This window comes from Schistocerca nitens, chromosome 2 (genome assembly GCF_023898315.1).
Source record: "Schistocerca nitens isolate TAMUIC-IGC-003100 chromosome 2, iqSchNite1.1, whole genome shotgun sequence".
In the NCBI taxonomy this organism is placed as follows: domain Eukaryota; kingdom Metazoa; phylum Arthropoda; class Insecta; order Orthoptera; family Acrididae; genus Schistocerca; species Schistocerca nitens.
Genome location: NC_064615.1, coordinates 839786112 through 839858200, shown reverse-complemented (window position 1 = coordinate 839858200; position 72089 = coordinate 839786112). Strand labels below are relative to the sequence as shown.

Below are 72089 nucleotides of genomic sequence, written 5' to 3'. Positions count from 1 at the left end.
ACTTATATGACGCTGCACTGTCAGAATTCTCGAATTAGTTCAGCAAACACTAATTATTTTGACAAAGACACAAAGAAGTGTGCCCAAAGAATTTACTCAATTATTCTATGGCGTGTAGACGATGGACTTCAGCAGCAGATAAAAAAAAAATGCTTCTTTCCATTTCCTGTCAGCGTTCCTTGTAGATCAGGAGACGCATCCCAAGTAGACTTGAGAGAGGCGGGGCTAAGCGTAGCTATGTATGCTCGTGCTCGTGTAAGAAGAATTCTTAAATTTACAGGCGCTTGGGTCCGAGGAAATATGAGGACAGTGGTTTATGAATATCATCAAACAGTATAAATTGTACCATATATGTACCAGACGTGTCGGCAACATGTAGGTACAGGCTTATGTATGCTTAGTTTAAATCAAATGATGTTATAGTGAGTGAAGCTGCTGGTGCTTACAATGATCCACATGTTTTCGGTTCGTTTGTAGCGGCGAGGGACGCTGACTTGGCTACAAGGGACCACATAAGGTGAAAACATTTCTGGACTCACCTGAAATCTAGTGAGGTTTAGATGTGATGCTGAATGTACGCCGGCTGGGTGGGCTAGCGGTTCTAGGCACTACAGTCTGGAACCGCGCGACCGTTACGGTCGCAGGTTCGAATCCTGCCTCGGGCATGGATGTGTGTGATGTCCTTAGGTTAGTTAGATTTAAGTAGTTCTAAGTTCTAGGGGACTGATGACCTTAGAAGTTAAGTCCCATTGCGCTCAGAGCCATTTGAACCATTTTGCTGAATGTACGCTCTTGTCTTGGATACCGAAATATGTGACGCACGACATGGTTCCAATACCATAGGCCAGATATGACAGGCCTTTCCGTTGCAGCGCGGAAACAATCACGCACTTGCCTATACACACTATCCTACAGCGCAGCTGTACGGATGTTAAGACTACATGAAATTCGTCGTTATCTAAAAACTGTGAACCGGCATTTTGCACCAACGGAGTTACGAGGTGCGAGCACAACAAACATTGCTTAACGTGTGTGAGCGAGGGCTGCAAGAGGCGCGCAGCGGTTCATCCGCAATGAACAAGTCCTTTGTCTCGGCATGGAGTTGGAAAATTAAACTTCCTGAACATGTAAATGAAACTATAAGAGGGAGTTAGCACGTCTAGGGTATACATTAAAATAAGAACTACCATCTATAAAGGTATTTTAATTCCAGTCGTGTAACAGATACAAAGTAACATATCATCGGAGAAGCAAGAAATCTAAGCGGAGCAAGTTGGACGCCGTAACATTGTCTTCAAAGAAGAAGAGGAGGTAAATCACTTCAAGGCTCGAAGAACTATCATGTAATGATAATGACCTAGTCACCTAACAATTCCTAATCATCTAATAATTTTGCGTGTATATGAAAAAACATAAGCCTGTTTGGATTGTGCGTCGCTCTGGGTAAATTACCTGAGACACACGCTCCCGAGCGAACTCACTATCGTCGCGCCTCTTATGCTGCACGAGAAAATTTCTACCGTAATTATTATTCTCAAAATAATCAGTAATTATTAATTAATCAGCTGCCCGGAGAACATGGTTTCAGGGTACAAAGAAACACAGAAGGGGGAAGGAAATACAGCACTAACCTTATCATAGTAGATGTTGAAAGCGAACACCATTCATCTCTTGGCACTTTTGGACCCTGGTCAGCAAGTTTCTGAAGCCAGATCGAAGCTGGACTGATGAAACTGGTGCAGTATCACTAGAAATGTTCTGCTGCAGTTCTTGAAGACTATGGCGATTGTTGCGATACACCTTAGATTTCAGGGCTCCTCACAGAAAATAATCGCACACTGACAGGTCAGATGACCTGGGTGGCCAGTTAGGGCCGCTGCCAGGCTAACCTCTGCTGACATCTCTGGCAGGCGTGAAGATACTGTAAACGTGCTTCAAGGTTCGGCCGGCTGTGTGGGCAGCTGCTCCATCCCACTGGAAGTGACTGTAGGGTCTATTTCTCCTCCGTTATGCTGCTACAAATTCACGTCCAGTCGTATCCACTTTTAATTGCCCCACCCTATAGTTCACTACACCTTAACAGCATTTTTATTGATAATAATTGTTTCTTGGAGACGATGCTGGGGATACAGAGCTATGGGGTCGCCCGAGCTGTAACAGCTGCTTATTTCCTTGGATATTTTCATCTAATGACATGGTATTTGTTAGTATTGGTCATTGTTCTACCCTATGGTGTGAAGTAGGTACTTTTTTTTGGAAGTAGGGTGTGTTCTCTTCGGGAATACTCCAGAAAAATCTTTTGTCCTCATCACCACAAATCGCCCTAAGCGCTTACAAAACTCTCATCCCGGGTCAACAACTTACGCCAGCATCCCCTAACTTCGTTACATAGTGCTTCTCTTGATAATAGTTGATGTTTTAGGAGGTGGTAGTATAGACTAATAACCCCTCACATATCACAGATTGTGAGGACTAGATTAGAATAACTACAGCGCGCACAGTAGTGGAGGGGGGGGGGAGTAGGAGATTAGTTTTCAACGTCCTGTCGACAACGAAGATGTTACAGACAGACCTACAGAGGCATTCAAACAATCATTCATTCCGTTCTCCATACGTGAGTGGAACAGAAGAAACCCTAATACCTGGTACAATCGGATGTACCCTGTGCCACGCACTTCGCAGCGGTTTACCGAGAATGGATGTAGCTGTAGATATAGGAATTACTGATAGAGAGTCTAGTGAAGGCAGGGAAGTGATCGATCGTTTGTGGCATGCCACAGTGAGAGAACTGACAGTTGTTGTGCAATAGTATTAATTGTTTAATAAAGAGAATATCGGCGCTATGGAATAGTGAACGGTTGCGACCATGATGGCAAGAACCAATTGTTATGGAAAATCACATTAGTAAACGTGATGGGAACGAAACTGATGGCCGAAGCTAATCGCTGCTGAGTAGAATAGGTACTGGCTGAAGTATCGCCAAGGATGGTCACTTTACTATAAAGTGTGGTTAGGAGTTATTGGATTAATGAACCAGCAAGTGACACGTGTCACTGTAATCGAGGAGAGCAGATATAAATATTTTTGGACACGCTACTGTGGCAAGACTTACAGACCGTAAAAAACATGACGCACCTTAAAATATTTGATGTGCTCTTTAGGGCAGATCAGCTCCTCACTCTCCGACAATATTAGCCTACCAGCGTTACAACATCTCAGCGAGGCCACGACCTGGTGCTGTCATCTGCGGCAAAAAGGACATCTTTAGAAGAAATCAGGCAGGAGTCCTTGGAGAAATTTTGTGATATGTGACGGGTTAGCATGTGTACAACCGCAACCCTCGTGTGTACAGTTTGACAGTTACAATTAGATACCGGGGCACAAGGGGAATGTTTTCAGGCAACTTGTTTTCAGGCAACTCTAGATAACGGGCCTTGTCAGACGATATCGTAACAGTCAGCTCACTCTTTATCATCCCGGATCACGTATTTACAGTCAAGGGCTCTTGAAAATGTGTCTCTTCAGAAACATGTTGGTTTTCGTCGCACCGTCGATGTGAGTCACGAGTGTTATTGAATCCATCATGAGTGAAGTGGCCTAATCAGTAAACAGCATTTATCGATTACTCGGCCATTTGAAAGCAGCCAACGAAACAATTGTAATCTGCTACACTCATCAGCCTTATCTACTTCTCGAGGGTGTTGAATGCGCTGTAAAAGACAGGTTAGAGGCCGTGCATACATAGCGTCCGCTGTATTCTTATACATGGAACACATTACCCACACTCTGTTCATTTGCGCGTTCGGATGACATATGACTGTTGGGCACTGCACAAACATCACGCAATTTAGTGAAAACAAGGATATACACTGTAGAATTCGGAACCTTGTGGTTAGTAAATACGCACAGAGAATTTGTACAATACTGTAGAAATGTCTAAGAAATCGCAAACACAGATGAAGAATTCAAATGTATAAACTCAAGCACAACTTCAGCTTTACGAATGACAAGTGATAAATAAACCCATAGCAACTGGACTGACAGCACACGAAACTTATCTCTGTAACCAGCTGTATCTACGTAAACTCCCTATGTATTCTTGTTCCCGCAGCCCGTATACAAAAATTTCAGTAAAATTCTGTTAGAACATACATCAACAATACCTACAGCTCCAACATTAACGCTCATTTACTCACTAAGCGACATGACCGGTTCGGGAAAAAGATTTCTACGTGAATTAATAATGTAATATAAACTTTAGTAACATACGAGACTGCGTAGTAAAGAATTGTTGTTGTTGCGGTCTTCAGTTCGAAGACAGGTTTGATGCAGCTCTCCTTGCTACTCCATCCTGTGCGAGCATTTTCATCTCCGAATAACTGCTGCGATCTGCATCCTTCTAAAGCTGCTTACTGTATTCATCTCTTTGTCTCCCTCTACAATTTTTACACCCCACACTTCCCTCCAGTATTAAACTGGTGATCCCTTAATATCTACAGTATGTCCTACCAACCGATCCCTTGTTTTGGTCAAGTTGTGCCACAAATTTTTCTCCGCATTTCTATTCAGTATCTCCTCATTGGTTATGTAATCTACCCATCAGATTTTCAACATTCTTGTGTAGCAATACAAATTCGAAAGGTACTATTTTATTTTTGTCGATACAGTTTATCATCCATGACAGAGCGAATGGTCGCATTGGTTAAGACACTGAACTCGCAATCGGGAGGGCGACGGTTCAAACCCGCGTCCGACCATCCTGATTTTGGTTTTCCGTGATTTCCCTAAATCGCTTCAGGCAAATGCCGGGATGGTTCCTTTGAAAGCGCACTGCTGACTTCCTTCCCCATCCTTCCCTAATCCGATAAGATCGACGACCGCGCTGGTTGGTCCCCTCCCGCAAATCAACCAACCATCCAACCAACCGTCCATGTTACACCTCGATACACGGCTACAATCCGGGCAAATGCTTTCAGAAAAGACTTCCTTGCACTTAAATCTGTATTCGATGTTAACAAATTTCTCTTCTTTAGAAATGTTTTTCTCGTTCAGCCTTCATCAGTATTTTGCTGTCCCAATAGCAAAACTAATCTACTACATTAAGTGTCTGGATTCCTAATCTAATTCCCTTAGCATCACCTGATTTGATTCGACTACATTCCATTATCCTCGTTTTGCTTTTGTAGATGTTCATCTTATATCCTCCTTTCAAGACACTGTTCATTCTGGTCAACTGGTCTGTCAAGCCCTTTGTTGTCTCTAACAGAATGACACTGTCATCGGCAAAACTTCAAGTTTTGATTTATTTTCCCTGAACTTGCAATTCCTACTAAAAACTCTTCTTTGGTTCCCTTTACTATTTGTTCAATGTACAGATAGAATAACATCGGGGATAGGCTACTCACTTCTCAACCACTGCTTCACTTTAATTTCCTCGATTCTTATTACTCTCGTCCGATTTCAGTGCAAGTTGAAAATAGCCTTTCGCTCCCTGTATTTTACTCCTGCTACCTTCCGAATTTCGAAGACAGCATCGCAGCCAACATTGTCTAAAGCTTGCTCTAAGGGTACAAATGCTTAAACGTAGGTTTGCCTTTTCTTAACCAGCCTTATAAGATACGTCATGAGGTCACTATTGCCTCGGGTGTTCCAACTTTTCTCCGAGGTCGGCTTCTAACAATTTTTCCGTTCTTCTGTAAAGAATTCGTGTTAGTATTTTGCAACCATGGCTTATTAAACTGATAGTTCGGTAATTTACTAATCTGACAGCAACTGCTTTCATTGGAATTGCAATTATTACATTCTCCCTGAAGTCTGAGGATATTTCGCCTGTCTCATCCATGTTATACATCAGATGGAAGGGTTTTGACACGTTTATGAAATATTTAAAATTAGGAAAAGTTATGCTTATAAAACACCAATAAAATGAACAATATGTGATCAGTAACAATTATCAGCGGATAATTTAGGCTACTATATAAATAAATCGGCAACGGCGTTGCCACAGTGGATACACCGGTTCCCGTAAGATCATCGCAGTTAAGCGCTGTCGGGCGTGGTCGGCACTTGGATGGGTGACCATCTAGGCCGCCATGCGCTGTTGCCATTTTTCGGGGTGCACTCAGCCTCGTGATGCCAACTGATCAGCTACTCGACCGAATAGGAGCGGCTTCGGTCAAGAATACCATCATAACGACCAGGAGAGCGCTGTGCTGACCCCACGCCCCTCCTATCCGCATCTTCCACTGAGGATGACACGGCGGTCGGATGGTCCCGGTAGGCCACTCGTGGCCTAAAGACGGAGTGCTTTTTTATATAAATATATCATCTACAGAAATTGTCCTTAATTCGCAACTAACCAAACCACTTAATACAATTAGCAAATAGCGTCAGGCACTTCGTGGATTTAGAGCTTGTTGTTATTGATATCGAAAAGCGATAGGATCTATTTAGTAAATCTTACTGGTTGTTTTTCCACGTCAATCCGCAGTACGTCAACAGCGTTTCGGAAGGCATCTTCTCTGCTTCCATGTTCTGTCGAAATGTGCGGATCCCACATTCGCCAGAAGATGGAAGTAGATAACACGCCTTCCAAAACGTTGCGGATGCACAGCAGATTGACGTGACAGGAAACCCGAAAGTATTTTATTACATCAAACAGCGCGAGAAACGTTTTTGCGTAAAGATATATTCAGTTAACACTATCATCCTACAGTCCGATTGCCTACAGTATTACACTAACGAGCAAATGAATTAGGGATAGCAGCTGGAAAGAGAATGCTTCTATAATTATGCGACTAGAATAATTCGGCGTGTCACATGGATGGTATGTCTTGTTGTGAATCAAAAAAAGATTTTAGGACCCTAATTTATCGTTATTAATTGTTAAATTATTAACTTAGAAGTTAAAATGGAAAGGAAAGTGTCACTGCTTGCAGGAATGGAATGTTCGGAAGCTAATCTGCGTGGATACTTCCGTGTAATAAAGAATTATACAAGTTAAAGCTGCTGCTTTCTAATCGAAATGCAGTCCATATGTAGAATGTTATAGAGTAAACTGTTGATCTTTTTCTGAGCTTGGAAGAGAGGTGAGATATTACTACAGATTTCCTTTCCTTATTAAACTGTTGAATACTGAATTCTTCGATGAAAATGCAGATGGAAACTGATACGATAAAAGTTATGAAGCAAATAACTATTCCGATGTTAGCGAAATTTATGCTTGAGACTTTTTAAGTGGCATAAACTATGAAATTATGTGGATTTATGCAACGTGATTGCTGTGCTATAGAGATAGAGACTTGACGGAAGGCAGGATAAGGAAGAGTTTTTCCTGTTCACTGCGCTTCCTTGCATTACAGCTGTATCTTTTTGTCTCTTATGCACCAATAACACACTTGCACCGAGGTTTAATGATAGCTGTATATCGAAGTTGAAGGCATCACATATTTGGCGTCTGCGATGTGACCATTGGAAAAGAAGCAGTGTGGCATGGAAAGAAATTAAACAATAGGAGGGACAGGTTGAGATATAGTGGCCCAGAGCTCGATAGGAATCAACTATTGCTGATAGTTGTTCTTGCCCTGGCTGATTATTTTCTTGCAGTATTTGCTGTTTCTGCCACTGCTGCCCTTGCTGCTGTAATGATTGTTGTAGGCCACGGCCAATGAGTAGTTGCTGCCACTGCCACAATATTTTTGCTGCTGCCGCCCTCGACTGCTGCAACTGTGGTTGCTGCTAGTGCTGTCACACCCGGCTGGCACTGCAGCTTTGGTTGCTGCTGCTCCTGCCCCCTCCCCCCACTCCGGTGGCTCCCACAAATGCGGTTGCTTTCCTGCTGCTGCTGCCCCCTGGCCGCCGGTGCTACCTTGGTTGCTGCTACTGCTGCCACCAGCTGCCACAACAGCGGTTGCTGCTACAGCTGCCTCTCCTGGCCGTTGTCACCACTGCGGCTTCCGCAGCTGACTCCCACTGTAGCAGCAGCTGCCACTGCTGCTGCTGTCACTGGCTACTGCCGCTGCTGTGGTTTCTGTTGCTGGCGCCTGTTGCCACGACTTCGACTGCTGCTGCCGTCCCTTGCCACTGCCACTCCTGCAGTTCCTGTTCTTGCCACCTACTGCAACCACTGCAACTGCTACTGCTGCTGCGGGCCCTGACTGTCGCTGCTGCTGCAGTTCCTTCTGCTGTAACCTTGTAGCACTGAAATGGTTACCGCTGCTGCTGCTGTCGCTCCCTGGTAGCGTTCAACGTGACTGCTCCTGCTGCTATTGCCATCACTGCTGTAGCTGCTACTACTGCTTCCTCACAGCCTCCATTGCAGCGTGTAGGAGGAGTGTGAAGCAATCCAAATGGACTACCGACAAAGTTATTTGTACTGACAATAGGTGGACAACATAACAGTAATTTAACAGAGTTGTTGCAAGCAATTACTCGCAGATGGTGCTTCTTTTTTCTTTATGATCTTCTGATATGCGGCTACGAACTCACTGGGCACATACCTTTGAGTACTTCAACTGGTGGTCGAGTGTACCAGCACTACCAATAGAGATGTCCAGTTGTGTAGCGAGGTGTTTGATTTTGATCCGTCGATCATTGCGATGAGAGTAATTTTATAAAAATATAGGGGCAGAAATGGGAAGATTTCATGATACCCCACAACAAATTCCGCATTTTTTCGATCGAAACTGACTGAGAAAAAAATGTGATGCATTATTCTGGAACGCCCTTCGTAATATGGACTAGGCTGGTATCTCACGTCGAAGAGTGTAGCTCAGCAAAAGGGAGAGTCAAGAGTTAAAGCTCTGATTTATTAAGTGGAAACGTGGAAGAGCCACTTGAGCTACAGTCTCAGTGGGGATGGACCTGAGTTAGCTGAATCAGTACTTTTTAACAGGGTCACCGCCTGGTAGGGAGCGGAAAGTTGAGGAGGAAGGTCGAGCGGTAGTAAGTATAGACTGGGAACAAATAAGCTTGGTGAAACGCCCACTAAACCCGCTGGGCAGAATGAGTAATAGGATTGTGGAAAGGGCCAAGGGTTGAGATTAGCTTCTGCTTATAATTGTCATTTACAGTAATTTGGCAGCTCTTTCACGGCTGAAGGCCTCCGACAGGAAATCTTAACACGATAAAAATCCAATTAAGATAGCAATAAAATAACTCAAGAAACATACACAAAGTGCAATACAATTGGCTGAGGGCCACAACTAATTTACAAAATTTTAGAATATGTTACCATAGACCTTTAAAGGCAGAAGGTCAGCATGTTTAATAACAAGAAATCTTAAAAATCAACAAGATAAAAATCCAAGTAAGATAAAAATAAAATAATTTAAAGAAACAACATATGCAAGGTGCAATACCAGTGGCTGAGGGCCACAATCAGACTTCGAAATTTCAGAATACAATTAATTTACAAAATTTTAGAATATGTTACCTTAGACCTTTAAAGGCAGAAGGTCAGCATGTTTAATAACAAGAAATCTTAAAAATCAACAAGATAAAAATCCAAGTAAGATAAAAATAAAATAATTTAAAGAAACAACATATGCAAGGTGCAATACCAGTGGCCGAGGGCCACAATCAGACTTCGAAATTTCAAAATATATTATCATAATCTTTAAAGACAGAAGGCCGTAGTGCTTAAGCTTGAAAGATACATCCAAAAATTAATTTTGCAATATTTTAAGAAACAAACAATAACCATAAACCTAAAATTTAAAATAGCTGACAACGGATAATTAGACACCGGTGGCACTCAGAAGGCCTCCAGGGAGGTCGGTCTGCCCTCGCTCACTGAGGTGAGACAGGTGGTGAGCCCAACTATGCTTGATCCGTCGGAACCCAACCAGGGGCCAGCCACGGACAGACCGACACAACAACTTGCTTCCCATCAATCAGTACATGAGAACCCCAACCGGCAATGTTACAAACGTGATAATCCACAGTGGAGTACGTATTAGCTGTCAAAATTACACACCATGTTGGACAGCGACAACGGGTGAGGAAAGGACGCTGCCTAAAATTACGTTAGTGGCCAGGGCAGGTAATCGGAACACTAACGGCAACTAGACAGCAAATTCCGCTGGTACACTTGAATTTGAATCACAGTAATAGTTAACTCACTCAAAAGAACACTGCTTGAATTTACTTCTGTGCCCAGGGAAGGTAACCAGAACACTAACGGCCACAAGACAGATAATGAGGGGAATGTGATAATGATGATGATGGCCGATGCCCACTTGGTTGGAGTGTTGGAAGGTAGCCACTGATCTTCTGACAACAATCGACTTGGGTCACTAACCTGTTAGGGGAAGAAATAGAAATATCGATAGTGAAGAATCCTCTGCCAGATCATGAGTGGTAGGTGGAATTAAGATTTCAGAATAATGTCGATACATCTGATCGGTTCCAGAAGTTTATTGCAAACTGGGACATATACTCTGTAACTTTATTGAAAGTGTTTGAAGGATCTTTGCCTACTTTCTTGGGTGATAAACGAAAAGTTCTCTTTCTCGTCGGATATTTAAGAGTGGAAGCCTCCGAATGCATGGTACTGAACATAAATGATTTTGAGACTTGGAGTGAATATCGTAGTGCATTTAAGGAACGAATTTTCTGGGAAGGAGAGCTTCAAAACTTAGTATTAGCTTTGACAGGCCCAAAACCGTATAACAAGAAGTGGGGAAGTTATCGAAGGTATTTCGAGTGACATTTGAACAAAACCAATTTTTTAAATGAACCTGTTGTGGAGGACACTTGATTAAGGTTTTATAAAGCCGCATACCTCTCAAAGTTAGGGGTTGGTTGGTAGGTAAGGACTGGAAGTCAGTGAAGGCCCTGCTGAACCACCTAGGGCAGCTACATTTGATTAATTGTGTCGAGAAGATGTAAGAACGCAAAATGGTGCACAGGATAATGGGAATTATAGTTGAAATTGCCACAGGGGGTCTACTGGCCCCCCGCCAATATAGTGAGGCCCAGGGGTGAACGCAGGACCAGAATATAAAGAAAACAGGGACAGTAATCAAAAAATGGCAACCAACAACTGTGAGGGAGTTAACGAAAACGTGGCAGTGAATTATGGGGGGGATATCGAATGGTAAAACACGGGGCTAGTGGGTAGTAATAATCGAGGATATGTATATATATGTAAGAACAGTTCACCTATATCAAGAAAGGATCCTCAGAGAGCAAGTACTCGAAGAATCAGATGGTATTAGAATGGTCGTATCAAGATTTTTATTAGTAGACAAATTGACAGAAGATAGTGAATTTTACTTCAGATACAGGTAGTGAGCGAGCGTGATAAATCGGTCATTGTTTATTGAAATCAAAGCTATCCCACACTGCCGCTATCCAGGGTGAATATTATTGATATTAATGGACCATAGTTTTCCTTAGGTAATAATACCTTCTCCCAGTGTTTTTTGCTGATGGGGGGGGGGGCGGGAATTATCCGGACGTTGTTTTTATGAGAACACTGGACCAAGATTTGGGACAACAGTTAATCTTTGCCTCCAAAACATGGAAGGAGCGTATTAAAATTTTGCAACTAATGAGAAACAGTTTCCAAGAAAAAGAGGCGACAGTTAATTTCAGTACGTGCGAGTTTCGTAGCAAAGAAATCAAGTTTTGAGGCCAGGTTGAGTCTGGAAACAGGGTTAAAACTGACCCTTGCAAGTTAGAAACGATAGAGAAGTGGCCATATCGACAAAACAAAAAAGAACTAAAGTCCTTTCTGGGGATGGTGAACTTGTATCTAATGAATATTGGAGGACTAAATTGGGTAGATCCAGATTTGATGGTACTTTCGTACACTGAAAGAGGAGTTGGGGCAAGAAGGAGTATGGGATTTTTGATAAGATCAAAAGAGAGTCAGTGAATGCAAACTTGTTACATCATCTGAATTTTCAAGATACTTTTAAAACTGTGACTGATGCGTCCGAATTTGGCATAGCCTCTTCTGGAAGTGTGGGGGATCTGGTTTTCGACATCAGGGTATTGCACGAGCGTGAGATCCATTACTTAGTAACTGGGAAGGACTACAGACTGAACTGACTGAACAGACTGAAATCTGGGATTCTAATCAGTATGTAATGAATGAGAAAACTTTAAGAATTCTGTTCCTAAGAACAGAAGACGCGTGTGTTGTGGGAAGAAACTTAGTGATAGCTGTAACTCATAAGCAGGGAATCAGTGATCATTGGCAGAGTATCGTAGAGGTCATACAGATTGGGAAGGTGCCACAGGAGCAGAGGATCATTGGGTTATATACGTGGAAATGTTACTTTGGATGAAGGATATGACTGCAATTCGGTGGAGGATCTGTGTTCCGCAACACATAGCGAGGTGTTGGTAAAGTAGGTATTTGAATGCTGTGGCCATTTTGGGATCAGAAAGTCTTTAGTGCGTCCAAACTGGTTTTATCATGCTAAGAATATGAGCCATCTGGTTTATATGAATGTTCACGGGTTCTGGGATGTTGAAGGATTCCTTCCTGGCATTAAAATCTCGAAGGTAAAAAAGGCAGTCACAGAAGTTGGAAAGAAATACATAGCTACATAGGAGGTAACTGCGAAGAAACCATGGGTAACAGAAGAAATACTTCAGTTGATGGACGAACGAAGGAACTACAAAAATGTTCATGGAAACTCAGGAATACAGAAATACAAGTCGCTGAGGAATGAAATAAATAGTAAGTGCAGAGATTAGCTAAAATGAAATGGCTGCATGAAAAATGTGAAGAAATCGAAAAGGAAAAGATTGTCGGAACGACGGACTCAGCGTACAGGAAAGTCAAAACAATCTTCGATGACATTAAAAGCAAGGGTGGAAGCATTAAGAGCGCAACGGGAATTCCGCTGTTAAATGTAGAGAAGGGAGCGAATAGGTGGAAAGAGTATATTGAAGGTCTCTATGAGGGGTAAGATTTGTCTGAGGTGATAGAAGAAAGGATTCGAAGAGATGGGGAATCCAATAACAGAATTAGAATTTAGGAGAACTTAGGAAGACTTAATCTCAAATAAGGCAGAAGGGATAGATAAAATTCCATAAGAATGACTAACATCATTCGAGAAAGTGGCAATACACCGATTATTCAAATTGGAGTGTAGAGTGTAAGAGTCTAGCCACATACTACCTGATTTTCGAAAAAAATATCATCCACACAGTTCAGAAGGCTGCAGAAGCTGACAAGTGTGAAAATTATGGCACAATCAACTTAACAGCTTATGCATCCAAGTTGCTGACAAAAATAATATACAGAAGAAGAAAAAGAAAATTGAGGATGTGCTAGGTGACAATTATCTGGCATTAGAAAAGGTAAAGGAACCAGAGAGGCAATTCTGACGTTGCGGTTGATAATGGAAGCAACACTAAAGAAAAATCAAGACACGTTCATAGGATTTGTCGACCTGGAAAAATGCTTCGACAATGTAAAATGGTTCAAGGTGTTCGACATTTTGAGAAAATCAGAAGTAAACTATAGTGAGAGACGGGTAATATACAATATGTAAAGAGTCAAGAGGGAATAATAAGAGTGGACGAACAAGAACGAAGTATTGTTAGTAAGACAGAGATGTAGTCTTTCTCCTCTTCTGTTCAACCTGTACATCGAAAAAGCAATGATGAGAATAAAAGAAAGGTTCAGGAGTGGAATTAAAATGCAAGGTGAAAATATGTCAATGATACGATTCGCTGATAGCATTGCTATCGTGAGTGAAGGTGAAGGAAAATTACATGATCTGTTGAATAGAATGAACAGCCTAATGAGTACAGAATATGGACAGAGAATATGTCGAAGAAAGACGAAAGTAATGGGAAGTAGAAGAAACGAGAACAGAGAGAAATTTAACATCTGTATTGATAGTCGTGAGGAATAGGAAGTTAAGGAATTCTGCTACCTAGGGAGGAAAATAACCAATGGCGGAACTACACCTTCTAGTTGCTTCTCTATATAGTTACCACTTTGACTTTGATGTTTGTCTTAGTATTGTACTAAATTTCCAAAATCCTCGTTATAGAAGGCAGTCGCTAGTGCTTGTTGACACTTCCCTACGCTGGTCTTCAGTTCGTTGTCTGTGCCGACATGTTGTATTCATAGGCAGCGGCTCTTATAAGTAGAGATGTACATTAGAGGGACCCAAATAACGTAGGTTGATTCTTACAAAGAAGAAGACAGCAATTAATAGTGGCTGGTTGCTGTCTTCTTCTTTCTAAGAATCAACCTACATTAATTGTACACAGTCACCGACTCACCATGTCAGTTTTAGACAAAATAGCAAGAGGGAGTCAAATCTGGGGTGGTAAAACATTTCCCATCGTATGTGCAGCAGGGGTGTCGTCATTGCCCCTGCAATGTGCGGCCGAGAATTTTCGTGAAGAAGGAAATGCATGACAGTTTGTAACCTCCCCCTCACTTATCGACCTTAATGACAGTGAAAAATTAAACCGCGTGTACCTAATGGAAATTTGGGAAAATCAATCGTCACCGAAGTTAGTCTGTCGGTAAAGAGGGAGGAAAGGGTTACATCTAAATGAAAGGAAAAATGCAAATGAAACTAGTGGATATTAATTTTGAAAAGTGGTAAAGTTAATAAAGAAAGTAAATGTGCGGCCGCTACGTTAACAATTAACTAGCGGTGATTAGATATTTGAGATTTGGGGGAAATTACGGTCGCCAGTCCTAAGGGCAATTACTATAGTAACTGAAAAAGAAAGGTTATTACACATATAATTAGCACTAGAAGCGTGGCAACTGAAGGTTGATACGTGTAGTGTGAAAACTGAAAGTTTGTCAGAAGTAATAAATTTCGCTACACACTGACTTAATTTAGCAAAAGAATTAATAAAACCGGAAAATTGAAATTTAATTTAGTGACTGAGATTAATAGTGAACTTTGTTTCTGAAGCATATCGAAATTCAGTAAAATAAGGTTAGTCTTGGGCTACCTCAACAAACATTTCAAAAGCTACTTGAATCTACGCAATTTAGAAACAAGAGATTTAACTTTGAACTTGAATTAAAATTAAATGATTCTGAACAATTAACAATAGTAAAATTTAGTACATACCAAGCTGAGCTGCAGTCACAGGTAAGCTAAAATACGGTAACAAAACTCGCACTCTTAATTGTGCTTGTGTAATCTAAATATTGTAGCCAGCTATGAATACCTTAACTGAACCTTGAAATTAAAGCAGTGAAATCGAATGATGCTGGCGTTTGAATTTCAACGACACTCGGGTTCATTCCAGAAAAAGAATGGACCCTCCTTGGTAATGCAATTGGGGCAATGAGCAACAAAGGTTCATGCTAAGTTGCTGTAATTTTGTGATGCAACAATTTTGTTTGAAAAGCTGAGGTCTGCCATACAGTTCTAAAACTTTACGTGCTTCCAGTCTTCCTTGTTGGTTGATTGAAGGTTTGAAGCCGTCGATCGAGGAGGTGGCGACAGTCACTCATTGTCGGCCGTCGCTGTTGCAGAAGCTGGATGTTGGCGCGCATTCTTCTCGACACGGTCACCAGACGAAACGGGCTCTTGATGTGCGCCAGGTAATGCTTCCCGTCCGCGACACCATGTCAGAAACTATCATCGCAAGTCGAGCGCAATTACATGCTGCCAAACCCCGAAAGCACGGAAACTCGCGGGAGCTTCACAGTTAACACTACCAAAGATCCTAAACACTTTGGTTCTCCACACGACCTATCGATGTATTCGTTCGATAGCATAGTTTTCCCTAGGCCAGACCCAGCGTATAAATACAAATAATATTCACAAAACAAACCAATTATACATCGACATAAATGCATATATATACAAATAGTAAAACAATTACAATATACAAAGACACAGAAATGTTATATCTTCAGGTAACAAAATAAGGAAAAAAATTTGCAGTGCAATAGATGGAAATAGGAGGATATGCATTTCCGGCGTTACAAGTTACGTTATGTGGTGTTGCATGAAATCAGGCGAAACCTCTCAGTGGGCACCCATATCTGCTGGGAGACACAATTACTCTAAACATCTTTACATGCTCACTACGTGCTCAAAACTGAAAAGAGTGACGTGTCTCGACCGACAGGCATACTGGAGACACTGTCAATACATCAGTACAAAGCTTCATCCGATTTTCACTATCGTCTCCATTTCACGACCTATCAGAAGTTCCTTTCCAAAGAGCTATCATAAAAGGAAGTGTCTCTGGAATGAATCCACTTACGAATAAAATGCGATTTCTTTACACGTTAGACTATTATCAAAACGACTAGTACTCCTGTAAATAACGCAAGCTGACATTTTTGAGTAAAACATTTCCTTCAGAAACTAAAGTCGCGGAAGTCGACTTCAACTTTGTGTTGTCATTATAAATCACCTCATTTTACCTCCATGAATGAAACACTGTTATTTGACTGGGTGGTTTTGGGGAAGGGGACCAAACAGCGAGGTCATCCACCCCATCGGATTAGGGAGGGAAAGGGAAGCAAGTCGGCCGTATCCTGTCGAAGGAACCATCCCGCCATTTGCCAGAAGGGATTTAGGGAAATGACGGAAACCCCAAATCATGGACGGACGCGAGATTGAACCAGCTTCCTACCGAATGCGAGTCCAGTGTGCTAACCACTGCGCCACCTCACTTGATATTAAACGCTGTCTTTGGGTCGCTTTTCCCACAACATTATCTGTGTAATCATTCCAGTTTACGTTGAAGACAGTCCTAATCACTAAGAATGGAGGTGAATTGACTGGCTTTAGATTTGTGTGATTTATCATGAAATAGAAATTTAACAGATTTCTTTTAGTACTGTTTTGGATGACCTCACAATTTTCATTATTTACATCCAGTGTTGCACCATATCTGACGACTTTACAAGGTGGTAAATGACAGCATCATCCAAAAACCTTGCAACGGGCTACTGAGATTGTCGCCTAAGCGATTTATGTTGATTAGGAACAGAAAAGGGTCTATACCACTTCCTCGGGGAGCGTGAGATGTCACTTTTGCGACACTCGATGACTCTCCGTCAATTACTACGAACAGTGACGAATTCAGTAGCACAACTGAGATGATATACTCTACAGGTATGCAATTTTTATAGAAGTCTGTTGTGAAGAACGGTGTCAAAAGCCTTCCGGTAATCTATAAATATAGTATCAGTTTGAGATACACTTTTGATAGCACTCATTACTTAGATCTAGGGGTGTTTCACAAGAACGACAATTTCTGAATCAGTTCTGACAATTTGGTTATATGTCGTATTGTTCGAGGTAATTCATAATGTTCGAACACAGTATATACTCAAAAACCTTGCTGCAAATCTACGTCAGTGATTTAGCTCTGTAGTTCAGTGCATTACTGCTATTTCCGGTCTTGAGTGTTGGTGTAACAAGTGAAACTTTCGCGTCTGTTGTCGAATGAGCTGTTGCGTCTGATTGATGAGTAAGAGTATGGAGGTATTGAAGAAGAAGATTCAAGAGGAACTGTAACACTTAGTAAAATTGCTACACCACGAAGATGATGTGCTACAGGCGTGAAATTTAACCGACAGGAAGAAGATGCTGTGATATGTAAATGATTAGCTTTTCAGAGCATTCACAGAAGGTTGGCGCCGGTGGCGACACCTACAACATACTGACATGAGGAAAGTTTCCAACCGATTTCTCATACACAGTTGACAGGCGCTGTGATACCTCGTGTAAGGAGGAGAAATGCGTACCATCACGTTTCCGACGTTGATAAAGGTCGAATTGTAGCCTATCGCGAATGCGGTTTATCGTATCGCGACATAGCTGCTCGCGCTGGTCGAGATCGATTGACTGTTAGCAGAATATGGAATCAGTGGGTTCAGGAGGGTAATACGGAACGCCGTGCTGGATCCCAACGCCCTCTTATCACTAGCAGTCGAGATGACAGGCATCTAATCCGCATGGCTGTAACGGAACGTGCAGCCACGTCTCGATTCTTGAGTCAACAGACGTTTGCAACAGCATGAACTATAAGCTCGGAGACCATGGCTGCGGTTACCCTTGACGCTGCATCACAGACAGGAGCGCCTGCGATGGCGTTCTCAACGACGAAGCTGGGTGCACGAATGGCAAAACGTCATTTTTTCGGATGAATCCAGTTTCTGTTTACAGCATCATGATGGTCGCATCCATGTTTGGCGACATCGCGGTGAACGCACATTGGAAGCGTGTATTCGACATCACCATACTGGCGTATCACCCGGCGTGATGGTATGGGGTGCCATTGGTTACACGTCTCTGTCACCTCTTGTTCGCATTGACAGCACTTTGAACAGTGGACGTTACATTTCAAATGTGTTACGACCAGTGGCTCTACCCTTCATTCGATCCCTACGAAACCCTACATTTTAGCAGGATAGCGCACGACAGCATGTTGTAGGTCCTGTACGGGTCTTTCTGGATACAGAAAACGTTCGAATGCTGCCCTGGTCAGCACATTCTCGAGATCTGTCGCAAATTGAAGACGTTTGGTCAATGGTGGCCGAGCCATACGCCAGTCACTATTCTTGATGAACTGTGGTATCGTGTTGAAGCTGCATGGGCAGCTGTACCTATACACACCATCCAAGCTCTGTTTGACTCAATGCCCAGGCGTGTAAAGGCCGTTATTACGGCCAGAGGTGGTTGTTTTGGGTACTGATTTCTCAGGATCTATGCATCCAAATTGCGTGACAATGTTATCACATGTCAGTTCTAGTATATCTGTCCAATGAATAACCCGTATATCATCTGCATTTCTTCTTGGTGTAGCAATTTTAATCGCCAGTAGTGCACCTTCGTCGTCAGCCACAGTCTCCACAAATTGCGGGTTAAATTCTGCGCTGGGACTTCGGTGCAGTCGACGTTTTGTATCAGTCGAAAAGCGATAAAACCGTGACTCGTCCCTGCGCATTACTACCGCCAGTCAACTATGGTGTAGTTTTTGCGTTATCCGGCCCATTGAAGATACGCAAATCCATGTGCCATTTTGAGCCATGACGTTCTACGAGGTGCCCAATTTCACGTTTCGGAGTTCATTGCTAATATCAATTCCTGATTGGTTTGAAACCGAATGACATTTACAAGGCGTGACATCTGTCTCCAGTCCCTGTCGCTTGGGATCTTTTTGTAGTCACTTTTCTTATGTCGTGGTACAAGGCTGCGAGCAGTACAACATTTCTGACTCACTCTTTCGGCAGTACGTGTTGACACGCTAAGAAATCATACAACTTAATTCACGGTGTAGTCAAGGACACCTTTCTATGTAACCAATCGTAGACTTCGCGCAGGATACGGTGGCCAATGGCAAAAAAATTTCACGTATGAAGTGATTATAGCTTTACATGTCAGCTTCACGATGACATGCCCACCACTTCATTAATCTTATAGTAATTGTGATATTTGCATTTAAATAAGACATTGCATGAAATTCGAAAAAGCGTGCAATTGAAAAATAGGGGTTTCTGTGATTATGTGTTTAGTGTATATTACGTAACATGTTGCTGTGTATGAAATTTGGCTAACATATTAAACTTTTCTTTAGACGTGGGTGCAGGTCTCTACCGTGGAGAAAAATGATCACACGTAGCACATCAATTTACAATTACACACGCTAGCCATACAGCTAGAATGAAATATCCATAACTTTAATCATATCTCATAAACGGTTTGAGATATGTAAAGGAAAGTTTGGTGAAATATTTAGTATCTGGTGATATGTTTTGAATACAGGAGAGAGGCTGGTCAAATATTTACCAAAGAAGATCACTATATAGCCATATGTCTCGAGAAGTAATTTTATTTAGACAACCAATGTCGGCATCTCTTTAATGTCATATTCAGGCCCCTATGCACTCCATGTATAGACAGTTAGATCTGTCGATACTTGCATAACTGAAGCTATCAATATCTGGATTCCGTGAATTCGTTTTTAAAGGGTTTACTTCGAATACTTGACCTGTCAAGTCTTCGAACTGAATCACACAATTAAAACAAAAATAAAGGAGGCACCTGACATACAAAAACAGACAACCCATTACACACACGCACAGAATATAAACACAAAGAATACTCAGACCACAAACACCCAGAGCAGACACACAAGAACGCATGAACATGAAACACCCGCAACATCAAGCAAATGGTACACCCTCTCTTACAACAACAATGCAGCCCATAGAACAAGCAACATACTAAAAACACAAGCCAATACAAACACAGTAAAACGCAATACATCTAGTATTTACCAAATGCCACGCGGGATTAGCCGAGCGGTCTAAGGCGCTACAGTCATCGGCTGTGCGGCTGGTCCCGGCGGAGGTTCGAGTCCTCCCTCGGGCATGGGTGTGTGTGTGTGTTTGTCCTTAGGATAATTAAGGTTAAGTAGCGTGTAAGCTTTGTCTTAGCAGTTAAGTCCCATAAGATTTCTCAAACATTTGAACATTTACCAAATGACATGCCAGGACATGCAAATGGTACACCCTCTCTTACAACAACAATGCAGCCCATAGAACAAGCAACATACTAAAAACACAAGCCAATACAAACACAGTAAAACGCAATACATCTAGTATTTACCAAATGCCGCGCGGGATTAGCCGAGCGGTCTAAGGCGCTACAGTCATCGGCTGTGCGGCTGGTCCCGGCGGAGGTTCGAGTCCTCCCTCGGGCATGGGTGTGTGTGTGTGTTTGTCCTTAGGATAATTAAGGTTAAGTAGCGTGTAAGCTTTGTCTTAGCAGTTAAGTCCCATAAGATTTCTCAAACATTTGAACATTTACCAAATGACATGCCAGGACTGCAAATCAATTTATATAGGACAGACAAGCAGAAACATTAACAACAGATGAACATAACATAGGAGAGCATTAAAAAGTAACAACTGTCATTCGACAATTGGTGAACACCTTATGGACATGAAACACAGTCCAACAGACATCAAAACTGCCTTGAAAATTATCAAATGCAGCGAAACAGTCTCCACAAAAACTAATAATTGAAATAAACTATAAATATAAAAAACCATAGCTGAAGGAAATTACATAGTAAATGAATGCAAAATTGTTAAGGCTTTAGTGGCCACTTGTTGACAAACTGACTGTTGGTTTCTGTCTCGGGTTCTACGGCCGACGTTTGTTTGATGATTTTTCTGATGATTCGACATCACAAGTGGCTGGAATTGTCAAAGCATCACAGCACCGGAAATAACCACCAAAACACCCTTGTACGTTAGCGCGCCAGGTACATATAATTTAAGGCCGGAGCTCATCTCCAGTCCATCACTAGCAGTGGAGAGTGATGCTTTGATAATGCCAGCCACTCGCCTGAAACATAAGAAAAACCATCAAACAAACATCGGCCAGAGAATCCGAGACAGAAACCAACAGGCAGTATGTCAGTAAATGAACACACATTTTTCTGCACAGGAACTTTGTGCTCTTCCCTCAAAGAACTATCAGACAACACAAAGCGATAAAAACTCCGAACACCCTCTTTCCACGCACGTACACGCACACACACACACACACACACACACACACACACACACACACACACACACACAATCTTCCAAGAAGAATTAGTTAATGTTAGGCACCACCATAACATTCCCAGTCGTAAAATTTCGAAGAAAATAACTGTTACGTATTAAGTTCTGTAGGACCACAGCTAACAACTGTGAAGGAAAACAACTGCAAAAGAAACATAAAAATCCAGAAAAACCATGTGGTTACAAGGTATGTATACAAAACTTCGTCTGTTTTTCAAATTTGTAAATATTGTTTTAAAAACTAAAATTTATTGTGCATAGACATTAAAGAGCTTTTTATAGAAAGATAATAAAGACCTACTGATAATGATGAAACTACAGTGAAACATATTTGGGAGATTAAAAAGAAATAAATATGATGTTTTACTCAAGGTGGACCCCTCCAAAAAAGAAATCTAACCAATGCAGGGTGACTGTATATTTTTTTTTGGATGCTCTGAACACAGGTAAGGTAGTAGAAGAGCTCCACTTAAGATTTACAAAATATAATCGTAGACATCAGTTTGGTTCAGCACTTCCCCTCCAGCGCTCAGATGCACTCACCACCTGCCCACAACCCCCACTACTACTGCTCTCACCACGCTTTCCCTGCCAATTACGCATCTATCGGTCACACTACTCTGTGTGCCCTCTACTGTGCTGATTCCAATGATTCTATACAAGCGGTAGGCACATGTAAACCATTTCACCATCCTCAGTGGAGGGTGTTATGACTGGCTGGTATCACTCGTACACTGTCTACAGCGTTCCAATGTGGCTGGTGTATTATTTTAAAGGGTGGTTGAGATTTTCCGAAGTGAGCTTGTATTGGACGTTTTGGTATTGGCATTTGCCTGTCATATTCACTGTCGTCCACTCTTACTTTCCCCTCTAGGCACTTGTACATATTGTGTATTACCCGTCTCTGCCTATAGCTTACCTCTATTTTTCTCAGAATTTCGTCGTCTTGTACCATTTGACACTGTCGAACGACTTTTCCGGTTGACAAATCCTATGAATGTGTCTTGATTTTTCTTTACTCTTGCTTCCATTATCAACCGCAACGTCAGAATTGCTTCTCTGGCGCCTTTGCCTTTCCTAAAGCCAAACATTCTTGTTGGCAACTTGGATGCATGAGCTATTAAGCTCATCTTCCCTCTCTCAACACATGAAGAGTCATACACAGCCGGCCGAAGTGGCCGTGCGGTTAAAGGCGCTGCAGCCTGGAACCGCGAGACCGCTACGGTCGCAGGTTCGAATCCTGCCTCGGGCATGGATGTTTGTGATGTCATTAGGTTAGTTAGGTTTAACTAGTTCTAAGTTCTAGGGGACTAATGACCTCAGCAGTTGAGTCCCATAGTGCTCAGAACCATTTTGAGTCATACACCACCCGCGAGGGCACGTATCTTACGTGACGCGGCTGGCACCCGCGCGGTCCCTTAGCTGTCTGTGTCGTTCCTTCACTTTTCCGTTTCGCGGCATAGTCCATCCTACCCACTTTCATCTGTCAAATTTCAACGGACACAAAACTATTCAGCCCAGACTTTGATCTTCCATGTCGAAGAAGAGTTCACGAGAACAGTGTTCCGTGATCTCTGACGACAGCTGATCAGGCACCATCAGACGCGAACCGCGTCTAGCCCGCAGCTAAACACCAGTAAGCGGAAATCTCTGTTCAAACCTTGAGCCATCTTTGACACTGTTTCCCGTTGTATTTTCCGAAGGAATAGCGACTACTGAAGTAGTAGCATTTAACTGTATGACGTGTCCCAGGACACTGCGAGATAACCAATGATAGACGGAGTTTTAAGCAACCAGCTAGGCCCGATGAGGCCAGCACCATGGAGTTATAGAGACGGCGAGTTTAGTCGCAAGATGTTGAGAGGATGAAGACGGCGAATTTGGTCGCACAGTAAAGTTTTTTTTATGTAGGAGATGTCACAGTTTTTAGCCGAAACTACTACACCTCCATGTCCTCATGTTCAAATCTCACTTCGTCAACCAATAATTCTCCTGTTGGCAACAGTTTTCTGTTCGCTGTTCCACAGACTGTGACCGCCACCCTGGTGTGCCACCGTTCAATGTCAGAGACTAATCGTGTGATCACGTGGGGACGCGGCCGGGAGCGGCGAGGGCGGCTTGGAAACAGCTCCGCGCTCTCTTAGCTTCTGACCTCGGCCCCGAGTAGTCGCTCCTCTAGCCTCTGCCTCTCTGATGAGCAGACGGCAACCCCTCTTGGGGCTGCTCGGCCCTACGTAGGCACCACTGTACCATCATTACAAGAATAAACTGGGTCCATTCCACTCAATTAATTTTCATTTTACAACGCCCTCCGCTCCTGACTTCTATCCTTCCAGTCTTCGGAATTGTGTGGATGATATTTTTCCGAAAGTCAGATGGTATTAGGCCGTGCGCGGCTTGCGGTCATGCCGTTTATTGCTCGTCATCTTCTTTTTGTGGTTCTGTCGCCTCGTTTTTTTTTCTTTTAATTCGATTTACTGTCGTCACTATGTTGCTGGTTTGCTTGCCCATGGGTGGCAGCAGCAGAACTTATTGATAAGTGCACTGTCGTACCATCTCTGGAGCGACCAGGTCGTCGTCTGTCGAGAGTTCAGTCCGGACGCACCTTCAGTGAAGTCGGGAACGAAGCGCCAATGAGGTATGGACAGCAAGTGCTCGCCGACCGCTGGCGACACACATGAACTGTCCGACGGAAGGAGATTGGAGCGGGACGACCGTTGGTAGGTCGTTAGGTTGGTCGTCTCATCAGGCGATGTGTATTTGGTCTTTTTACTGTTTCTGGGCTTTGTCACTTGATCATCTTGGGCAGAGATATCGTGACCAATGGGCAAGAATTACCTCTGAATGGATGGGTCCGAGCCAGGGTGCCCGGGTCGCAGTGTCTCCGAGTTCCGAACGGACATGGAGTAAAGTCAGGTTGGAGCTGCAGTCAGCTTCCGACAGCCAAGATTCGCCCCACCGTCGCCGACACACGTAACTTGAGTGGGAACGACCTCAGTTGGTCGTTCGGTTGGTCGTCTCATCCGATGACGTGTCCTTGGTCTCTGATCACTTGTGGAACTCTCTATGTGTCGAATTGATTCGTCCTTGTTGTTCCACAATGATTGCTTTTACGATTGTTGGTGTTCTTGTGCAACTTTGTTTATGTCGAATTGTGTGTAGATTCTACGATTTCCACTGAGCAGATGAATGCTGTCTGCGTACTGGAATAGGCAGTTGGTCGGTTGCGACAGAGGGAATTGATTAGGTTGTTGGTTGCTTCTTCAGCCGTCCCGATTGTTTAGTGTTTCGCTTGGCTGCCTGTCTCACCTAAACTGTGGTTAGAGTTTCCTCCCTTGTAACTCTTCTGAGCGTCACTGTTTGTTGTTTGTGATTGGTATTTTATTTACTCACAGGTACTGTGCCAGGCCTTCAGCCGTGTATTAATATTGTCTGTTTTATGTTTAGTGTATGGCCCTCAGTCGAACTTCATGACAACTATTTTAAGATTAGGCCTTCAGCCGTGTTTTTATTTAAAATTCTTGTTGCTCTGTATTTAGGCCTTCAGCCGCATTTGTTTCAGAACTGTGACTTTAATATGTAAATCATTGTCTGTAAGGTTTCTCATTAATTATCTTCAATTCTTGAAACGTCCTTCAGCCGAGTTCTGTAAGTGTACATCTTAAGGTTGTCATTAATTATTCTTGAGTAATTGTTTGGGCCTTCAGCCGACAAGATACTTCAAGTTTTCTTAAGATGTTTTTCTGTTGTGCTGTGTGAAAGCTTATCTTTAAAGCCTCTATTTTATTATGTAAAGGAAATGTTCTTTATTGGGCTTTCAGTCGTAGAATTAACTTGAATTTTCCTTAATATGGCCTTTAGCCGGAATTTTTAAATACTTGGCTTTTAAAGAATTTCCGTATGCTGATCTGAAATATTATTTTGGCCTTTAGCTGAGAAGATATTATAATTTTACTTAAGTCAGGCCTTCAGCCGTACTCTAAATCCTGGTATTTTAAAAGCAATCATTTAAACTTATTATCGAGAAGTTACTTGGGCCCTCAGCTGTGAACTGATCTTTGTTGTTTTAAAGAGAAAACTGTGCATTGGTTTGAAACATAAAGTTGTGTGTGTCCTTGTATAACTAACGGTAATAGACCTTGGCTCCTTTCCACAACCAGACCTGCTCTGTCCTGCGAAACCAGATTTCAGGTATGTCGCCATTCTACACACCGACGTGAATAGTCCTTTTTTTTGCCACTTCCCCCAATGCTTTTAGAAATTCTGATGGAATGTTACCTATCCTTTCTCCCTTATTTGATCTTAAATCTTATAAAAGCTCCTTTAAATTATGATTCTAATACTGGATCCCCTACCTCTTCTAAATCGTCTCCTGTTTATTCTTCTATCACAATCAGACAAATCTTCCGCCTCAGAGAGGCCTTCAATGTACTCATTCCACCTATCTGCTCTCTCCTCTGCATTTATCAGTGGGTACGCCTTACAATCCAGAATCTGATTTCGGAAGCTCTGTCTGACTATGATGTATCTAACTGAAATATTCCCGTATCTCACGGCTTTTCCGAGTATACATCCGTCTCTATTCGCTGTTACGAGCTGAAATTCATAATTTTTACGAACATTTTTCTTGGAGAACATCGGTTTCTTTGTTACTTATTAGTGAACATAAACAGTCACAACAGCAACTGCAGTTAGCGTTCGTAGAGTTGCAGTGCCTGCTCCGTTCACTGTCATGGTCTACCAGCATGGTGTAAGGTCTGAAGATTGTGTAAAACAGACCGAAACTGGTAACCTCAAAAAAAAAAAAAAAAAAAAAAAAAAATATATATATATATATATATATATATATATATATATATATATATATATATATATTACTGTTGTGACTGTTCATGTTCATTTTTGAGCTCAAATTTGTTACAGACCTAAATTAGTTCTTCCCCTCTCTCATTGCCTGTCCTAAGCCCATATTCTCTTGTAACCTTTTCTTCTACCACTTCTCTTACAACTGCATTCCAGTCCACCATGACTATTAGATTTTCATCTCCATTTACGCATTGTACTACCCTTTCCATATCCTCATATACTTTCTCTATCTCTTCACATTCAGCTTGCGACGTCGGCTTATATACCTGAACTACCGTTGTCAGTGTTGGTTTGCTGTCAATTCTGATAACAACAACCCTATCACTGAATTGTTCACTGTAACGCACTCACTGTCCTACCATCCTCTCCATAACGAATCCTATCCCTTTATACCATTTTCTGCTGCTGTCGTTATTACCTTATAATCATCTGACCAGTACTCCTTGTCTTCTTTCCATTTCACTTCACTAACCCCTACTATATCTAGCTTGAGACTTTGCATTTCCTTCGTCAGATTTTATAGCTTCCCTTCATCGTACAAGATTCTGACATTCCACGACTCGTAGAACGTTTGTTATCCAATCTTTTCCTCATAGTCACCTCCCCCTTGGCAATCTCCTCCCGGAGATCCGAATAGTGGACTATTCCGGAATCTTTTGCCAATGACTCATAACATTTTTTCAATTACAGGCCACATGTGCTTGGATACACCTTATGTGTCTTTAATGCAGTGGTTTATTGCCTTCTGCATCCTCATGCCGTCGATCATTGCTTATTCTACCGCCTTTAGGGGTAGTTTCCCACACCAAGGACAAGAGAGTGCCTTGAACCTCTGTCCAGTCCTGTGCCATCTTTGACAAGGACGTTGGCTGAATGAAGGAAGTTTTCGGCCAGCATTGCTAATTATTAATCAAAATTTAAGCTGTGTGGGGTTCTAACCCAAGACTGATGAGGTTTTGATTACTAATCAAAGACGCTATCCTCGGACCACGTGTTGTCTTACACCAGTGACTTATGGGTGGTCTACAAGGCGCTTGCACGACTGATTCTTCAGTATTGTTCTTCAATTTGGGATCCTTGCCAGATGGGACCGATGGAAGAGACAGAGAAGATCCATCGAAGATCGGCGCGTTTCGACAGTAGAGACTCTTCCTGGTTGTTGGGCTGTGTGGTAGGCGACAGTCAAGCTCGTATCCCACAGCTGCCTGGGGTGTCTCCAGACGCGTCTTCTCTGGCCACTGGGGATCAGTTCGAAGCGAGGCTCATCACTGTAGATAATTCTACTCCAGCCAATGAGATTCCAGGCTGAAGACGTTTCTGGAGACTCACTGGACAACGGTGGGGTACCAACGTTATGTTGTCGTTCATGGCAGTCCATCCTGGGCTTACGTTTGAGCAAGATAAACGTCCGCCCGCACACAGCTCGAGTTTATACTGCTTGTCTTCGAGCTTGCCAGACTCTACCGTGGCAGAAAGGTCGTCGGATCTCTCCCTAATTGAGGACATTTGGAACACTATTGGCAGGGACCTGCAATCATGTCGGAATTTTGACAACCTAATGCTCCAATTGGACACAATTTGGCACGATATCCCTCAGTAGAACATATAACAACTCAGTCATTCAGTGCCAAGCCGACTTGATTGTATAGGGGCCAGAGGTGGGCCAACTCGTTATTGACTGGCTCACTTAGTGAAGCCTTTCCTCTTGAATAAATCATCCACTTTTTCTGAAACTTTAATCACTTGTTCATCTGTAGAAGTATGTCACATCTTTTGATTTTCGTTTCATTTGGATAAGTAATTCGTGGTGCGTGTTTTTTTTTTTATCTTGCAGTTTCTTTGATAGTGTTTGTGAAGGAGAATTAACTGCCGACATTTTTTGCGACATCGACAACTCGTTTAACCAGAATATTATTTCATGTCTACTTTACACAATTTACAAACACTCGAGGGTAGGTAACTTAAACTATAACTAACTAAAAAAACTAACTCCGTCTACAGGCCGCAAGCGACCCATCGGGACCATCCGACCGCCGTATCATCCTCAGGCGAGGATGCGGATAGGAGGGGCATGGGGTCAGCACACCGCTCTCCCGGTCGTTAAGACGGTTTTCATTGACCGGAGCCGCTACTAATCGGTCGAGTAGCTCCTCAATTGGCATCACGAGGCTGAGTGCACCCCGAAAAATGGCAACAGCGCATGGCGGCAGGATGGTCACCCATCCAAGTGCCGGCCACACCCGACAGTGCTTAACTTCGGTGATCGCACGGGAACCGGTGTATCCACTGTGGCAAGGCCGTTGCCAACTTAAACTATAGGCCTTAAAATTGTTTATGGTACTCACTGTTATAGTTAACTAATGGAGTACCTGGCGTTGTCTGGGTATGTATTTATTACGGTCTTCTATTAGTTAGCCCCTTTCTTCCCCCTCTGTCTCTGTCCATTTGACCCTCCACCTCTCTATCCATCTACTCGTACTCCCTCTTTCTACCTGGTTTTCACCCTTCTGTCCGTCTATTCCTTCCCCCTCTATGCTCCCTCTACCCCTCCCGGCATGCCTTGCCAATATCCTCTCCCTCTCTATCTCCTCCTCACCCCCCGTACGTCCATCTTCTCCTCTCAGCTCTCTCTTCCATTTCGTCCTCTTCCCTTTGTGTCCATTTCCCCTGCTCTACCTCTAGCCCTGGTAAACAGTATGTGTACCAAGTTTGTCTGACATCGATCCAGGGATATAGCAAACAGTTTTTTCCCTTGAATTTGCCTGTTTTACACATGTCGGCTGTATTTCGTGTATATATAACGTATTTACCACGTGTTTGTACATTTAGTTCGGTTGTTTTTCTCTAGCGAATTTCGCCCTGCAGTTTCATTTTTAAGCAGCTCAGTGTTTATGACGTCGTATCTCCTGAACTACGTAATATAATTTTGCTCGTACATTCACTGCTGTATGTGAATAGCACGTACAAAATGAGTCGCGAATACATCTTGTAGTAAAGAAGAATTAAACAGAAACGTCATGCTCGATGCGGCAGTTTTAATGCATGAACAGCAAAAGTGCAGCAACATTCTTTTCATCATTTTGTGGGCGCTGTCAGTGAGAAAAACTTTTGTAAATGTTTCGAAGTATATGTAAAGATTGAAGTCAATAAGTGCTTTCATTCTCTAATGCTGGATGAATAAAGTCTGGGTATTCACGTGTCGTTGGCTACACTTCTTCTTCACCCCCACAAATGTGTACCACGTTTGATTGAAATCGGTGTAGAGGTTTAGGAAAGTGTGGAATGTACATTAATAAGTACATTTTTGTAAGATTATGGATTACACAGCACTGGTCGGTAAGACTGGTCCATTACCTGTGATGCCTAATGCCACTTGCAAGTGCGTATTCATAAAGATATTTTTAATGTATCTTAAACTTCGCAGAGACTGGAATTCATACTAGAAACATTTACCATTGCACTTAACGCCCATACAGTATCATGAAGGATTAGGAATTTTGTTTCTGTGCCTGGTCACGGAACGTTTTAAATGATTAAAAAGTCTTGCAGTAGACTGTCAATCCGTGTGACAGCAACAATGATAGACAGAAACAGATAACATGTCCCTTGCATCGTCAAATCATGAGTATACGGAGATCAGATTCAGGAAGAAATTCTTTTGGTCTGAGAGTTCGATCGTTTGTGTAACTGCAAATGGCAAATAATCGTCGACGTGGAGGTGGTAGGAACATCATAGAGTTTGGCTTGTCCCGGTTAGAGGTCGTATTCCAAAACCTTCGTCCAGCTTGATAACCAGTTCACAGTAGCAACTATACAAGTCGCATCGTTTGACGTGGAATTGGAAAGATGTGGCAAATTTGTATGTTTCTGGAATGCAAAAGTTTTATTAATGATAAAATTCACAGAAGGCGATAGGGAAGATTGTGTATTGCGTTCTGCCCGCATCTCGTGGTCGTGCGGTAGCGTTCTCGCTTCCCACGCCCGGGTTCCCGGGTTCGATTCCCGGCGGGGTCAGGTATTTTCTCTGCCTCGTGATGGCTGGGTGTTGTGTGCTGTCCTTAGGTTAGTTAGGTTTAAGTAGTTCTAAGTTCTAGGGGACTAATGACCATAGCTGTTAAGTCCCATAGTGCTCAGAGCCATTTGAACCATATTACGTTCTGATCTGGGGGCGATCCACAGATTGTAATGTTTGAAAAAAATACATCAGAGTCGAGATCGCATTTAAATATTTATTTTGAATAGACTGATTTAAATGCGTTCTTGGCTCGGAAGTATTTCTTCACTTATTACAATAGGAAAGAATGTGCGACCAGTCGAACATAGAAACAGGCACTATTATTTTTTAGTGTGCCACCAATCTTAACATGAAGCTGTTTCTGATACATTAGCTAAGTTCTGTGGTACTGATTGCTCTGTTAGACCTGAGGGAACATCTTCGTTTTGTATCTTACTCTGCCTTCCTTATGCATCACTTATTACCCCAGGTGGCGTGGGAAGATGACTCGCTGGATGGAAGACGAGAGACCATCCCAAACCGCTGTGTACGCTCTCTGGGCAAGAAATATATGCAACGTCATAACTGTCACAGCGTTTTTAAACAGGTGCTCAACATTAATCTGCTTTTTTTTAAGTTGCCTTCTGAGTGGATTTCATACAGCCATCACGTGCACAAGATAAGATGGTGGTAGGAAAACACTTGATACTTATCGCACAAGGGATGTATATATATTCCTCCGGCACTGTTGTCCAAACTATATCCGTCAGTTGACTGAGAAAAAGGTAAGGATGACATCGCTGCTGCACTTGTACTGTATTCACTTTAATTCACTGCTAACGCCGCATATACATTGGGGTGCAGAAACTAACAACTAAAGTAGCTGTCGTATGGTGTATCAAGTAACGTAGATCGATGAAACTTGGACCGTCCGTAGTAAGAACTGCTACATTATAGTACAAAAGGTAACTGAAAGAAATGAGCAATGACACGAACATATATGACACATTTATGCAAACTCAATAATTATACTATGATTCATGATGCTTCTTACGACATTACAGAAGGCGGGACTTGGTTCTCTATCGGGCACCTGATCGCAACGGACGGCAGTGTATGGCCTACATCGTGTTACCACGCTGACCACAAGACTAGAAAGGAGTTCTTGTCGTAGGACGTTCCATTTCTGCACCAGCGCGGTTGGATGGTCGTTAGTGCATGCGGACGTGCTGCTACACGTCTCTCCAACGCTATCCACATGTGCTCGATGGGATTTTAGTCGGGGGGAGGAGAGGGGGGGAGGACGAGCAGGCCAGTCCATTCGTTGAATATCCTCTCGTTCCAAGAGGTCATCCAACTGCGCTGTTCGATGCGGTATCTCGTTGTCATCCATGAGAGTTACTCAGGGCTGAATGCACTCCGGAAAGGCCCACTTGGGAAAGTGTTCAGTGTCACAGTAACGTTGATAGGTGAGTGTATCGTGTTCAAAAATTTGGAGGTCCCTACACCCATCAACATTATCGCTCCCCATACCATAGCACCTGGTTCACCACAACTTTCATGTTCGACAATGCTGAGCGACAAGTGGGAACAGGTAATGCAGCCAAGTACATTGTTGACCATAATGGAGTGGCCTCCTATTGAGTACGTGTGGGATGCGTTGGGGAGGCGTGCACCAGCAACCGTCCAGCAGTTGTCAAACGCCCTGCCACTAGAACTCCTTACCAACATTGTGGACGGGATGGGAACACGTTGCAAACCCGAATGGCCGTGCGTGGTGATCGCACACCTATTAAGAACCATGTCCCGCCTTTTGTAATGTCCAGGGAACCATCGTGAATCGCGGTGACTACAGAGTAATTGGTAATTGTTGTTTTTGAATGGCGCTATTATTTCTGTTGCCTCATTGTGCATTTCTTTCAGTACTATAGCATTTCTTACCATGAATGGATCAAGTTTCATCTAGCTATTTTACTTGCCAATGACACATCATGCGAAGGTTACTTTCTTCCTTAAGTTTGCACACCAGTGAAGTTGAAAGCTGATAGATGTTAATGTTGTTTCCTGCTATCAAGTTTCCGTTCTAGGATAACATTTTTGAGCGTTTCTCTTTTGAACAGCTATCCACACTATGTATATGCATACTCTGAATTGTCAAAACAGACTGCAGTATTGAGATGGCTGCACAGACACGTTCCAGAAGACAATAAATAAGAAAAAAAAATCGCCACTCGGGACAAACATAAGCGTTTGGCTAACGGGTATCGCGTAGCCATTTGAGCGTTCGACTGCCTGCTGTGAATAATATCGCTGCAGAACTGAATGTTGGCTCTCAGGAAACCATTCCCATTGGGACTATATGGTGACAAATGAACCGCTTAGTTTTTGAGCAGTCGTGACTGCCTCGACTCTTTTGCCTTCCAATGAGGTCTGTCCACTTTGCGTGCGCTGGATGATGTTAATAAGCATGTTGCTGCTCTCTGATCGGATATAACAATAATTCTGGGCCAAGAAACGCATTCATCGAATGTGGGAAAAACTTTGGTAAATGGTTGACGATCCAGGACACAGCACGTCGAAAAGAAATGACAGCAGGAGGAGAATCATAGGTATAACATACACCATATTGGTGAGTTCGGCAATAATGGAAATGTGTGGCTAAAGTTATTGAAAAGGATGTAAGGATAACTGATAATTTTATACCACATAATTTGATATCAAACGTACAGTTCGGCTTTGGAAGTCATTTAACAACTGAAAATGCTATATCCTCTTTTCTCTGTGAGGTACTGGATGCGTTAAACAAAAGATTTCGAACGCTAGGCATATTTTTCTATTTAACTAAGGCGTTTGATTGTGCTGGTCACAAATATTGCTCCAGAAGTTGGAATTGGTTCATCTCTTACTTTAACAACAGACAGCAAAAGGTCATTATTGGAAGATCATTATTCTCAGTGCTGAGAATGGCTGTGATGTGGGGTCTGAGTCGGGTACGGTCAAATGGGGGTGCCCCAGGGGTCAGTGTTGGGGCCACTCCTGTTCCTTATTTATGTAAATGATGTGCTAGTATTACTGGTAGCTCTAAAATATTTCTGTTTGCTGATGACGTTAGTTTGGCAGTAAAATATGTTGTTTACAACATTGGCTCGGTTTCAAATAGCGCAGTTTATGACATAAGTTCATGGCTTGTAGAAAATAAACTAACACTAAAGTTCAGTGAGATTGATTTCTTTACAGTTTCTAACACACAATTCAACAAAACCCGACGTTTTGATTTCACAGAATGGGCATACGATTAGTGAAACTGAACAGTTCAAATTTCTGCGTGTTCAGATAGATAGTGAGTGAACTGTCGTCAAAAGTCCACGTTCAGGATCTTGTACAAAGACTTAATTTTTACGATTCGAAGGTTATCTGAAGTAAGTGATTGTTCGTTACGAAAAGTAGTCTAATTTGCTTATTTTCATTAACTTATGTCGTATGGTATTATATTTTGGGTAAATTTTGCCATTCTAAAAGGATACTGTTGCCTCAGAAACGGACGTGGTGTAAGTTGGCGAACCTCATGTCGACCCCTGTTCACTAGTTTGGGTATTCTGAAAATGGGCTCTCAATATGTCTATTCTTTACCGTCGTTTCTTGTTAACAATATCAGCTTATTCCCAAGAGTAAGCAGATTTCACTCAGTTAATACGCAGAAGAAACCCAACCTGAATTTGGGTCGGACTTCCTTAACTCTTGTGCAGAAAGGGATGCAGTAAACTGCTACATCCATTTTCAATAAGCTGTCACAAGAATTAAAAAGAATTGCTAGCATATCGAAACTGGGTTTCCTCGTTCACTCCTATTCTGTTGAGGAGTTCCTTGAAAAATAAGCTGATTCTTACGTTGTATTGTTGATTGCGTTTACGTAAGCTTATGGCTTGACTTCTGGGTTCATTAACATATTATTTTTATCTATTATTACTCTTATGTTGAAATTTCATGTACTAACAAGCTCCACGACCCTGGAAATTTGCTCGTCCATTTGATCGTACGGAACTTGACGTGTAAATAAATAAAATAAGAAAAAAAACGACCTCGTGAACAATCAGAGAGTTACCTTATGCTCCACTCAGATACATTCCCACTCTGAGACGTTCTTTATCGGTTTCATTCAACAGCAACACTCAACTTTTCAACTGAACGTTTTGATGGCTGAAAAGCTGTGAACAGTGGTGTTCGGAGCAAAGAGGTTAGGTGAACTAGATAGAAACTAGAAGCTACGACCGAAAACGGATTTTACATTATATCAGTTAGTAATGAAAGTTGCTATGTTTGCAGTTTACAACCTTCACGAGAATGAGGACATCTGTTTACGTTGCTGTGCTGGCGCTGTTGTTGGGTAGTGTGACGACGTCCGACGAGCATGACCGCAGTCACCTAGTCGAAAAGCTGCTGCGCCTCGGCTCTGGACAACTTGCTGCAAAGCTGATACCAGGCCTTAAACTCACTCACGTCGGTGATGTTAGACCCATTTCCGGTGACGACCTGGTAGTCAGCAAACTCTCCTTCTCACTGGATTCTACAACCCAAGAGTGAGTACTACTTAGCGTTTGCCTAAAGGGTCCTAAAATTTCACTAGACATTACTTGGCGTTCGATAAACTGCTAATGTTGTCATGTAATCTTTGTAACCCTTTGACTGCTGTTGAAGTGTTAACTAGTCATCCTCCACCAGTGCCCAGGTGCTAAGGAAGTGTTTAAATGCGACCCTTTCATTTTCCTTAAGCGCTACTGACGTGTTTTCGCGTCCATTTCCTTAGATACACTGCTGCAGACGAATTTCTTCCATATCCCAGCGAATAAAAAAAAATCGCGTTTATATCACACTACATATTTGTCTGTTTGCATGCTATCATTTGCAGAAAAAATCGGTTCGATATTTTGACCCATTTAGGAAATATGACGATTGTTACGGACACATAATTCCCTAGAATGAGATTTTCACGCTGCAGCGGAGTGTGCGGTCATATGAAACTTCCTGGCAGATTAAAACTGTGTGCCGAACCGAGACTCGAACTCGGGACCCTTGCCTTTCGCGGGCAAGTACTCCACCATCTGAGCTACCCAAGCACGACTCACGCCCCGTACTCATAGCTTTACTTCCGCTAGTACCTCGTCCCCTACCTTCCAAACTTCACAGAAGATCTTCTGCGATGGTACAGCACTCGTGGCTGCCGCATCGCGGTCGCGAAGTGGGGCCGAGGCAGTGCCAGACAAGTTTTACAGTCTGACGATGATTCAAGGGTTTGTAGTTTCAGCTTGTCGATGTCCACTATGGACAAACGGTAGTTACTGTTATTCTGAAGAAGGCTGTGTTATCCCGACTGAGACCTAGGTAAATTCTAGGTAAACGGTGCAACTGAGGCTGTTGATTATTAAAATTAAAATTAATATTTATACAGTTGCTAACAGGGCCGCGAAATGTTGAAGATATTCTCTGTTTACTATTCTCTGTTTACTATCCTTTGTTTACTATTCTTGCCAGCTGCACAGTGAAATTGTGCTGCAGCGTCACGCAACCATCCATCGGCCACCATAGTTTACAGTTTTCCATTTTTCGTCGATCCCTGTACAAATATCGATTTGCAACCAGTCTGTGCAACTCCTTCGTGGTGCGACGGTTTTTTTGTGTGTGTAATGACATGCATGTCCGGTAGAACAGACACTCTGACGATTCACAGCTGTACGAAATACTTTGAAATTTATTCGCTGACTTTGAATCCCTAATATCAGTCGTATTAGGTACAGACCTATTACATAAAATTGGCATACGAAAATCTGTGCCAGTCCGGGTCTCGAAATTGGATGTCCCATTAAACACGAGTGGTATCCTAAACCAGGTCGGCTGTCTACGCACGTTCCCTAGACAGACCCAGAGCTCCATACGCCACACTCTACATCCTTATAATGTAATCATAGTAATTTTACAAGCATTAGGTGATGAATTTGGTGGGCTACTATAAAAGGATGCTGACAGTATGAAGGATGTAGATCTGTGTCGGTCCGCTAACAGTAAGTAGAAAAGCCTGTTTAGATTTCGGGTCTGCCACAAATTTTCATACGTCAGTATTGGAAAGTAGATCTATATCTAATACAGCCTATGCCAGGAATTCGCAGTCAGCGAATATATTTCAAAATATATTGAAATCAAAGATCTATACCTACTTGGAAAACAAATATTTTGCACTGAAATTGGGGAGCAATGATGCACTGATATTGGTTATCTCGTATAAATTATTATTAAAATATCAATTTAAAATGTTCTAAGATGAACACAATCTCGTGTTTAGAAGTTTATAAATAAACATGCGATTGAAATGAATCAGGAGAGAGAGAGAGAGAGAGAGAGAGAGAGAGAGAGAGAGAGAGAAAACGTGACAGTGGGACATTATGGTTAGCCTGCTGGCGGTAATATTTTCAGAGCTGCTGCTGGCTGCAGGCCGGTGATTTACTCTTTGCAAACAGTATATATCTTGGCTGCTTCAGAAAACTCACAAAACCTCTGCTGCGTATCGTTCTGTGCAAACAATAGTGAACAGACGATTATAATCTACAACTGAAAGATAATTAGATTTAAGAGCTGTTCGGCTTAAGGACGGGTAAAGGAACAGGAGATGCTATTCGACTCTAAGGAATAACTGATAGGTCTTCTGATGCCCAGGAAAATATAGGCATGATTGTCCAGTTTTTATTGACTTTGTATAAATTTTTGATAGAGCACAGTGGGTTATGCCTTTAGGTGTTCTGAAGCAAATTAGTTTACTGAAAATAATATGGAGTAATAAACAATCCGTTCATGACACAACAGGTAAAATTAAGGATAGAAGAATCGATGACAGAAGGAAAGGATCTGATAGAAGGGTTCAAATGGTTCAAATGGCTCTGAGCACTATGGGACTCAACTGCTGAGGTCATAAGTCCCCTAGAACTTAGAACTACTTAAACCTAACTAACCTAAGGACAACACACACATCCATGCCCGAGGCAGGATTCGAACCTGCGACCGTAGCGGTCGCGCGGTTCCAGACTGTAGCGTCAGAACCGCTCGGCCACCAGCGGCCGGCTGATAGAAGGGTTAGGCAAGGCTGTTGTCTTTCACCTACTCAGTTTAATGTCTGTTTAAATGATTCAGCTGAAAACCTCTTTCAACAACAGAGTGGTGTGATAATGGAAGGAAGGATAATCGAATGCATAAGATTTCTTATGATATCGTGTTACAAAGTGGAAATGAAAAAGTCATTTAACAATAATTTGTGAAAGGAACTGAAAGCGTGGAATGTGGGATAACGATAAATGTGCAAAAGACTAAGGCAAGGGTTTATGCAAGGCAACTAAGGACGACACAAATGAAAATTTGTGATGAGTTAGTGGAACAAGTTGACAGCTTCAGGTACCAAGGATGCAAAATGACTAGTAGTATGACGCATAATTAAGAAACAAAGATCATTTAAGAAAAGACCAGTAAAATGTTTTGTATGTGGTGTGGCGTGGTATCGTCTCGAAAAATGGACATAGCTACGGAGAGAGGGGAAATGCCTAGAGCCTTCGGAGATGTGGATTTGGAGGAGAAATGGACAGATAAAATAAATGATAAACTTGTGTTACACCTAATGAATACGAATAGACAAATGTTAGAAACAACTAGTAGGAGGAAAAGGAACTGGCTAGCTCACTGGATAATAAGAGACTGCTTAGTAAATGATACATTAGGTACATTTGCATGGACGAGAGGCAGTGGAGTGACTTAGAGGATGACTGGGGCTTAAATCCCTATTGAGCAGTCCTAATATCCATAATATGGTGACTGGGAAGAGAGCCAGATATGGAAGAAAATACTAGATAATAAACGACATCAAGCTAAGTGAATCATACACAGTTTCGAAAATGATGGCAGAAAACTGAGAGGGCTAGAGAATGCTGAACTTGCAGTGACGGACCCCGCCGTATTGGCAGATCACATCGTAGCCATTATAATCATCAGTCTGCTTAAGTGTTCCTGTACTTTGGCCAAACAATTATATTGAAATCTGCACATCAATGGGTGTCGCATTACAGTTCATTGTCTTTAAAGAGCTACCAGTATTAAATGGTTTAATGCCGGTTTTCATGATCCCAGGTGAGACATTGTCCCTATCTGAATCAGGAACCAAGGACGGAAGGAAGATACTCATCTTGTCCCACCGATAACGGGGCCGTTAGCTACGGACTCAGGCTGAGATTCGTCGAAGGTGTGAAGGAAATTCTTCGCGTCTTTTCAGTGCAACTATTTTTTAGTGCAATCATCCTGCAATTTGCATGAAACGATTTAAGACAATTACGGATATTTGGATTGCCTGACAGGAATTTTAACCTCACTTGTTCCGTAAACCCCTCTAGGGCCTCAACGACTCCATCACCTTTCTCAAATCTCTGTTCCTATGCCCAGCGTTGGACATCTCAGTTCGTGCAAACCGCACCGTAGCTCATTTGCCCAACGTGCATGGTACTTTCATAACCCAATGAAAGTGAAACATTGCGAAGATGACGCTGTAGTGATCCATTTACTGTAGCAGCGATGGACGGTGACAAAAGCCATATGCATGACATAAGTCTAGCAGCTTCTACATTAAATTTCAAGTTAAGCCAATGATGTCTTTCGTTTATTTCGGAGAAAGCATGTTACCTCTCACGGATGACACTACGAAACATCCATCAACTACTTTTATCATCACAATTTATCCTAATGTCTTCTGAGTAGTATACTTCGTACATGGTGATACAAGGAAGCGGTAAATTCTGAAGTAATAAACACATAGGTAAAGAATATTAATTTAGAAGTTTTATCATTGAAAATAACCTGTGAAATACAGGCTATTGAGTGCTGCTAAAAAAAGGCTTTGCAAAGTCCTACAAGATATCTGTTCAAACTTTTGCCTTCTTGGGATGAAATTCTGAAATTTTGAAAGACAATTCGAATCACTTCCATTGGTGCTTCTCCAGTCTTAGTTCTCACCTCAGCGATTATCGTTGGGCTAGTGGTATAACCTTCCCTTTGCTTTTGAACATGCTCAGCTGCAAAAGTCTCAATCATATCTATTTTTCCTTCAGACGTTACTTCGTTGTATTCCCTCTGTCACCCGCACCAGTCTCCAACCTTTATCCAGTGCATTCGTCGTTCATGTAACTGACGAGAATTTTCATGTTCCCAATACCGAAAAATCGGTTTCTTTACGTGTCTAGTTATACAAAAAGGAGTCTCATCCACGAAAAGATTGTCGACAAAATTGGGGCAGTCATTAATCATTACCATAATTTTTCACTGAAGTGTTGTATTCAGATGGTTTCAGTTCCTGTACAACTTGAATTTTATGGGTGTTAACCTACGGATCAATGCAGAGTACCATAGGCCATTGTTCGGCTTAGATTTAACATAGCCACTTTCTTCCTTATACATTGCCGAGGGCCCTCTCTGATTGACGCCCGAAATGTTTTTAACTTTTCCTGGGTTTCGTACCATACTTTGACCTCTTGGTGAAGTCCTTTTTGTAGCTGTACGTATCTTCTCGGAATTATCAATCCATTTATTGATGACGTGGCGAGATGGAACGCATCCATGCCCTCCTGAATTGTAACAAAGTCGGAATTGCCCAAGAGCAGCAGTCAGACTGTCGCCATTCTTGTGAAATGCTTTCACGCAAATGCACGTTGTGATACTGGTTCACGACTATTAAACGGCAAGTACTTTGCCGCATAGAGACGCCGCTTCCATCTTTCTACCAACTCATCATGGCTGCCACAACTACTTTCAAGGTTTCCCAGTACCACACTGCATACAGGTAGGTATGCCACCCCACTATATCATCCCCCATGAGCAGGCTTTTATCAAGTCTTCACCGAACATGAACAGTTATAGTTTGTCAGTCCGCTAGGTTGAAATAAACCGTTAGCACCAGTCTCTTGGATTTAATCTCAATGGAAGATATGTACATTTGGCAGGCTGACTTCACAGTGACTGTCTCATCAAATGTAGGCTTTCACTGTAGAGATATTTTTTTCGCAGTGACGAGTATTTTACTTATGATACCCCTACGCCGTGTTTTAGTGTGGACGGAGTCCTGAGTGACCTTACCATCTCTGGAATCTCATCGCTTAAAGTGAAGAGAACTGGTAGAACCATCGAAGTTAGCGGAGACATCACTATGGAAGGAAACTACGAGCTGGCCGGCACTGTGAGAGAGGGCCGTCTGGACGGGGCAGGAGCAATCAGGTGAGTCAATCATCACTTCTTCTCTGGCCCGTAATCTACTTGCCGAGTAAATCTAAGAATGTAACAAGCAGACGAGGCTCGCGAGGCAATGGCGCGCACCTCATCATCTAGTTCGATTCGTAGTTGTCGAAGATACTTACATTAGTATTTTGCCAGTGTGAACACATGATATCCATCAGACTGTGTGACAATTTTTCGAGTTAAATTTTACATCTTTCTCCTGTGCATAACGGAATAAAAACATGTAACACAGTTGAGTCTGACTTGTCTTTAAAACTTGGACGATAATTCTTCGTTTCCCTTGACATCCTCTACGCTCTAATACATATCTAGTACAGCATCACAGAAATGGTACTTCACTGCACAGGAGCCATCACAGTTAATCCCCTCACATAGTTAGAAACTTACAAATCAACGCAGAGAAAACAAACTGACTTAGTACTTAATTATGTCATTCGAAAACTCACTAAGTTTGTATCCGTTTACGCACGCAGTGGACGAGCATGTTATCAAGTTCATTTCCTTGAACTTTGCCAAGAGGCAAAGCCTACGGAGTTCCACCGCAGCAAAAAAAAAAAAAAAAAAAAAAAAAAAAAAAAAAAAAAAAAAAAAAAAAGTTTTTGACCAGTGGTCATAGCAAATGCATACTTGAGTGAACTCAGATCATGCTACTTTGAAAGAGGCCAATATTAAGAGAACACATTTGATAAGAATGCAAATTTGCTGCATCATTTTCATGAATTTTATGTCACACCCTATACCAAAAGTTTTCCACAAGAACGTATAAGCTTCTCTATGTCAGTAAGTCGATTTGATGTACCGTGTCCACTTAAATGTAGAAACCAATGGATTACGAATGTTTCACGAAACATACAAATGCATTTTAATAAAGCGAGCCGTCTCACGCCTTCTGTGTCAACGAAGGTCTGTGATATCGAAAACTGTAGACGTATGAACTTCGAAAAGACATAAAAATAGGTTTCTCAGTCAGTTGTTTGTTGTTATCGGTTATTTCCTGAAAATCTGTAGACTCTTTTAATTAAAAAAAATCCTCTCTCTGCTTTGGACTCTACATGATACATGACAGTTAAGATTTGCGTTTTATCGGCATAGATTCAATCTTGTGGTGTTACTGTTTCAGCATAAATGCGCCTGGTTTTCAAGCCTCAGCTACTGCAGATACCACACCGATTGACGACACCACAGCTAACGTCAACTCTGTGCAGTTATCAGTGTCTGCACCATCTGTTACGGTTAGTATTAGTTGTAAATAAGTGTTTCTCAGTTCATTGCACTGAGAAAAACGGACGTCTATTTTACTTAAGGATGGAACTATCATTTTGAACAATAACAGATAGTAATCCTTCGATCAAATACGTATCTTTATGCTAGCTTTATCATTACGACTGAAAACTGTTGAATGATAGAATTCGCATCACTTCATGATTTATTACAAAATATCTTATCAACTGAGTATCCGAGTAGTGCAGGGGACCAGAGGATATATCTGCAAAACACTTCACATGTCTTTTTTTGCTTTCCGTACATCCACATCACCTAATGTGTTCATGTATTTCAGTATATTGAGAATACTGACTTTGTCCCTTCGCTCCAGGATACAGATATTCGAACGACAACTCCAGATCTGTCTTAACTCCCTCTCCGGTTGTATCCTCTGCTGCTGATGTGGCCAGCCGCGATTTTCTCTTTTGTGCCAACCACTTAATCTCAGAGTAGCACTTAGACAAAAATATCCTTGGCTATTTGTTGTCTATATTACAATCTTTGTCTTTCACTACAGTGTTTACCTGCTGGAGGTTACACCGAGAGGTCTCAACACTTCCCATATCATCCTGTCACTTCTTATATTCAGCGTCTGCGACACACTCCCGTCCTTGCCATTTCTGTGTCATTTATTATATTATCAGGTCACTAAATTTTAGGAATCTTTCAGCAGCACAACATTTTTAACACCTTTTCTTTCCAGGTGTTCTCAGAGTCTATAGTTCACTTCATTACAATGCTGTGCTCCAAACGTACATTCTCTTAGATTCGTTGCTCAAATTAAGAAATATGTTTAACACTAGAAGGATTGTTTTAGTGACTAATGTCATATTTACTTGTGCTGGTCTACTGCTAACACCCGTCCCACTTCTTGTGTAATGTGTTATTTTACTTCGATGGTAGCAGAAGTCCTTCGTCTACTTCTTAGTCTTCAGCTGTGATGTTAAGTTTATTCCTAATCTCTTACCTGTTATTCCATTGTATTTCGTCTTTCTTTGATTTACCCTCAGTCCACAGTCACTACTTATTAGACTGTTCATCTCATTTAAAACGTCCTGTAAATCCATCTCAATCTCACTGAGGATAACTAAAACAACTACTGTTACCACTGATGCACTTTCATCTTAAATGTTAATCTCATGTCTTTTAGTTTCGTCTTTGCTTGATGCACATTCATCTTAAATGTTAATATCATGTCTTTTAGTTTAGTCTTTGCTTCTTCTACGTGCTGTTTGGACAACAAAGAGTAATTCCTTGCTTTACACCCTTTTTTAACCTTCTCCCTTGATCTTCCGTTCTCACTATTCCCTTTTGGTTCTTATACACATTTCATATTACCCTCTACCCATGTAACTTATTCCTACTTTTCCGAGAACTTCGAACAACTAGCATCATTTTAAGTTTCAGACCGCTTTTAAAATGGCAAATCCAATGAAGGTGTCTTTTCTAAAGTCTTGCCTCCATTATGAATCACAGCTGTCTCTTTTGTGCCTTCACTTCTGCCTTGTTTCTTCACCACTCTCTGACAGCTCTGTGAAACTCTGATAATACACTACTGGCCATTAAAATTGCTACACCAAGAAGAAATGCAGATGATAAACGTGTATTCATTGGGCAAATATATTATACTAGAACTGTCATTTGAATATATTTTCCAAAAAATTGGGTATATAGATCCTGAGAAATCAGTACCCAGAACAACCACCTCTGGCCATAGTAACGGCCTTGATACGCCTGGGCATTGAGTCAAACAGAGCTTGGATAGCGTGTAAAGGTACAGCTGCCCATGCAGCTTCAACGCGATAGGACAGTTCATCAAGAGTAGTGACTGGCGTATTGTGACGAGCCAGTTGCTCAGCCATCATTGACCAGTCGTTTTCAATTGGTGAGAGATCTGGAGAATGTGCTGGTCAGGGAAGCAGTCTAACATTTTCTCTTTCCAGAAAGGCCCGTACAGGACCTGCAACATGCGGTCGTGCATTATCCTGCTGAAATGTAGGATTTCGCAGGGATCGAATGAAGGGTAGAGCCACGGGTCGTAACACATCTGAAATTTGATGTCCAGTGTTCAAAGTGCCGTCAGTGCGAACAAGAGGTGACCGAGACATGTAACCAATGGCACCCCATACCATCACGCCGGGTGATACGCAAGTATGGCGATGACGAGTACACGCTTCCAATGCGCGTTCACCGTGATGTCGCCAAACACGGATGCGACCATCATGATGCTCTAAACAGAACCTGGATTCATCCGAAGCACAAGTTAGAATAGCGGAAACTTAGGATAGGTGGTCACGAAGTAGATGAAGGTAAGGACTTCTGCTACCTAGGCCGCAAAATAACTAATGACGGACGGAGCTATCGTCACATCAAAAGCGTCACTGGCAAAAATGACATTTCTGGCCAAGAGAAGTCTACTAGTATCAAACATAGGCCTCAATTTGGGGAATAAATTTCTGAGAATATTCTTTGGGGCACATAATTGTATGGTAGTGAAACATGGACTCTGGGGAAACCGAAAAAAAGAGAATCGACGAATTTGAGATGTGGTGCTACAGGCGAATGTCGAAAGTTAGATGGACTGATAAGGTAAGCAATGAGGAGGTTCTGCGTAGAATCGTAGAGGAAGGGAATATGTGAAAAACACTGAACGGGTGAAGGAACAGGAGGATAATACATGTGTTAAGACATTAGGGAGTGACTTCCATGCTACTAGAGGGAGCTGTAGAGGACAAAAATTGTAGACGAAGACAGAGATTGGAATACATCCAGCAAATAATTGAGAACGTAGGTCGCAAGTGCTATTCTGAGGTGAAAAATTGGCCCAGGAGAGGAATTCGTGGCGGACCACATTAAACCATCCAGTAGACTGTGTACCGCCCTCCCCCCCCCCTCCCCCCCCCCCCCCAAAAAAAAAGAAAACTTCACCTTTGATCGAACTCGGTGGAAATTCTTTAGCCATGTGACCTCCTTTTGAGAAATGTTTGCTATTAATATGAGGCTGAGAATTTTCCTATAGCCTTAAATGAGTTAACTTATATTATCTGTATTTCCGTATCTGTTGGGAAACGGTACTAGCCACAGGTAACTGCGAAGGGATTACTAATGCACAAAGTATTTTAAGAAATTATCTTTTTTTATCAACTTGGTATGTACGTTAATAAGACTGTTAGAAGACAAATACGTACCGAAATGTTCCCATTTTCATTATTTCCCGAACGTTTAGTATAGGTTTTGGTGTTTCGTTGTTGAAAGCTATTTTTATCAATTTTTTTCAGATAACTTACGAGAACCTCGTACTTGACAGCTCAGGTGTAGAAGAATTTCTGAAAGACCTTTTGGAACATTAAAACAATGTAAAAGGTAATCAAACTGCTATTGATGTAATACTTTCAACAAAGTCTAATATCTAAATATTGTATAGACACCTTGATCTTAACGAGAACAATGAATAACAGTGATACAAGGAGTGTAGATTCTTCTATTTGAATCATTTTTTAAATACATGTTGAGTTTATAGTAATAGAGTAACTCAAGTCTTGTTTATGTAGGTGGACAAACGATGCAGATTATTTATTTATTTCACAATTTCTCTAGGTTACTGTGCAACGTGCTACTGGCTGATCAAAAAGAGGAATAGCAGAAGAAGGTTTCCCATCAGAATTTGCAAAAATTCTACACTGGTGATGGATTGGTGTTCAACATCATGCTCATACCTCAGACTTCATACCGTGGCTGTAATTTCAATTGCACGTTGTAAGAAAATAAAAATAAAGATTTAGAAAGTAAATGATTATGAGTGCATTTCACAAGAATTTTTTTACTAATTACAGACTTACATAGCAATTTATGTTACGAAACTGCTAATGAAATGCTGAATTGTGGCACTGCAAGACAACGTGAGTCAACAGGAGAACCGTAGCAGCCTTTCCGTTTATGTATAAAACGGAATTAATTTGAAATTCAAACATTAGCTATTCACTTGGAATTGCCCCAAGAAAACGTGGGCGAAGGAAGACTGCTGCTACCAACGAAGGTGCAGAAGTAATGGTTGTTGCAATAAAGTGGCATTATAGGCTTCGTCAAAGAAATAGAGACGTTGCTTTTAACCAAATATGCAGTCTGCGTATTCTTCATACACAGAAAAAAGAAAATATGTTCGATGCATGTCTGCATCAAGAACTACAGGGTAGTGATTTACAGCGACGTTTTGAAGACTGCTTGCTGGTTATCCTGTAAGATATTATTTTTTTGTTGGAATTAATTGATTACTGATGAGACCACTTTCAGAAATCAAGGTAACGTAAATTTAAGAAACGTGCGCTACTGATCAGCACTAAACAATTATTGGGTTCGTTAAGTGTTCAACCAACGGGAATGTGTGATATACCATAATCGGACAGCACATGATTGGCTCTTATTTTGTTGACGGTTCCATTGTTATTAGAAAATGTCCCCAATTAGAACTCGTCAAGTGATGTGGCTCTACCATCATGGATGTCGATGTCCTGCCCATAATTCTTTAGTAACAACAGATGTATTAAATCGTTCATCTCCAAATCGCTCGGTGAGAAGCAGTCGTATTAAGAGGTAGCCAGCACGACAGACGTACCTGACGTCGCTAGCAAGCAGTTCCCAAGGGGGATCCAATGATTGTGGAGGATATGAGAGGGCAAATTACTGTTGCGTGTTACAGTATTACATAGAATATATTGACAACAGTGAGTTGATCAGTGATACACGAAGTAAGATAGTATTGTGATACAACTGGCTCCCAATTTGAAAGTAATTTTAAAACAATTCACCAGTTTTTGTTCACAATCTTTGGTCTTATTCATTTCGTCTATTATTCTAACGTACCTTTCGCAACACTAGTCACTGCCAGGTAACATAGCTCGATAAAACTTGACCACTCGCAGAAAGAACTGTTTAAAGTATAGTGCAGAATTTCACTGAAAGAAATATGCAATAACACGAAGAGAAATGGCACTTTTATTCAAAGACAATAATTACACTTTGGGCACCGGGATTTGGGACATCACAGAATAGGCGAGACATTGTTCTTAATAGAGTGTGTGATCAAAGAGACGGCAATACGTGCTATGGAACATACTCCCATGGTGGTGACGCAGTTAGTAAGAAGTTCTTGTGGCCAGCATAATTGACAGCTGCTGTTGGTGCGTGTCGATGTGCTGCAATATGTTTTACCGACACATTCCACACTTCACTGATGGGATTCAAGTCTGGAAAATATGCAGGCCAATACATCCGCCAAATATATTCTCGTTCAAGAGCTCGTTCATCTGCGCTGGTTAATGCAGTCGTACATTTTCATCAATAAAAATGAAGTCAGGGACGAATGCACCCCTAAAAAGAGTCACGTGGGGAAGAAGTACAGTGCCACAACAATGTCTACCAGTGGGTGTACCATATAAAAAGATCTGGAGGCCAGTACAACCATGCAACTTTATGCCTTCCCACACCGTGACACCTGGTCAGACAGAAGAGAGTCGCAGGCGGTTTTCATCACAAGAACGTAAATATTTGATGTAACAGCAGAGACGGTGCGAAACAGATAACGGTGTTATTTAGTCTAAGACACTGGGACCGTTAAATACAGACATGGTATGAACTTTGTTGCAGAAAGTGACTGTCTGCTGATTTTAGTTTTGCGGAGCTGGACTGTGAACATGTTAGTTATTGTCAAAATACTTACTGTGAGGACGAAAGCACATGTTATTCAAAAGTGATAATTTTGGTAAAGTGTCACCATACCACTCAAATCTATCGCCACGTGGTAATCCATTGTTGTTCGTAAAACTGTGACACTCTATTAATCAACCCAGTAAATCCCATTTCGTGGTACGTCCTATAACATTTTAAGCGGTTTTATCGATGGGACAGTGATAGGAAGAACAGTTGTACTTATTTACATTTTGTGATTCAAAAAATGGCTCTGAGCACTGTGGTCATCAGTCCCCTAGAACTTAGAACTACTTAAAGCGAACTAACCTAAGGACATCACACACATCCATGCCCGAGGCAGGATTCGAACCTGTGACCGTAGCAGTAGCGCGGTTCCGGACTGAGCGCCTAGAACCGCTAGACCACCGCGGCCAGCATTTTGTGATTACTTTGTTCATTTATGAAGTTGGTAGTCGCCTTCTTTGCACCTTCATGCTGCCTCAAAGGTATCTGCTGGTCCCGGAGTGCCTGAGATTAGCAAACACGTTCTGCCACATGTGAGGCAGAAGTAAATCACAGTGACAGATTTCTGGTTACAGGCATTACCTTCAACACATCAGTCAATGTTTACATCGGAACTGAATATTATTCAGCAGGCATTATATAGAGATAGGTAACTATAAGAGAACGCAGAGACTGAATCAGTTACTTCAGAATAACAACAATAATAAATCAAGAGGTATTCCGTTTTGCATCCAAACACCAACTCTTACTTACAGTGTAACGTTTGGAGGTAGCATCTAACTCAAGTGAGGGAATTCAGTTGTTTTGTATATGAAGTATCAGATGTCTTTCGATTAAAACATTGTATCTAAATAACTATGAGGATTTGCGTGTTAACTTTGTTTGTTGGATATCAGCTTAACAGTAACATTCACCCCAATAAATATTAAGAGAAACTGAAATTGACATCAGTCAGTATGCTGAGAAGTGTTCTTACAAAAGACATGTCACCTTGTACTTTCTGTGTGATTATCAGTATTATGTATACAAACTCAATAGATTCAGTGTATTAATAATAGCTCAAACATTTTTAAGTTCACACAAGAAATTTAGTTCTAGCTACTTTAATATATAGTAACGCTGTAAGAACGTAGCTGTAAGATGTAGCACTTTGAGTGCAATTTATTCGAAATGACAGTTTTGCAGTTAACCAGGCATTTTTTCATATGTGTATTAGTGGAAGAGCGTTATTCAGCCATGCTCCAGTAGTATTTCAAGCATACTAAAGTTGTATTCCAACGTTAATAAATTACTCTTGTCTTGGTGGCCAATATTTATTCAGTTTTGTGGCATCACATATAATATGACAAAAGACGGAAAAAAATTTCTGTAGAATGACGCACTATAAATTGTAACATAAGATTAGGTGGAAAACCATTACCTGTACATGACACAGTGAGCTGATTTTCAGAGCTTAATGGATACACAGTATGTAATCAGTTGTAAACATCAGTGGCCAAATTGACTAACGCCATACAGCGTATTACAAAATAAACTTCTTTTGCTACAGTGTAATAGAGGCAACATATATACCAGATCACCAGCAATGACCCCGGCAACACCTGATAGACAATCAGCTGCAGTTTGTCCACTTCCAAATGTGCCGAATGTCTATGCTGAAATGAGAGATACATTCCATTTGGCTGAACTGCCATGGTGAACAGGGGACATTGGTCTGCTAGTAGGCGTATCTGATGCGATCGTGTTTTATAAATATCAGTGAACTGATACAGAAGAATGCTGAAGATAAGGTGGGTAGATCACGTAACTAATGAGGAGGTATTGAATAGGATTGGGGAGAAGAGAAGTTTGTGGCACAACTTGAGTAGAAGAAGGGATCGGTTGGTAGGACATGTTTTGAGGCATCAAGGGATCACAAATTTAGCATTGGAGGGCAGCGTGGAGGGGAAAAATCGTAGAGGGAGACCAAGAGATCAATACACTAAGCAGATTCAGAAGGATGTAGGTTGCAGTAGGTACTGGGAGATGAAGAAGCTTGCACAGGATAGAGTAGCATGGAGAGCTGCATCAAACCAGTCTCAGGACTGAAGACCACAACAACAACAACAACAACAGTGAACTGGATGTTGTTACCCTAAAGCAGCTTAATATGCTGTTGAGCGATAGTTCTGGGCCAGAAGGTAAGAAAGCAACGTTCACAGTTGTACTATCCCTAATATTTTATTTAAATAAAAGTTAACAACCTTGTGACGTCAATGAAATAGCATTTAAAAACAAATAAGGCATTAAACAACTTTTCAAACGTTCACGAGGCGGGATAATCCGATGGTCAGGGTGGGCGGTGTGAACTCGCCACTCACGGGTGTGCTGACCTAATAACAGTGCACTGCCTTACAAGGGGCGGCACATATTTGATTGCATTACCTCTTAAGAGCCAAACGTAAATAAATAAACAAATATCTCCCCAATTAGCCAATATGGTGATAAGCAACAAAACATTTTACAACTGGGTAGCACTCTTATGACAGGAGTGAGAAAACCAACAATGCTTGTGTTACCCCAAATTAAAAAATTAATTGGCAAACAATTACGTGAACTCTTACGCAGCAGAAACAGTAATTAAACGCTATTTGGAATGGAAGAAAATTCGATCTCGCCGACTTCTGACATGTTTTGCAGTAAGACACAAACCAAAAGTAAGGAATCAAGAAGCTATTACTAACTTAAACTCCACTATTTCAAATAGTTAAACAACCGCCTCTCAGATGTCAAACATGTTTTACCAGGTTGCCTGAAAAAACTACAGTGGAAAAGTGCACGCATATTTCACCACAATTTACCACAGAAAATCTCAGGGCAGGTCCACCAACAACGCCCCCCCCCCACAAAATATTTTACAAATACTTAAGTAAAATGATTACAGTGAGAAGGCACTCTGATTATATTAGACACGCCCACTAAAATGCTTTACAAATGCTTAACTGAAATTGTTATAATGAAGAAGCACTCTGATTAGATTAGACTAACCCCACTAAAATATTTTGCAAATGGTTAACTAAAATGTTTACAGTGAGAAGACTCTGATTAAAATAGACTTCACTGTATTTAAAAGGAAGAATAACACACAGTTCTGTCCCCAATAAGGTCCACTCGAAATACGACCAATTTAAAGAGGCAGTTCTGATTAACGCAACTCCACTAGCTCTGTAACACAGACCACTCAACCTCTAAAAATTTCTCAAAAGTCTGTAAAGTAACAGCGTTGCTTCCATTAAGATAAACTTCAGTTCTTTCGGAGCGAACACCCATAAACAGCAAACATAGCAGACCTTCCGGGAAGGACCAACTAGTCGCAGTACTACGACCTTAACTAAACAAGGCGTAGAGGCTATAGAAAGAGTCTCACCAAAATATTTGACGAACCAGTAGCGAAGTGTGTAACGCCGGAAATGCATATCCTCCTATTTCCATCTATTGTACTATAAATTTTTTTCCTTATTTTGTTACCTGAAGATATGACGTTTCTGTGTCTTTGTATATTGTAATTGTTTTACTATTTGTACATATATATTTATGCATTTATGTCGATGCATAATTGGTTTGTTTTGTAAATATTATTTGTATTTTTACGCTGGGTCTTGCCTAGGGAAAACTATGCTATCGAACGAATACATCGATAGGTCGTGTGGAGAACCAAAGTGTTTAGTATCTTTGGTAGTGTGAACTCAGCCGCGCGGAGCGCGGGCAGAGGGGGTCTGGCGGGAGTAGGGCGCTGAAGCAGGTGTGTTGTGTGACGCTCCCGCGAGCTGCCGCGCTTTCGGGGTTTGGCAGCATGTAATTGCGCTCGACTTGCTATGATAGTTTCTGACACGGTGTCGCGGACGGGAAGCATTAGCTGGCGCGCATCAAGAGCCCGTTTCGCCTGTGGACCGTGTCGAGAAGGAGGCGCGCCAACATCCAGCTTCTGCAACAGCGACGGGCGACAATGAGTGACTGTCGCCACCTCCTCGATCGACGGCTTCAAACCTTCAATCAATCAACAAGGAAGACTGGAAGCACGTAAAGTTTTAGAACTGTATGGCAGACCTCAGCTTTTAAAACTATTGCATCACAAAAATACAGCAACTTAGCATGAACCTTTGTTGCTCATTGCCCCAATTGCATTACCAAGTAGGGTCCCTTCCTTTTCTGGAATGAACCCGAGTGTCGTTGAAATTCATACGCCAGCATTAAAGTAATATCACTCCATCTCACTGCTTTAATTTCAAAGTTCAGTTAAAGTATTCATAGCTGGCTACAATATATAGATTACACAAGCACAAATTAAGAGTGCGAGTTTTGTTACCATATTATAGCTTACCTGTGACTGCAGCCCAGCTTGGTATGTACTAAATTTTACTATTTTTAATTGTTCGGAATCATTTAATTCAAGTTCAAAGTTAAATCTCTTGTTTCTAAATTGCGTAGCTTCAAGTAGCTTTTAAAATGATTGTTGAGGTAGCCCAAGACTAACCTTATTTTACTGAATTTCGTAGTGCTTCAGAAACAAAGATCACTATTAATTTCAGTCACTAAATTGACTTTCAGTTTTCCGGTTTTATTAATTCTTGTGCTAAATTAAGTCTGAGTGTAGCGAAATTTATTACTTCTGGCAAACATTCAGTTTTCACACAACACGTGTCAACCTTCAGTTGCCACGCTTTTAGTGCTAATTGTATACGCAATAACTCTTCTTTTCCAGTTATTATAGTAGTTGTCCATAGGACTGGTGACCGTAATTTTCCCCAAATCTCAAATATCTAATTAACGGCAGTTAATTGTTAACGTAACGACCCCACATTTACTTTCTTTATTAACTTTACCCCTTTTCAAAATTAATTTCCACCAATTTCATTTGCATTTTTCCTTTCATTTAGATGTAACCCTTTCCTCCCTCGTTACCGACAAATTAACTTCGGTGACGATTGCTTTTCCCAAATTTCCATTAGGTGCACGCGGTTTATTTTTTCACTGTCATTAAGGTCGATAAGTGAGGGGGAGGTTACAAGTGGCGCTCAGAATCTCCACACACTCGGCAAGGGCATATTTCCAGAGTCACATCGCCACCAAGGCTGACGGAAAACACCGTCTTCGCGGGATGAGGTCGTTACTCTGCAAAAGCAGTTTACTACTGATTCCAGGCAGCGGAGGTAAACCAGCCACGCACCCAGCAACTGCTCCTTCCCTACAACCGCATTCCAATCCCCCACGATTATTAGGTATTCATCTCCCTTTAAGTACTGAGTTAGCAGTTCAATAACCGCATTACTTTCTCTGGCACTTCAGCTTCGGCTTGTGACATCGGCACGTATATCTGAAGTATTATTGTCGATATTGGTTTGCTGTCGATTCTGATGAGAACAACAATATCGCAGACATGTTCACAATAACTTACTCTCTAGCCTAACTCCCTATTCATAACGAATCCTACTGCCCTTTGAAAAGTGTAGCTGGCGTCAGCTCTAACAAATTATGCTTGTCCGTCTTTCATGCGACGCCCAGCATCGACCAAAAGCGTCAGTTTGTTTCCAGTTACAAACAAAATGATTTTTAAATCGGAATTTCACGTGCTCGTACTCCACCAGTGACATTACAGTCATGGACCGCACTGACTGCTAGCGCTATGCAGCAACGCTACTCAGTCTCTGCTAGAATACTAGGTTGTTATCGATGTTTTCCTGTCCCTGTTAATACATATCGATAAAACAAATATCGCACTAGACTGATTTGGGACCGCTCTGTCGGATGGGCAAATAAAATTCCGATTTAAAAATAATTTTGTTTGTGAAGAAAACAAAAGGACGTTTTCCTTTGAAACTGGGTGTCACATGAAAGACACAATGAACATAATTTATTTGGGCTGATCCCAAATACAAATTGCAAGAACGAAATTGCCAATGTCTGATAAAACACCAGAGAAAATTCGTCTGACAAATCTTACAAACTTAATGCACAGAGTTTATGTCACTGCCGCCGGGAAGAATATCGAGCATAGTGCAATGCACGATTAATTTGATGGCTAATGATTAGCAAGGGCTGTACTGTATTTTTAAGTCAATGGAATTTACTCCACACAGGGCTCTAAAGTGCAAGTTATGTGTTGCCTCCAATAAACCAAATGATATCCCTAATCGTGAGCTAACAGTAAGTTTACTATCAGAAAGAATGAAACAATCTGGGATAGTTTCATTTTCAGTAACCTCTCACCTTGGTTTTACTGTCGAACAAATGCAACAGTGAATTCTCTATCGTTGTGTGCTTCAGTGGCGATTAAAGAAATACTGTTCCACAATATGCTTGTAATTCAATCATATGCAACTATTTTCAATCGAATCTAGCAAGAAAGTTTTTAATATACGTCTGATGTCGCTAGAACCTTATCCTTTTTCCCGACAGTCATTGAACAGAGCTTAGACACGCATCACATATAACCCTGAGCACAATGCGCTCTTCAGAACCCTTTGAGAAATTCACCACCTCTGGCGCGTAGCGAATCCGAAAAATACCTACTGATACGCTACAACGTCACAAACCTCTTGTGCACTGCACGTATCATCGACTGGCCTAACTGGTTCCCTTATCTCCCACATATTCAGCATGACTGGCACGGAGTGATAAAACGTTAGCGTCCAGTCAGCAATCTTGATGAAATGAGACAGCATTTGCTTTAGAGATGACAAAGAATTCTTCAAGGTGACATTCGGTGGCAGTCTGCATCAACGCTACGACAAGTACAGGAATGTACTCGTGGTCCTGGGCTCAAATCTTATATTGATGTTGTTGATGGCATGAAAGTTTAATCGTATAATTGTATGATCAATATACCCTTAAGTTTTATAAGAATCGGACTGATACTTCATGGTGTAACAGTCTATATTTCTGTCTGCATATTTTAGGTAACAAACAGACGGCTTCTTCTGTAATGCAACGAATATATTTCACAGGGTGAGGTAGCTTAGTCAGGCCACCCCAGATGTATCCAGAATGAATAAATATATTCAGGTGCAATTTTCACCAAGTTATAGTGATAACAATGGCGACTATCCTGGCGTTCAAATATAATTTTTATCGTTCATAGTCTCCGAATTACATTTTTTCAATGGATCATATACTTTTTGTACCATTTGAAAGAAGCTTCTGAGATAACTTCAGTGAGATAACATGTATGGAACTTCAAATAATATCAAGATAATGCTGCCGTAAAATCACTGTCCCTCCATCATAAGACGTTCCATAAACGTTTGGCCTATTATAGCAAATGTGAGCAAACATGTAACTCAGGTATGCTTCTTGTGTTTACATGTGCGCTTGAAGCCCATCAGTCTGTGTTTGCTATTGTAACAACGAGATAACTTGCTCGTAGAGCTATTGAGGAATTAACAATGTGTATGCCAATTGAAAAAATGGCTATTGTTTATGACGAATGTCACCAAATTATAAGAGTGGCTGTGCGATTGTACATTGAAGAGTATCCAGATCGTGCCAAGCAGTCAAAATTTGTCTTTGCAAAGATTATAAAGAAAATAATTGGACCTGAAGGTGTGGAAAATAAAATACGCAAAGGAAAAAGAAGAGCAACTGAAGAAAGAAATGAAACCAATATTTTAGCAACAGTAACGCGCAATACAAATGTTACTAAGAAGCATGTCGAAAATACTAGAGGGACCAACCAAACGAATGTTCTGCAAACACTACATTCCAAAAGCATTTTATCCTCTACACGTTTCGCTCCTTCTGTAGCGTGTTGACAATGATTCCAAAAGTGGTTGCAGTTCTTTGAGTGTTATCTACGAAAAGTGTAAAGTGATGTGGCATATCTGTGCAAAATTTTGTTTAAGGAAGAAATATTGTTTACAGACCATGGGTAAGTCAAGCTTTGAAATATGCACTAATCGTCATTTGAAAATCCACGTTGACTCAAAGATGTGGATAAAAACAATGCTTTTGAAGACCCACTTCAATCGTCCTCGTTTCCTTTGTAAGTTATCTATTAAATATTGTCTGCCTACGACAAAACTAAATACAATGATTTTGAAAACTTTCTGCTCATGTAACATGTACTTTAGGTAAAATATTCAATTGCTGGGCAAAACGTTGGCCCTGTGTTGCACGTGTGGACAGTGTGTTGGGATAAAACTTTAAACTTCATGAAGTGCAAAATTTTAAATAAAGAAAATGAATCCAATTAAATGTCAGAAGAAACTAATTGTGTGCTCAATGAAAACCATATAACTAAAACTTAGTACCGATGTACATTATGAACGATGCTTGATATAAAGTACAATGCTAGCCTAAGAATATCCACAAAAATAAATTAGTGCCTTGTTGTTGTTGTGGTGGTGGTCTTCAGTCCTGAGACTGATTTGATGCACCTCTCCAAGCTACTCTATCCTATGCATGCATCTTCATCTCCCAGTACTTACTGCAACCTATATCCTTCTGAATCTGCTTAGTGTATTCATCTCTTGGTTTCCGATTTTTACCCTCCACGCTGCCCCCAATACTAAATTGGTGATCCCTTGATGCCTCGGAACATGTCCTGCCAACAGGTCCCTTCTTCTTGTCAAGTTGTGCCACAATCTCGTCTTCTCCCCAATTCTATTCAATACCTCCTCATTAGTTATGTGATCAACCCATCTAATCTTCAGCATTCTTCTGTAGCACCACATTTCGAAAGCTTCTATTCTCTTCTCGTCCAAAGTATTTATCATACATGTTTCACTTCCATACATGGCTATACTTTCAGAAACGACTTCCTGACACTTAAATATATACTCGATGTTAACAAATTTCTCTTCTTCAGAAACGGTTTCCTTGCCATTGCAGTCTACATTTTATATCCTCTCTATTTCGACCATCATCAGTTATTTTGCTCCTCAAATAGCATAACTCCTTTACTACTTTAAGTGTCTCATTTCCTAATCACCTGAATTAATTCGACTACATTCCATGATCCTCGTTTTGCTTTTGTTGACGTTCATCTTGTATCTTCTTTCAAGACACTGTCTATTCCGTTCAACTGCTCTTCCAAGTCCTTTGCTGTCTCTGACAGAATTACAATGTCATCGGCGAACCTCAATTTTTTTTATTACTTTTCCATGGATTTTAATACCTACTCCGAATTTTTCTTTTGTTTCCTTTACTGCTTGTTCAATATACAGATTGAATAACATTGGGGATAGGCTTCAACCCTGTCTCACTCCCTTCCCAACCACTGTTTCCCTTTCATGTCCCTCAACTGTTATAACTGCCATCTGGTTTCTGTACAAATTGTAAATAGCCTTTCACACCCTGTATTTTACCCCTGCCACCTTTAGAATTTGAAGGGGAGTATTCCAGTCAACATTGTCAAAAGCTTTCCTTAAGTCTACAAATGCTAGAAACGTAGGTTAGCCTTTCCTTAATCTATTTTCTAAGATAAATCGTAAGGTCAGTATTGCCTCACGTGTTCCAATATTTCTCTGGAATCCAAACTGATCTACCAAGAGGTCGACTTCTACCAGTTTTTCCATTCTGCCTTACTCGGAAGAAAGTAACTGTTTGAAATTACCAACACTGTTCACTGAAAATTAATGAACTTGCTAGCGCGACACTGACAATCCTGACTACACACTGTTTGCTCAAGAATGTAAGGTGAGATCTGCCCTGAAATAAAAGTAACTTACTTCTTGATCATCGTGTTGTTTTTGTGTCTGGAGTAATGATGTTTTCGAAATCAAATACAAAACTAGATACAGCAGCTAAAGATAAATAATGTACTCTATTTTTTTTGTCAGGAACATTCTGTTGCTTCATGTGGCTTAAGATACAATGCACACACGATAAAAATTCAAAACTGTACTATGTCTCATGGATGTGGGTTTTACTTTACACAAGGAAACCATTTTTGAGGAATCAAATTCTGATTATCGAGAAAAAGTCAGAACGACGTAAGAAGACATTAACAAAACAGTATTAGCTCATTACAAAAATTATAAACATACCATTAAAATTTCTCCAAAATGGCCTCCATCACTATAAAGAGCAAGAAATTACTATTAATGTGTTTACGTCTTGATAATAAAGCGTTACAGATATTTTCTCCCAGATTCACTAATAACAGATCTATTTCTCTGAAAAATTCAACTGTATGCTACTGTGACTCAAATAAGAATTACTCAGCGCTCCACAACTGACTGACTAGCAGATCAGTCACAGATAAAACTAAACATAGAGTCAAGGATCTTATTCCCCCCCCCCCCTGAAAACGTTTCATATGGATTGTCTCAGGCAGGAACAATGAAGTTTTTTTAAAGATATTACAAAGAAGTGAGTAAAATAAGTTACCATTATAAATAAAAATGTTACGATTCAGGTTATAAATGTACAAAAGAATGTTATGGTTGGTGTTTTACATAGAAGATTGTTTTTGCACTGAACAGGGAGGAAGCACACACACTGTTTGCTGCCTTCTGTAGATTGTACGTAAATGTTGCATCGTTCCAAACCATCGAAGATTTGCTTCATTGTCACATATAATTCATTAATGGTTCAAATGGCTCTGAGCACTATGGGACTCAACTGCTGTGGTCATTAGTCCCCTAGAACTTAGAACTACTTAAACCTAACTAACCTAAGGACATCACACACATCCATGCCCGAGGCATGATTCGAACCTGCGACCGTAGCAGTCGCACTGTTCCGGACTGCGCGCCTAGAACCGCGAGACCACCGCGGCGGGCCTATAATTCATGTTGAGGCTACTATGTGAATACAACTGAAGGTAAAATGTTGCATCGGTTAGCCCCAAAGAAGATGCTGTTAATGTCTCTTGTCATTAATCTTGTGGCTAAGAAAAGGAATGCAGTTAGATCAATATTGATACATTTCTTGAAGCACAGCCACCGATGAGGTCGCTGTCCCTGTAGTATTCAACCCACAGGTGAGCAACTCTGACGAATATGAAGAGTGTTTCAGGCTTAGGAGCAGCCAGTAAGGCAGTTGAATGTCCATCACTGACTACACTTTAAAAGATTGACACTAAATGTAGAATCAAATATGAGCAGACTCAAGGAAGTAATTTTCCACTTACAACTAATATGTCGAGCTGAAGTCTTGTAGATAAATGCAGTGCTACTATTTCCTTTATGTGTGTGCAAAACTTACTTAAATCCCTGGGAACTTCATTGAATTTGTTGAGTGTACATTACAAATACGTAAACTGTTCATGCAGTACTGTGTTTCTAGAAGTGACCTTACCCCTGGCAAATATTTGAAACAGTATACAAGAGCTTTGCATGAAAATGTAAGATATAGCTTATGTACGAATATTTGTAGATTGAAATTATTAGTGTGTTTACAACACATCTTCATACAGAAAGAATCATACAATACTTTGTGGCAGATACAAAGTAAAGTTAATAAGACGAGCAAGTAACATACTATGATAAATCTTATGTTACAGAAAACATTTAGTTAGTCAAAACTAACAAGTAATGTGTAAAACACAGGAACAATGTTAACAGAAATACATACATAAAATACATACACACAAAGTAAGAGGAAGATGGTATATAGACCAGAACTAAAGGACAAACAAACAAATGTATCATGGTACATGTAAAGGAAAAAGAAAGTGAATTAAGTGCACTTTAAAGTCGAAGTCTCAGCCAGGCTATAGGATATTTTATCCTAGTTTCATGTACGGATCTAGTGTACTGATCAGTTTTCTAATTTCTTTACTGTATGCATATTATATTTTCACTGAAACTGTGTACCTTTCTCATAATATCTTGTGTCTCAATTTACTTGCAAAAAACATCACATTCACATAGTAATATCTTTTGCGTCAGTTTACCTGCCAAACCATCATGTCAATTCGCTGGCAGTTGATTATCACATCATAGCCACCTACTGTAATTGTTATTCAATCTGCCATGTGCATTTATATTTCCACATTATGCAACTTTATTTGACATGCCTACTCACACAGCTTACTACATCGATTTCCCTGTACTCACTAATTTCTTATTTGTAGGTGTGTCTGTTACATCCTCATTTATAATCTCTAACACTAAATGCTTATCCTACATGAGCTTTGATAAAACTGAAACTGCTGCACAATACATACAATCACAAAAATATTTCATCAGAAAAGAAATGCAACCAAATTCATTATCATACACATATAAACATGACAAATATTTCATTAAAAGGCTGTCCAGGAAAGTATCTTATCCTATCCATATGCAGTAAAAAAAATTGTTGTGATAAAACAGTAAACAAAATGAAATACAGATTCTTAGGCTAAGACAAATAATACACAAAAGTTTCATTATACAATGCAATAAAGCCAAATACGTTATAACAAAAGTGCAAGATACCAGTGTCATCACAAAATTACAATATGATGTCAGTGTCAAAATGTATATTCGTTCACCAGTCATTATGGAATGGATCATTTAACAAGGGGCAAAAGCCATTGTCATATGATACAACTGTATTATAAACATTTCACAGTACTAATCTAAGCCATGACAAGAAAATTAAGTAATAATGCTAAAATGCAAAAGGAAAAAACTGTGGATTACTAGCAAATTGTTGATAAAAATATAAATTTTACCAAGAAATACATCACATGTTTTCCATCTCTACCTAGTGTCATCATAAAAACTTGTTTTTCAATGGTGCACCATATGTGCAACTATGTCTCATAAATCTGGAATAAATGCATAGTAGCCAAATTCGTTTTAATATACAATTATATTATCATGTCTGTCATAGCCTGACCAGAAGACAAGAAGGTGTGTAATTAGTTGCAAAAGAAAAAAAGGTAAATACTTCAGTTGGATAATGCTCTCACATTTTTATCACCAAAGGCAAAAGAAAAATGAACACAAAATACAAAACAGAAATATGTCAGATATGTATACCATACCAGTAACAATTCAAGGTAGCTTTCAAGACAGCCTCAGTTTAATTTTACGATTTCTTGAAGTTCTAGACCAAATTCTTGACCGAAAATGGGGGCTATTGGGCTATTGTACAAGATTTCCATGTCAACATGTCCTACTTCACTCAGGAAATATTTTAGAAATGCACGAGAAACAGTACTGGCAGTGGCTCTCTGTCATGGGCTGAGTGAGACAAATTTAGAAGTTAGATCTACAGCAACAAAAACATACAAAAATCATTCTGAGTTCTTACAAGCAGGCCTAGGAGATCTACAGCTGCTAATTCTTTTAACTTTATAGGAATGATGGGAAATATTGGAGAACAGTGTGAAACAATGGATGGCTTCGACTCTTGACACAATTTGCACAAAGAAAAAACTTTTATGATTCTCTTTTTCCATGTAACTGAAATAACAAGTTTTGTGGAGTTTGTTGAAACACTTATGTGGTCCAAAATGAGCGTAACTGAGATGTGGGTAACAAATGATTTGGCATACGAAATCATCAGGAATACATAACAGCTGAAGTGAGTCGTTGAATGTAGATAGCTCGAACAGAATGTTCTGGCATAGAAGGTAATACTGTCTTATCTCTGTGTTTGTTTTGTCACGCCACTTGTTCTTCAGGTACTTCCAGATGGGATCCTTATTCTGTTCCTGTGATACCTTTTAAGGAAGAACTATGAAGTTCTCAAAGGTAACCGTCTAAACATACAGTATTCTGAAGTTTTCCTCAAGATTCGTATGTTTATTACTTTTTTCTAAGCCAATGGGTGCACGGGATAAAGTATCAGCAACAACATTTTGTGAACCAGGAATATGAATTACAGTGAAACGGAATTTTTGAAGATACAATGCCCAATGTTTTAATCTATCATGATTCAATTTGTAGACATAAAAAATCTTAATGGACGATGATCTGTGTAGACTTTATTGTGTTTGACAGACAAGAAAAAACCAAATTTGAAAAATTTACTGCTAGAGCTTCAAGTTCAGTTACTGAATAATTTCTTTCTGATTTTGTTAGACACCTCTAGGAAAAGATGTACTTGTTTGCACAATGGTACCACTTTCCTCAAATTCCTGTAATTGTGAGCACCTAACTCAAATTTTGATGAATCTGTTCTCACGATCTGTTACAAATATCGCGTGAAAGATCTGGGGAACTGAGAAATGGATCATTCAGAAGGGCATCCTTTAGACTTAGAAACTCTACTAGTACCTGTTCATCCCAATGCCATATTGTGTTTTACTAGTAAGAGAACGAAGTTTTGGGGCAGCAAGAGTTTTTACACTGAAGAATCATCAATAAAAATTTATCAAATCAAGAAAGCTACAAAATTGTCTTTGGCGATAGGAACAGGAATGGCTCTGACTGTATCAAGTTTTTCACGATCAGGCTCTGTCTCCAGAAGAGATGATGTGTGCTAGATACTTTACTCTGGTCTTGTCAATTTCTGATTTGTCCAGCCTGACACTAATTTATGATTCTTAACAATCTGTAACAAACTATTAAGGATACAGTTATGTTGTGACCAAGATTTTTCAGCTATAAGGATGTCATCAACATATGAGATCATGTATTGCTTCAAGTACTCTGGTAATATGGAGTTCGAACTGCGAATGAAGGTGGCAGGAGGAATGTGAATGTTAAGACCAAATGGTAATTTACGAAATTAATAGCATACTCCAAAACAGAGAATTGCAGTATATTTTCGACATTATTTGCCAGAAACTCTATTTCAAGTCCACTGAAGACAAACCTTGTATACCATAAAAATTCTGAAGTAATTCATCTAAGGTTTGGGGTCTATTTTTTCATGTAAGATAATGGTTTTCATTTGTCTTGAATTTAGTACAAGTCCGATCGATCCACCCTTTTTCCCCACCATGTGAAATGGGATATAGTACAAACTAACTGCTGGTTCTATGTCACCTTGCTGTAGTCTAGACTAAATTTCAGCTTTCACTTGCTGTCTGTAGTAAACAGGAGTAATATATGGCGTAACGAAAAATTTACTCTGATTTTTGACTTGAAATCTCTACTGGGAATCTCTTATAGTTTCTGCACAGTGAGTAAAAACAATTGTGTATGAATGCAAACTATCAAGAAGATTCCTCCTATCTGTGTCAGTATATGCCTTTGTCTATTTTCTCTTGGATTAGACTGTATATATCTGTTTTCTGTTCAATGTCGTCACAATAATTATGCAAACAACGTCTTTCAACGTAAAAGAATTTAGGTGGCAAACGTGTTGGATAGTCTGAACAAAAAGAATTTGTGATTCACTTCCTCATTTTGTTTTGAGATCCAGTCTTCGAGTTTTGGAGTAATAAATTTACCTTCAGCTTCTAAAATTATCTCATCATTATTAAAATTTAAAATTGCTTTGTGTTCATAGAAAAAGTCTACTTCCAGCATCATTTATGTTGACAGAAGCGGTACAATTAAGAAACTCATTAGAAACTTATGGCCGTGATATGTGAAATCCAAACAAGTTTGATGCTATACATCAATACTATTGCCTGAAATATCATATTGACCTTTGATTTTGCGTAAAGATAATCTAAGACAGTCTGTAGTCTTTGTACATCTTGTGAAAGCAATTTCACTAATCACAGATACAGGGCCACCTGAGACAAGAACAGCAGACAAATCGACGTTACCTAAAGAAACATGTGTCGCTGGATGTGCGATAGCACAGTGTCTATTATTTGTTTCCTGTAGAATATTTACTGCTTAATTAGTGTGTTTTCAGTCCTTTCTATAATATCGTCCACTGGCAGAGCTGCGAGTCATTGCTGTGTGTTATTTCCAAGCCATTGATTGTTGGCCGTGTTAGGAGGTCTCACTTCAGCTATCTCTATGTGTCGCGGCTGGTTTGATCTACTTACCTTTTGCCAGTGTTGATTATGTTGTTGTCTGTTATTTTTTGGTAATGTTCCCCATTCTGATAACTGTATCTGTAATTTCTGTTTTGTCATGGGTTCTGTGGGCTTCACCTATCAGGATTGCATCCATTAGAATACGAGTTACACCTGTTGTTGTTATGATTACTGTGATAGTGTGTGTGCTCGTTTCATAGCGTCTGTTCTGCCGATTACCGTGGTCATTATCGTCACTACGAAAACGGCTTCTGTCACGATAGTTGTTTTGGTTTTCCCAGTATGAATCATAAGGATGATGCCCGTTTTGTCGTCTGTAGCTGTTTCTGTAATAACGAGTTTTGCAAGGGTGTTCGTAATTTCTATGGCTGTGGTGTGGAAATGAATGTGATGAATCATGATCTTTGTTTTATTTTCGAGTTATACGGTCGTTGGAGTCTAGTTATAGTATTGTAACAAACTTTGGAAAGTATCAACGTCGTTCTTACATCTTCTTGCCAATATTACGTGACGCAAATGTGAAGACAATTTTGTTAAGAAAATACATATCAACTCAGATACACTATACGGATTCGTGAGGTGTTGATTCCTATGTAATACCTCTTCAAAGTATTTGACTGGGCTTGAAAACTCGATTCATCAAAAGTTTTCAACATTATTATGCTGTACTTTACTTGATCCTCAGTAATCTGCGCCAATACGCAGACAAGAAAGCGCGATAAAAATTAGCTTCACTATGACAGTCTCTGATTACTGGCCGAATGCTCTCGGCTGGTTTGCTTGCGAGATACCCTCGCATGAATTCCAGTTTATGGCGCAAATGTCAATTTGGTGGTAGTCAAAACAAAAATTGATCTAACCAGGCTTGGAGGTGAATGTCATTGACAAAGGTTTTAAAAAACAAACAGTGTTTGTAATCTAAAACGGGTCCTCGGTGAGAATCAGAATGTTCTCTATTGCACCTGACGGGCGGTTCACTACCTTGTCATTAAGTATTGTTCCCTGGGAAAGTCACGAAGATGGTGCAAATTGTTAGTTTCATCACAAGTTTCAGATTGAGCGGACGAGTATGAACGCGCGAAGTCAATAGTGACGTCATTTCTATATAGTTTGCCTTCGATACGTTTTAACTGTTGTCGTATGTTGTTTATGCCCTTTTTCTGTTGTTGACTGACTTTATCTGACTGCCTTCAAAAACCGTAACTGCCTGATATTCTGTTTGTAGACAAATTTGCCATATTTGTTGTCAAATCTTCGACATTCTTTGTTAATGTACAAAACTGTTATTTATGTTCGTCAGAGTCCAGTGCAGTGTTAATGCGTCTACGTGTTCACTAATGGTTTCAACAGTGCTATTAAAGTGGTCATGACATCCTGTGAGTTGCCAGACTACTGTGTTCGATACAGTGGTACTTATTTTTTTGAAAAGCTCTTTCTTATCGTCCAGTTGTAGAGTTTTTAAATTATTCTGTTCAGTTTCAAGGTTGCATGACCTTGACTCTATTGTCGTAATAATAGGCTGTAAGCCATCTCTAGCCTCTCGTCGGATTTCTATATAAAAGTTTGCTGCTTTTCTCAAGTTTCCGAATGTTAGATGTGAGATCATTATTCGTGCTTTTCGAGATCTTTACTCATTTTTTCTTGTGATTTTGAGTTTCGTTCTAAGTTCTGTCTACCTTTAGTAGCAACTCTTACAAAGCTAGATTATTACTTTCTGCATGCATGTTTACTAGATTTGCAATGACTGAGTGCATATTGCCAGTAACTGATTTTGGCTCATGTACTGTTTGATTAAAAGACACTGAATCACTTGTCTCAGTGAGTGGTTGTTGCGAAATTTCGCATAGCTGAGGCGACTTTTCGCCTACCGAGTCATCTACTGAAATTTCTTGGTCTCTGTTGGATATCTGTTCTGTTACATTTCCTAATATAGAACTCATATGGGTTGGAGAGTTATTTGCATTTTCTGAAATCTCAAATTGCTTATGTGTAACTACTGTTATGCTCCTTTTGTTCCATTAATATTTGTGTCATACCTTTGTGACGTGATTTTCGATCTATTAGCACTATGAAATACTGTGTTTCTGGTCATAGTATTGAAGTGTTCATACTGAAGTACCAAACAAAATTTCTATTTGTAGTTAAATAACCGAAAGTAATAAATGTTTTTACGGAACAGAAGTATCAACGAAAAATCTAGGTCATGCTGCAACAATTCACACACTGTTTGTAATATTGCCTGCCTTTACAACACAGGCGTTCCATTTATTTATTTATTTATTTATATTTTTTGCAAAAGGAAAAAGAAAAAAATTCACACAAAATCACACTTAATAATGATAATGAAAGTACAATAGCTACCAGAGAAAATACGAATGTTAGCACACATAAGCATAGCTCTGAACTACTGTCGAAAACCTGTGTTGCAGTCCAGCTAAGTATTCACAGAAAAACTAGAGAACTACCCTGGCAGGGTCGCCGTGTATAAGCTTTCTATAAAATATTGTCCGTCTAAGAAAAAAACTGAACACACTGATTTTGAAAACTTTCTCCTCATGTAACATGTACTTTAGCTAACATACTCAGTTACTGAGGAAAACTGACCGTCGGTTGGCTCTGTGTAGTACATGTGAACAATAACGCGAGATAAAACTTCAAACTTCACGAGATGCAAAATTTGAAATAAAAAAATATGAATCTAATTAAATACCAAGTGAAACTAATTGTGTGTTCAATGAAAACTATATAAGTAAAACTCAGTACGAAAGAGCATTGCTAACAATGTGTGATATGAAATGCAATGGTTGACTAAGAATATCCACAAAAATAAATTACTGCTCTACTCGGAAGAAAATAACTGCTTGAAATTACCAATACTGTTCACTCAAAATTAATGAACGTGCTACCACGACACTGACAATCCTGACTACGCACTGTTTGCTCAAGAGTGCAAGGTGAGATTTGCCCTGAAACAAAAGTTACTTATCTTGTACTCAGCTTGCTGTTTTCGTGTCTGGAGTACTGAGATTGTCGAAAGCAAATACAAATCATGAGATACTGCAGCTAAAGATAAATAATTTTTCTGTTGCTTAGTATGGTGTAAGGTGCGAAGTACACACGAGAATAACTCAAAATTTACTATGAATTGTAGAAACGGGTTTAACGTTAAAGAAAATCGCTTTTGAGAAATCAAACTCGGATTGTTGAGGAAGACAGCACAATCTAAGAAGACTAACGATTAAAATATTCTCTCATTACAAATATTACAAAGATACTTTTAAAATTCCTCCAAAATGTAAAGAACAAAAAGAACCTTTGGATAATAAAGTATTCCAGATAATTATTCGCAGATTCGCAAGTAACAAATCTGTTTCTCTCAAAAGCTCAATTGCATGCTACTATGCCTCAAATAAGAATGTCTCCGCGCTGCACAACTGCCAGACTACCAAGTCAGCCACGGATTAAACGAAACACACAGTCAAGGATGTTATTCACTACTCCTACAGTGTGCTCATTCATCTCTGTCCAAATACAGTAAAGGTGAATTACACACATCAAAAAAAGTTTTTGCATCACCCCCGTTCCCAGGAATCCTTAAGATAGACGTTGAATGTGGATACTGTATCACAGACACAGTCCCTTTGACTGTTCAGAGATGTCAGCAAATTCTCCGAAAGATGTGAACAACCATTCTTGAGCAGTTCCTATTAGACGGAGGGGGTCCGACAGCCGATCAGTTCTACATCTACATCCATACTCCGCAAGCCACCTAACGGTGTGTGGCGGAGGGTATCCTGAGTACCTCTATCGGTTCTCCCTTCTGTTCCAGTCTCGTATTGTTCGTGGAAAGAAGGATTGTCGGTATGCTTCTGTGTGGGCTCTTATCTTTCTGATTTTATCCTCATGGTCTCTTCGCGAGATATACGTAGGAGGGAGCAATATACTGCTTGACTCTTCGGTGAAGGTATGTTCTCGAAACTTTAACAAAAGCCCGTACCGAGCTACTGAGCGTCTCTCCTGCAGAGTCTTCCACTGGAGTTTATCTATCATCTCCGTAACGCTTTCGCGATTACTAAATGATCCTGTAACGAAGCGCGCTGCTCTCCGTTGGATCTTCTCTATCTCTTCTATCAACCCTATCTGGTACGGGTCCCAAACTGTTGAGCAGTATTCAAGCAGTGGGCGAACAAGTGTACTGTAACCTACTTCCTTTGCTTTCGGATTGCATTTCCTTAGGATTCTTCCAATGAATCTCAGTCTGGCATCTGCTCTACCGACGATCAACTTTATATGATAATTCCATTTTAAATCACTCCTAATGCGTACTTCCTGTCATTTCACCAGGAAGGAAATGGCTCGAGTTATTTGTAGTTCAACCCTGCCTAGACGGTCAATACCGCGGTTCGATCGCGTCCGCATTGTTACTTTGTGCCAGGAAGAGATCTCAACAAGGGAAGGGTCCAGGCGTCTCGGAGTGAACCAAAGCGATTTTGTTCTGACATGGAGGAGATACAGAGAGACAGGAACTGTCGATGACATGCCTCGCTAAGGCCACAGAAGAACACATGTATGTAATTCCATTAGAAGAAAAGGACGTTTATGTCGTGACTCGAAGACTGTTAACGATAAAAATTACTTGCGCACGTCAGGAAATTTGTCATAGTGTCGACTATAATTTTTTGAAAACCGTACCTCTATATATCGGTTCATTTAGGATATATTTGGGGTTTCCTATTTAAGATGCCTCACCTTGTGTGGAAAAATGCTTAAGGGTATACGGAACGCGCTATGCTTACAATGTTAAATTGAGCTAAAAGTTAGGAACATTTACTCATTTGTTATTTGGACGATACTCTCGATTTCTTCACAGAACGCAGAGATATGTTCTGCTTTTATGCTGAACTATTAATTTTGAAAAAATAATGTATAGTTTTTCAGATATTTTATTTTTTGTAAATGTTAAAAAAAGTTATACATTTTAACAAGTATTTAAAAATTTACATACATTAATACAAAATAATTCCACATATCTTTTAATTCAGATATATTAGAAGGTCTTAAGGAACAACTACAGAAAATTTCATTGCCCTGAGGAAATGTAGCTTATACACAAAAAAACTAAAGTTACGGGAAATTAGCTTCAAAGTTTTTACTTCAGTACAAGGCTGCTCCATAGCTTGTATCATCAGAATCGTCCAACAGCTTCCTCTTGATGGCTCTGCTATGCTGTCGAGCCATCTTTGAATATACTTTTATGGCATTATCTGAAGACCTGAGCCGTTCTTTGTCGAAACAAATCATAGCTGTGGCAGTTCGTAGTCCTACACAGACCCCCAACTTCTGCAGAACTTTGCACTTTGTTATATTGCCCTGATTGAATGATGAAACAGCATCATAAACGCCAAAGTGAAGTGTGTTTGTACCCACAAACACAGTTTTAGGTAGTCTATTCCATATCACATGGTTCACACACTCATTTGGATTTTGAGTCCGCCCATGAAGACATTTCTTTAGTAGACTAATATCTGCGAGGTCTCGGAATATTGGTTTTATTTCATCCATTATGGCAGGTGGCAGGTGATGAGGGTGATTGTATTGTTTCTTAGTTACCTTCCCTCTGTTGTACTTGCACCAACTATCGTCTCCTTTTGGACATAGCCCATGTTGGGGATTCTCATTGTTTGAAGCCGTATGAAAAAACAGAGCCCAGACTGCTCTTCTCATTAATTCTGCATCTGCTATATTCTGTCTTATTGCTCGACCATAGCACTTCTGAATATGATCTGTTGTAGCATCTGTCAGTCTATTTTTCCCATCTAAAGTTTTACCATCGCTCAATTTCATGCCTTTCTTACTAGCCTTGAGCCGTCGAAGTCTTTATCCCATCCTTTTCTGAACATGGCCAACACACTCCAGTTTGGAAATTTTCACATCGTTACCATAGGGTCTCAGTTCCTCAATTTCTTTGAAAGCCTGCGAGTCACCATCACCAAGATAATTTATGTATCTAATGTTGTACCATTTTACTGACCGTTGATAAATACTTCTTACACCAGCAACTTCCATACCACCACTTGACCCATAGTAATTTGCCATGCACTCCTCTTCATGTTTATTTTTCATTTTCTCCTTGCATCTGCAATGCTTGGAAAGTATTGCCACATCAGCTACCTTACTAAGTGTCCACACTTGTAGCTGTTACTACACCATTCAGAGATGTGTGGCCTCTCTTCTGCCAGCTTCAATCAAAAGCTATGGACAAGTCTCTGCTATTATTATTTTCAACAACTGCTTCCTCAACAGCATCTTTCATATTTTCCTGTGCCACATCTTCTACAGCAGAAGCTACTGCAATTATGTGTTTGTTGAATTTTGAAGGTGGAGGAGGGAGGTTCATCACACCACACAACATGGCACCTGCAGCCCTGCCCTTTCCTACACACCGTAATCCATAAACCAGTCTAATGTTTATATCGTATAGTTTACCTGTATCTGCAGTAACATGTGAGGAATTGAAGAAAGTAACACTGTGTTTGCAATAACAGCACATTAACTCTAATTCACAAGCAAGTCCTACATGTAAGTTTGTTTTCAATGAAACACCACATTTTCCACATTGTTTGCAGCACACATTGTTCTCCAAAACGTCTGATAATAAAGAGACGTTAATTACCTCATATTTTGTAGTCCCAGCATTTAGTTTCTTGTATTCTTCTTCAATTCCAGCTAGTTTTCTTATTGAAGCACTTTCCGGCGTAGTGGCAGCAGCATCACTCAATGTATCACTACCAGTGTTGAGGTTAGTCGCTACTGGGACATCAGATACTGATGAAGATGAATCAGACGAATTTTTAGTACACTTTACTTTCTTGCGCCAATGTACACGCTTTCTAAATACCTTCAGACTAGGTCTTGGCATGTTGAAGGAAAGAAAACTCAATGACTTCTCCACATACGACTTTCTGAACAATGACATGGATGTACTCACAAAGGAAACAATACAAATGGTTTAGAATCTATTGTCAACTGTCTAGCAGTGTAGCGAACAGAAAAGCTAACTCTCTTGTGCTCAATTATATCTCTGGCAAGGCTGTCTATAACAGGTATATTTCGCGTCTCATATACAAGGTGCGGAACATCTTGCGTCGAAATTATTTTAAAAAATTATTTAAAATAGTTCTATTCACGTCATCCAAATATTTTATACATGGTATTAAACGGGAGAGTCTAAATTTATCAAAATGCATTTACTCAAAAATCGATTTTTTCATCGAAAAACTCATTCCGTATACCCTTAAGGGGACCACACCGTGGTTCAGTTCGAAAAAAATCGATTTTCGGTTTTCATCATATTCCGATAGAGCAAGGTTTTATTTAAGTACCCTGAAAAGGATGTTGCTGAAAAAAATTTTTTTCGAGCATTTAAAGAGCATTTTCCTACCACGTATTTATGTGCCACGCCCACTTTTCTGTCACCCACTGTCAACTCTAAGCCATATGGAAATGCCATTATTAGCGAAATAGAATGTGTAGGCCATGTTCAAAAACGTTTGGGAACAAGGCAGAAAAAAATAACTGTTGATATGAATGGAAAAAAATTAGAAGATGGAAAACTGTTGATCGGACGAGATCGGTTAACTAAAACTGAAATAGAAAACTTGCAGGTATACTATAAGCAGGCAATTAGGAGAAATAAAGAAAATCTGGAGGCAATGAAGAGGGATGTTTGGGCCATATTCTTCCGTAAGTCGTCTACTGATGATAAGCCATGTCATGGATTTTGTCTATCAGGAAAAAATTCGTGGTGCAAATACCATAGGGCTCAGGCAACTGTAGAATCTTATGCTCACCAGCATTCTCTTCCTGCTGCTGTTATTACAGCAATTAAACCTATTTTCAGAGACTTGGTTCATACTGACCTTCTAAGGAAATGTCTGCTTGGGTAGACACAGAACCAAAATGAATGTTTCAACAGCATAATTTGGAACCGCCATCCTAAAACTGTATTTATAGATATGCAGAAAATGAAGCTAGGAGTTCATGATGCTGTTATTACATTCAATTGCGGCAATATTGGAAAGTGTTGGGTACTGAAAAAGCTGGGAATTAATCCTGCTGAAAATATGATCACTGAACTGCAACATTGCGATAAAATGAGGATAGCCGATGCAGATAGATCTGCATCTAATATGGCCAATAAAGCGAGACAAACATCCAGGAAGGTGAAAAAGAAGCTGGAAGACCGGCTAGAGGCCAAAGAAGGGCCATCATATGCAGCAGGATAGTTTTAATTAACCGTAAGTAACAAATTTCAAAAGTGTTTTCTTTAAAGTCAATTTCCCACAAACTAAAATTTTTCAGTACATATGCCCCGTTATATGAGAAACTATCATAGATAAATGAATGAAATTTTCAGAGACTCTGCATAACATAAAAATCCACTTCTGGTAATACATTCATTAATATTCCCCCATTAGGAAGTTCACAAAAAAGTATTTTGTGGAGAAAAAACTTAATATTTTTTTGTTAATAAATATAAA

General features: G+C 40.5%; 1 protein-coding gene and 2 pseudogenes across 1 annotated transcript; 2 read left to right on the top strand and 1 right to left on the bottom strand.

Moving 5' to 3' along the window:
• Positions 1–5988: 5988 nt before the first annotated feature.
• Positions 5989–6106, top strand: LOC126237854 (5S ribosomal RNA; annotated as a pseudogene).
• Positions 6107–28604: 22498 nt separating this feature from the next.
• LOC126238194 (5S ribosomal RNA) lies at positions 28605–28721 on the bottom strand (annotated as a pseudogene).
• Positions 28722–34751: 6030 nt separating this feature from the next.
• On the top strand, positions 34752–45774 carry LOC126235381 (uncharacterized). The gene is made up of 5 exons (XM_049944103.1): positions 34752–34987; positions 40536–40700; positions 41842–41953; positions 45263–45347; positions 45582–45774. The coding sequence occupies exons 1-4, from the start codon at positions 34752–34754 to the stop codon at positions 45332–45334; spliced, it is 585 nt and encodes a 194-aa protein (XP_049800060.1). The 3' UTR covers positions 45335–45347; positions 45582–45774.
• The last annotated feature ends 26315 nt before the right edge of the window (positions 45775–72089 follow it).

Coding starts and splice junctions, on each gene's coding strand:
- LOC126235381 (XM_049944103.1), top strand. CDS start 34,752: ATGAGGACATCTGTTTACGTTGCTGTGCTGGCGCTGTTGTTGGGTAGT. Junction 34,988..40,535: donor CTGGATTCTACAACCCAAGA/GTGAGTACTACT, acceptor GCCGTGTTTTAG/TGTGGACGGAGTCCTGAGTG. Junction 40,701..41,841: donor GACGGGGCAGGAGCAATCAG/GTGAGTCAATCA, acceptor TTACTGTTTCAG/CATAAATGCGCCTGGTTTTC.